The sequence below is a fragment of the Zalophus californianus genome, chromosome X (assembly GCF_009762305.2).
Source record: "Zalophus californianus isolate mZalCal1 chromosome X, mZalCal1.pri.v2, whole genome shotgun sequence".
NCBI classification, from domain to species: Eukaryota; Metazoa; Chordata; class Mammalia; order Carnivora; family Otariidae; genus Zalophus; species Zalophus californianus.
This window is the reverse complement of record NC_045612.1, coordinates 24,093,891-24,165,979: the sequence shown is the minus strand read 5'-3', so window position 1 is coordinate 24,165,979 and position 72,089 is coordinate 24,093,891.

Sequence of the window (72,089 nt, the reverse complement as noted above, 5' to 3'; positions counted from 1 at the left end):
CTCACCAACATTTGTTGTTCCCTGTCTTGTTAATTTTAGCCATTCTGACTGGTGTAAGGTGGTATCTCATTGCGGTTTCAAGTTTTATTTCCCTGATGGCAAGTGATGTGGAGAACTTTTCCATGTGTCTGTTGGCCATTTGTATGTTTTCTTTGGAGAAATATCTGTTCATGTCTTCTGCCCATTTCTTGACTGGATTATTTGTTTTTTGGGTGTTGAGTTTGATAAGCCACAGCAACTTCTTGCTAGACACATCTCCAAAAGCAAGGGAAACAAAAGCAAAAATGAACTACTGGGACCTCATCAAGATAAAAAGCTTTTGCACAGCAAAGGAAACAGTTGACAAAACCAAAAGACAACCTACAGAATGGGAGAAGATATTTGCAAATGTCTTATCAGATAAAGACTAGTATCCAAGATCTACAAAGAACTTATCAAACTGGCTTACTTTTAAAACCCTTAGACATAAGTGACTCCATTTCATTTCACTTTTCACAATATATACAATGTAGTACCAGTTAGCCTTAAAAAAGAAAATAATCTGCAATATGCTACCAGGTGGATGAACCTCAAGGACATTATGCTTAGTAAAAGAATTCAGCCACAGAGACAATTACTGCATCATTCTATTTATTTTTTTAAAGATTTACTTATTTATTTTAGAGGGAGGGAGGGAGAGAGAAAGAGTGTGTGTGAGAGTGAGCATGATTGGGGGTAGGGGGTAGAGGCAGAGGGAGAGAATCTTTTAGCAAACTCCCTGCTGAACATGGTGATTGAGGCAGGGCTCAATCCCAGCCATGAGATCAGACCCTGAGTCAAAAACCAAGAGTCAGATGCTCCACCAACTGAGCCACCCAGGCACCCATTGCATTTATATGAAGTATCTAAGATAGTCAAATTTATAAAATGAAAGAATGGAATGGTGGTTGCCAGGGGCTGTAGGGAGGGAGAAATGGGGAGCCTTAATGGGGCATGAAGTTTCAGTTAATCAAGATGAATTAGCTCTAGAAATCTTCTGTGTAATGTTGCAACTATAGTTATAGATGATATTCACTTAAAAATTTGTTAGGAGACTAGATCACCTGTTAGGTGTTCTTATCACAATAAAAAATGAAAATGAGAAAGTGCATATTGCTTTATATGGAAGGTGAGTCAAGTATTATTTAAATGTTACACTAAATACTGTAAATAAAATGCTTCTCTTTATAAAGCAAATTACCTTCTCTAAAACATCTATTAAGTAAATCAGAATTTTCTTCTGTTGTTTTTCTTAGGGAAAGTTTCATCTGCATTCATAGATTATTTTTATGTTGCCTTCTTTCACACCTAGAACTCTAGAAATATTGGAAGGGGGGGTCTACAATGGAAATATTTATAGAGATTATATAATAACAGGCCATAAAATAATAAAAGTAATATTATTACAACAGGGTAAATTAATATAATTTCACTATAAAGCTGGGCATATAAAGATTTCCTATAGGATCAACAAATCCATTTGGAAAGAGCAGAATGATAACTCATTCCTGGAAAACCCATTCCTCTATGTTAGAACCAAAATTTTTCCAACCTAATTTTAGGTATTTGCATGAATTGTATTTGAAGATGAAGTCATAAGAAATGGAAAAGGAAAATAAAGAAATAGCTATAATCTTTTAAAATGACACATTTTGAACATAGGAAGATGAACATGACATGCCTGACCTTAAAATGCAATAGTCCTTTTTATAGATCATTCTGTGTGTGTTAGGAATGTCAATCAAGTATTTTATGAATATATTTCAGCAGCTGTGAAATTTGATTAAAATTTAATGTAGCCTTAATTCTTCCCTAAATATGAATGAATTTAGATGTGCAACTATCTGTGAAATTATGATTTTACTTGTTAATTGTTCATGATGTTTATATGAAGGGAAGTTACTTTTTCTTTGTTCTAAAAACTGACAGAGATATTAACTTCATGATAATTTTATCACATATTCTCAACACAGCAACTAATAAGAGAGTTATTAATGATAAGAAATACATTTTCTTCAGGAAAGTAAGAGTGTGTACATACGCTTCTGAAAATTCACTACTTTCAGAGTACACTTATGTAATATTGGGCTAAAAATGATAATGAAGAAGGATATTACAGAAATTAATTAACATTTGTAACTTGTGAGATATTGAGATATGAAATTCCAATGACATTTTTCAAAGTGCTGGAACAAACAGTCCTAAAATTTGTATGGAATCAGAAAAGACGCCGAATTGCCAAGGAAATGTTGAAAAAGAAAAACAAAGCTGGGGCCATCATGTTGCCTGATTTCAACCTATATTACAAAGCAGTGATCACCAACACAGCATGGTACTGGCACAAAAACAGACATATAGACCAATGGAACAGAATAGAGAACCCAGATATGGACCCACAACTCTATGGTCAAATAATCTTTGACAAAGCAGGAAAAAATATGCAATGGAAAAAAGACAGTCTCTCCAATAAATGGTACTGGGAAAATTGGACAGCCACATGCAGAAGAATGAAACTCGACCATTCTCTTACACCATACACAAAGATAAACTCAAAATGGATGAAAGACCTCAATGTGAGACAGGAATCCATCAAAATCCTAGAGGACAACATAGGCAGTAACCTCTTTGACATTGACCACAGCAAATTCTTTCAAGATACATTTCCAAAGTCTAGTGAAACAAAAGCAAAAATGAACTTTTGGGACTTCATCAAGATAAAAAGCTTCTGCACAGCAAAGGAAACAGTCAAATAAACAAAGAGGCAACCCACAGAATGGGAGAAGATATTTGCAAAGGACACTACAGATAAAGTGCTGGTATACAAGATCTATAAAGAACTTCTCAAACTCAACACCCAAAAAACAAATAATCAAGTCAAAAAGTGGGCAGAAGATATGAAAAGACACTTCTCTGAAGAAGACATACAAATGGCTAACAGACACATGAAAAAATGTTCATCATCATTAGCCATCAGGGAAATTTCAATCAAAACCACATTGAGATACCACCTTATACCAGTTAGAATGGCAAAAATGGACAGGGAAAGAAACAACAAATGTTGGAGAGGTTGTGGAGAAAGGGGAACCCTCTTACAGTGTTGGTGGGAATGCAAGTTGGAACAGCCACTTTGGAAAACAGTGTGAAGGTTCCTCAAAAATTTAAAAATAGAGCTACCCTATGACCCAGCAATTGCACTCCTGGGTATTTACCCCAAAGACACAGATATAGTGAAAAGAAGGGCCATATGCACCCCAATGTTCATAGCAGCAATGTCCACAATAGCCAAACCGTGGAAAGAGCCCAGATGCTCTTCAACAGATGAATGGATAAAGAAGATGTGGTCCATATATACAATGGAATATTACTCAGCCATCAGAAAGGATGATTACCCAACTTTTACATCAACATGGACGGGACTGGAGGAAATTTTGCTAAGTGAAATAAGTCAAGCAGAGAGAGTCAATTATCATATGGTTTCACTTATTTGTGGAACGTAAGGAATAGCATGGAGGACATTAGGAGAAGGAAGGGAAAAATGAAGGGAGGGAAATTGGAGGGAGAGATGAACCATGAGAGACTATGGACTCTGAGAAACAAACACGGTTCTAGAGGGGAGGGGGTGGGGGGAATGGGTTGGCCCGGTGATGGGTATTAAAGAGGGCACGTATTGCAGGGAGCACTGGGTGTTATACGAAAACAATGAATCATGGAACACTACATCAAAAACTAATGATGTATTGTATGGTGACTTACATAACATAATAAAATTTAAAAAAAAAAGAAAAGAAAAAAGTAGTATTTATTATTGGAAGCTAAATAAAGTAAGTTATGAAACAGTAACAATAGATACACAATGTTTGTCTTCCCTAATAGGGTGTAAGCATATTAATTACTCAGAAAAAGAGATAAAATGTATTTTGTTCTAAATACAATCTTGAAATGATTGGAACCTCCGTATAATGTAGAGTTTTTGTGGTTGTTGTTGTTGTTGTTGTTGTTGTTGTTGTTTTACCCCAGCTATATTATTCTAAGTCCATTATATTATCCTAAAAGAATCTTGCACATTATTGGGAATGACTGGGAAATCAGGGATATTCAGGTGGGGTAAGCAGAAAATATAAGTGAATCTTGGTATTTTATTCAATTAACTGATCTTGATCTTTAATGTACCATGTTATATGCATTGTGTGCTATACTTATAAGACTTGGTTCTATCCTTCAAGTTGCTTGAAATCTCCTAAGGGAGATAAGGCATGTGAAACAATTAGAAAACAAGAGATTTTATTAGTTTTCTATTGTTGCTTCACAAATTATCACAAACTTAGTGGCTTAGAACAACACCCATTTATTAGTTCATAGTTCTACAGGTTAGAAGTCCAGGCAGGCTCAACTGGATTCTCTTCTCATAGTGTCAAAATCAAGGTACTGGCCACATTGGGTTCTTATATGGAGGCTTTAGGGAGAATCTACATCAAAACTCATTCAGGTTGTTAAAATTTTCATTTCTTAGCAGTTTTAACACTGAATTCTCAGTTTCTTTGCTGGTTGTCAGTGGGGACCCACTTTCAGCTTCTAGAGGTGAGCTATATTCCTTGGTATATGGATCCTTCCATCTCAAGCAAGCAATGGTGCATTATATCCTATCCACACTTCCAATTTCTCTGACTTCTACCACTAGAGGAAATTTTCCATATGGTATATTATTTTTCCATCTTTGTACATTCATCCTATTTGTGGCTTTGGGTCTAGAGTGTGTCTCTGGTAGACAGCATGTATTTAGATCATGCTTGTCACCCATTCTGCTGATTGCTGTTTTATTTATTTTATTTTATTTTTTATTATGTTATGTTAGTCACCATACAGTACATGATTAGTTTGGGGAAATTTTTTTGTTTTTTAAATTTTATTTTATTTTATTATGTTATGCTAGTCACCAGACAGTACATCATTTGTTTTTGATGTAGGGTTCCATGATTCATTCTTTTCATATAAACCCAGAGCTCCATGCAGTACATGCCCTCCTTAATACCCATCACGGGGCTAACACATCCCTCCACCCCCTTCCCCTCTAAAACCCTCAGATTGTTTCTCAGAGTACATAGTCTCCCATGGTTCATCTCTCCCTCTGATGTCCCCCCCTTCATTTTTCCCTTCCTTCTCCTAATGTCCTCCATGCTATTCCTTATGTTCCACAAATAAGTGAAACCGTATGATAATTAACTTTCTCTGCTTGACTTATTTCACTTAGCATAATCTCCTCCAGTTCCCTCCATGTTGATGTAAAAGTTGGGTATTCATCCTTTCTGATGGCTAAGTAATATTCCATTGTATATTTGGACCACATCTTCTTTATCCATTCATCTGTTGGAGGGCATCTTGGCTCTTTCCACAGTTTGGCTATTGCAGACATTGCTGCTATGAACATTGGGGTGCATATGGCCCTTCTTTTCACTACATCTGTGTCTTTGGGGTAAATACCCAGGAGTGCAATGTCTGGGTCATAAGGTAGCTCTATTTTTAAATTTTTGAGGAACCTCCACACTGTTTTCCAAAGTGTCTGTACCAACTTGCATTCCCACCAACAGTGTAAGAGGGTCCCATTTTCTCCACAACCTCTCCAACATTTGTTGTTTCTTGTCTTGTCCATTTTTGCCATTCTAACTGGTATAAGGTGGTATCTCAATGTGGTTTTGATTTGAATTTCCCTGATGGCTAATGATGATGATCATTTTTTCATGTGTCTGTTAGCCATTTGTATGTCTTCTTTAGAAAAGTGTCTGTTCATGTCTTCTGCCCATTCTTTGACTTGATTACTTGTTTCTTGGGTGTTGAGTTTGAGAAGTTCTTTATAGATCTTGGATACCAGCCCTTATTCTGTTGTGTCATTTGCAAATATCTTCTCCCATTTCATGGGTTGCCTCTATGTTTGTTCATTGTTTCCTTTGCTGTGCAGAAGCTTTTTATCTCAATGAACTCTGAAAAGTTCATTTTTGCTTTTGTTTCACTAGCTTTTGGAGATGTATCTTGAAAGAAGTTGCTGTGGGCAATGTCAAAGAGGTTACGGCCTATGTTCTCCTCTAGGATTTTGATGGATACCTGTCTCACATTGAGGTCTTTCATGTACTTTGAGTTTATCTTTGTGTATGGTGTAAGAGAATGGTCGAGTTTCATTCTTCTGCATGTGGCTGTCTAATTTTCCAGCACCATTTATTGAAGAGGCTGCCTTTTTTCCATTTTATATTTGTTCTGGCTTTGTCAAAGATTATTTGACCATAGAGTTGAGGGTCCATATCTGGGTTCTCTATTCTGCTCCATTGGTCTATATGTCTGTTTTCGTGCCAGTACCATGCTGTCTTGGTGATCACAGCTTTGTAATATAGCTTGAAATCAGGCAACGTGATGCCCCCAGCTTTGTTTTTCTTTTTCAACATTTCCTTGGCTATTCAAAGTCATTTCTGATTCCTTAAAATTTTAGGATTGTTTGTTCCAGCACTTTGAAAAATGTCATTGGAATTTTGATGGGGACGGCATTGAAGGTATAGATTGCTCTGGGTAGCATAGACATTCTATCAATGTTTATTCCTCTGATCCATGTGCATGGAATGTTTTTCCAGCTTTTTGTGTCTTCTTCAATTTCTTTCATGAGTGTTCTGTAGTTCCTACAGGATAGATCCTTTACCTCTTCAGTTAGGTTTATTCCGAGTTATCTTACGGTTTTTGGTGTATTGTAAATGGAACCTTTTCTCTAATTTCTCTTTCTATAGTTGCATTGGTAGTGTATAAGAAAGCAACTGATTTCTGTGCATTGATTTTGTATCTTGCCACCTTACTGAATTGTTGTACGAGTTCTAGTAATTTGGGGGTGGAGTCTTTTGGGTTTTCCACATAAAGTATCATGTCATCTGCGAAAAGAGAGTGTTTGACTTCTTCTTTGCGAATTTGAATACCTTTTATTTCTTTTTGTTGTCTGATTGCTGTTGCTAGGATTTCTAATACTATGTTGAACAATAGTGGCAAGAGTGCACATCCTTGACGTGTTCCTGATGGTAAGGGAAAGGCTCTCATCTTTTCCCCATTGAGTATGATATTCGTTGTGGGTTTTTCATAGATGGATTTTATGAACTTGAGGAATGTTACCTCTATCCGAATACTCTGAAGAGTTTAATCAGGAAAGGATGTTGTATCTTGTCAAATGTTTTTCCTGCATCAACTGAGAGGACCATATGTTTTTTCTCTCTCCTCTTATTAATGTGTTCTATCACATTGATTGATTGGTAAATGTTGAACCACCCTTGCATCCCAGGGATAAATCCTACTTGGTCGTGGTGGATGATTCTTTTAATGTATTCTTGGATCCAATTAGTTAGGGTTTTGTTGAGGATTTTGGAATTCATATTCATCAGGGATATAGGTCTGAAATTCTTTTTGATGGCATGTTTGCCTAGTTTGGGGATTAAGGTAATGCTGGCCTCATAGAATGAGTTTGGAAGTTTTCCTTCTGTTTCTATTTTCTGAACCAGCTTCAGGAGAATAGCTATTATTTCTTCCTTGAATGTTTGGTAGAATTCCTCAGGGAATCCATCAGGCCCTGGACTCTTGTTTTTTGGGAGGTTTTTGATCACTGCTTCAATCTCATTACTGGTTATTGGTTTATTCAGGTTGTCAATTTCTTCCTGTTTCACTCTTGGCAGCTTATAGGTTTCCAGGAAGGCCTCCATTTCATCCAGATTGCTCAGTTTATTGGCATATAGTTGTTGACAATAATTTCTAATAATTGTTTCTATTTCCTTGGTGTTAGTCGTGATCTCTCCCCTTTCATTCATAATTTTATTAATTTGGGTCCTTTCTCTTTTCTTTTGGATAAGTATGGCCAGTGGTTTATCGATCTTATTAATTCTTTCAGGGAACCAGCTTTTAGTTTCGTTAATCTGATCTACTGTGTTTCTGGTTTCTAATTCATTGATCTCTCCTCTAATTTTAATTATTTCTCTTCTAGTGCGTGGCTTTGGCATCATTTGTTGCTTTTTCTGTAGTTCTTTAAGGTGTAGATTTAGTTGGTGTATTTGGGATCTTTTTATTTTTTTAAGTGAGGCTTCGATGTCTATGTATTTCCCCCTTAGGACTGCTTTTGCTGTATCCCATAGATTTTGGACCGATGTGTTTTTGTTCTCATTGATTTCCATGAATTGTTTAAGTTCTTCTTTGATTTCCTGGTTGACCCAAACATTCTTGAGCAGAGTGGTACTTAGCTTCCAAGTTTTTTAATTTCTGCCAAAATTTTTCTTGTGATTGAGTTCCAGTTTTAAAACATTGTGGTCTGAGGGCGCCTGGGTGGCTCAGTCGTTAAGCATCTGCCTTCGGCTCAGGTCATGATCCCAGGATCCTGGGATCGAGTCCCACATCGGGCTCCCTGCTCAGCGGGAAGCCTGCTTCTCCCTCTCCCACTCCCCCTGCTTGTGTTCCTCCTCTCACTGTCTCTCTCTGTTAAATAAATAAATAAAATCTTAAAAAAAAAATTGTGGTCTGAGAATATGTAGGGAATAATCTCCGTCATTCCCCAGAGGAGGGAAGATCTCAGCTACGATTTGCTCAAATACATCTTCTAGTCCTCTCTCTCCACTCCCTCCAGGATTCCAATTATTCTGACATTGGAATGCTTCATGGTGTCACTTATTTCTCTGATTCTATTTTCATGGATTCTGAGTTGTTTTTCCTTGGCCTCCTCTTTTCCCTTTTTGTTTATTATATTGTCTTCCAGGTCATTTATTCATTCTTCTGCCTCATTTACCCTAGCTGTTAGATTAGATTAATTTGGATCTCATTGATAGCATTTTTTTAAGTTCTGCCAATTCAGCTTTCATTTCTGCCCTTAGAGACTCTATGTTGCTATTAATTGATTTCTCCATTCTAGCCATTGTCTTCACAATTGCTAGCCTGAATTCCATCACCAACATCTTGGTTATATCTGCATCCACTTGTAAATCTGCAGCATAAGGCATGATCTCTGAGTCTTTTCTAAATTGGGTGTTCCTCCTCCTCCAGGTCATTCTGTTGATGGGTGTTTGAGGGAATGTATAGAGTCCAAATTATTGACCAGAACCCAAGCATGATGCATCTGTTTTCTGGGGACCTTAGGGTTGCTGGCCTCTTGTTTTTCCAGCCTGTCTTCTGCGGGACAGGCCTGCTGTGCTGTTACTCCGGCAACCCATTTTGGGCGGAGTTGCCCTGCCCCCCTGTGGTGGGGGATGGGCTCAGTGGGAATCAGTTTATGGGGCCTTTGTTCTCTGGCGGCTTTCCCTGGTGGTTTTCGGTGTCTCTTCCAGGAGTCAGAGGAGAAAAGACTATTTCCAACTCTCTGCTTCAGAGCAGAGAGACCACAGTCTGTTCTTCAGTGAGCTCTCCAGGCCACATCATCTGCGTTTCTGTCCATGCTGTTATAAACTGCAAGGTCCTGGGTTGTGCACCCCTCTGCAGCGCCCCCAGTCCTGCCTCCAGGTCAGAGCACATCTCTGCCCTTTGTGCTTCTAAAACTGCCAGCCGCTCCCAGTTAGCACGCGTGCGACCCTGCCACTCCAGGTTTCCCGCCAGGGGCTGCCCTAAAGTCCTTTCCCCACTGCTACTAGTCTGTGAGTCTCTGTCCCATCCCCAGCGTGTGAGGCTGTCACTCACCGGTGGTGTAGGATCCCCATGGCCAGGCTCCCTCCTGCTCCCGCTTATCCCCAATATCTGCCTGTGGAATCAGGGCTCCCCGCTTCGTACCTCAAAACCAACTGCCTGCGATATTGTTTGTAGAGATCCAGATCTTCTTACATCTCAGGCTGGTTTCGTGGGTGCTCAGAGTGGTCTGGTAGATATCTAGCTCAATTCTGGGGACCAGTTGAAATAGGGTCCCCTACTCCTCCGCCATCTTTCCTCAGTCCCTGAGGTCCAATTTTAAAGCATTGTGGTCTGAGAATATGCAGGGAATAATCTCAGCTTTTTGGTATTGGTTGAGACCTGATCTGTGACCCAGTATGTGGTCTATTCTGGAGGACGTTCCATGTGCGCTCAAGAAGAATGAGTATTCTGTTGTTTTAGGGTGGAAGGTTCTGTATATATCTATGAGGTCCATCTGGTCCAGTGTATCATTCAAAGCTCTTATTTCTTTGTTGATTTGCTGCTTAGATGATCTGTCTATTGCTGAGTGTGGAGTATTGAGGTCTCCTACAATTAACGTATTGTTATCAATAGGACTCTTTATTTTGGTTAACAGTTGGCTTATGTAGATGGCTGCTCCCATGCTGGGGGCATAGACATTTACAATTGTTAGATCTTCTTGTTCGATAGACCCTTTAAGAATGATATAGTGTCCGGGGCGCCTGGGTGGCTCAGTTGGTTAAGCGACTGCCTTCGGCTCGGGTCATGATCCTCGAGTCCCGGGATCGAGTCCCACATCGGGCTCCCTACTCAGCGGGGAGTCTGCTTCTCCCTCTGACCCTCTTCCCTCTCGTGCTCTCTATCTCTCATTCTCTCTCTCTCAAATAAAAAAAAAAAAAGAATGATATAGTGTCCTTCTGTGTCTCTAACTACAGACTTTAGCTTAAAATCTAATTTGTCTGATATAAGAATTGCTACCCCAGCTTTCTTTTGAGGTCCATTGGTATTGAAGATGGATCTCCATCCCTTCACTTTCAGTCTGGATGTATCTTTAGGTTCAAAATGAGTCTCTTGTAGACAGCATATGGATGGGTCCTGCTTTTTTATCCAATCTACAACCCTATTCCTTTTCGTGGGAGCATTTAGGCCCCTCACATTGAGAGTGTTTACTGAATGATATGAATTTATTGTCATCATATTGCCTGTGAAAACCTTGTTTTTATAGATTGTCCTTGTAAATTTCTGTTCTCCTTCACTCTTGGGGTCTTTCTCCTTTTATAGAACCCCCCTTAATATTTGTCACAGGGCCTGCTTAGTGGTCACATATTCTTTCAGTTTCTGCTGGTCTTGGAATCTCTGTATCTCTCCATTCATTCTAAATGATAGCCTTGCTGGATAAAGTATTCTTGATTGCATGTTCTTCTCATTTAGTATCCTGAATATGTCTTGCCCGGCCTTTCTGGCTTGCCAGGTCTCTGTGGATAGGTCTGACGTTATTCTGATGTTCCTCCCTCTATACCTAAGGAGTCTTTTCCCCCTAACTGCCCTTAAGTTGGTTTCCTTGGTTCTAAGATTTGCGAATTTTGCTATTACACGTTGGGGTGTTTGCCTGTTTTCTTTGCTCTTGGAAGGGGTCCTCTCTGCCTCTAGGACACGTTTCACTCCCCAGATTAAGGAAGTTCTCAGCTACAATTTGCTCAAATATATCTTCTAGTCCTCTCTCTCTCTCTCCACCTACTCAGGGGTTCCAATAATTCTGTCATTGGAACGTTTCATATTGTCACTTGTTTCTCTGATTCTATTTTCATGGATTTTGAGTTGTTTTTCCCTGGCCTCCTCTTTTTTCTTCTTTTCTATCAATTCGTCATCTAGATCACTAATTTGTTCTTCTGTCTCCCTTACCCTAGCTGTTAGATTATCTAGATTAGTTTGGTTCTCATTGATAGCATTTTTAAGTTCTGCCAGTTCAGCTTTCATTTCTGCCATTATAGATTATATGTTGCCATTACTTGATTTCTCCATTCTAGCTGTTGTCTTCACAATTACTACCCTGAATTCCATTTCTGACATCTTGGTTATATCTGTATCAGTTTGTCATTCTGTGGCAGAAATCACAGTCTCTGAGTGTTTCCTATTTTGGGTGTTCCTCCTCCTAGTCATTCTATTGAGGGGTGGTTGAAGGAATGTACAGAGTCGAAATTATTGACCACAACCCAAGCAGGATGCACCTGTTTTATAGGGACCTTAGGGTTGTTGGCATCTTGTTCTCCTAGTCTGTCTTCTGGGGGAGTGGCCTGCTGCGCTGTTACTCAGGCAACCCTGTGGGGGGATGGGCTCAGGGAAAACCAGTTTTTTGGGCTTTTGTTCTCTGGCAGCATTCCCTGGTGGCTTTCCTTCCCTCTTCTGAGAGTCAGAGCAGAAGAGATCATTTCCAACCCTCTGCCTCAGAGCCAAGAGATCATAGTCTGTTCTTCAGTGAGCCCTTCAGGCCACACTATCTCCATTTCTGTCTGTGCTGCTATAAACTACAGTGTCCTGGGTTGTGTGTCCCTCAGCAGTGCTCCCAGTCCTCACCTTCAGGTCAGGGCACTTCTCTGCCCTTTGTCTTTTGAAAACCTCCAGTCGTCCCCAGTTCACACGTGTGGTCCCGCCACTCCAGGTTTCAGTTTGGGGGTCTGTCCTAAAGTCCTTCCAGTCTGCGAGTCTTTGCCTATTCCCCAGCATGGGAGGCTTTTGTGGTCCTGTGTTATTTCACCTTCCTGGCATCAGCGCTTATGGTAGCTCCCTCCCCCTTCTGTTTGTCTTTGGATATGTGCCTGTGGCATCAAGGGTCCCTGCTTCATACCTCAAAACCAACCACATGGGATATTTTGTTGTAGAGATCCAGATCTATCTTCTTACATCTCAGGCTGATTTCATGGGTGTTCAGAGTGGTCTGGTAGATATCCATCTCAATTCCCTGGACCGGTTTGAATAGGGTCCCCTACTCCTCCACCATCTTTTCCTCAGATGTGTCCCTTGATTAAATCTAAGACTTGCAGTGTGGTTTCATCAAAGATGATAGCCCTAAAAATAAGTTGATTCTGAAAATATTAACTTACAAGAAAAGTAGAATGCTACAGCTTGTATTATAGGTATTAATATGCATTTTTTTAAATTTTTCCACCCTTTTTTCATTTTGAGCTCCTTGAAGGTGAGGACCATATTGGATTCATATTTTTATTCTGTACAAAGTTTTTGCACAATGCCTTACACATAAGTACATTCAATAAATGTTTTATTAAAAAATCTTAAACTGGAAAATATATGTCTAGAAAAACATGAAACAGAAAGAATCTTTTTGATTTTTTAATTCACTTGAAAATGTAATCCAAAATATTTGGAACTATTTTAACATCAATCATCATCTAATCTACTGTTTTCTTCTCTCCCTTTCACCTCTGTTTTCATTTTAAACTACAATGTTTTATCTTGCAAACTGTACATATGCAATGAGAATAAGGAAAATTTAGTGTAGCTGACACTAAAAGAAGCAAAGAGGGCATGTGTGAAGTAAATCTAAGGTTAGTAGATTCTTACCCAATTCAACACATCTTTCAAAGCTGCTTAAAAGGAAAATCCATCCCTAGCTATTTATTCATTTGTACAGTAACAATTGCTTTGATAGAGGGAAAACTTTTATAAATCATTCTAAGCTAAAAGTAGAAGGTAGACCAATTGGCTTCTGGACCAGAGAATAAAGCATAAACTTTTAAAAGTATTTCACAAATTATTTAGTTTAACCTCAACCTTGAATGATTCATGTAACATAGGTCATTCTGGATATAAGTGATATACAACTACCAGTTAACAAGTATTTACTAAGCCCTAATAAGCATCAAGTTTGATGTTAGGTGCTGAGGTTGTAATGTTGAGATAAACAGACGTAGTCTCTGCCATCATGGTGCTTACATTTTAACAGTCATAACTAGTATAATGATCAACTTTGGTTATAATGATCAATAAAATACTGACCTTAATATAGTATAGTTAGTATAGAATCAGAAATAAATAACAGTTACTTCAGTCACAATGTTTACTACAAAAATCCCTAGAGATATGACTCAACTGAAAACCATATTTAGAATAATTGTTCTAATTGTAATAGTAATAATAGCTGATATTTAATGATTACCTACCACTTGCCACAAAGTGCTCTATGCCAATGACAAGCATTAATTTATTTAATCCTCATAATAACCCTGGAAGTCATGTACTATCATTATCTTCACTTTACAAATGAGGAAACTGAGGTTTATAGAGGTTAATAAGTTATCCAGAGTCATTCAAGTGTAAAGCAACAGATCTATTTAAGTAGACTAGCTCCAGGGTCAATGCCTTCATTTTGCAGCTCATCACTAATGGAGGATTTGGGACACAGTTACATAGATGACAATTTGAAGGTTATTTTCCAAACGCATTCAAGCAGCATTTAAAAATATTTTAATTTAATAGAAACCAAATTCAAGTTCATGTCTGTTTGTGTGTATGAAGGATCAAAAGAAAACATGACTTTAATAAATTCACTTTTTATTATTGAGATTTGTATAAAGTTTATTACAAATAGCATTGCTCATTCATATTACTTCCCTGGTTAAAAAAAAATCTCAGAATATTACAATGATTCCATCATTAGTTGTGTATCTAAATATATATTTCTAACTCATTCCATAGACCTGTGTGTTGAATGTACTATATACCAGAGGCTGGAGATATAAAAGATTTAGAGTCTAGGGGGAGGAACAAAAGGAAACAGGTAACTAAAATGCATTTCAGTGAATGCTAAATAAAGCCCTGTAGCTGTTCTGTTGGAGGAAAATTGCTTTGTGATTATTATTTTTCTTTAATACATTTTTAAAATTTAGAACAGTTTTAAATTTACAGAATCGTTGCAAAGATTGTACAGAGACTTTATATATATATATATATATATATATATATATATATATATATATATATACACACACTCAGTATCCTGTTAATAATATCACACATTAATATAGTACATTTTTCACACTTAAGGAACCAATATTGATACATTATTATTACCTAAACTTTTTAGGTGGCCTAGAAAGTCTTTAGAATGGAATTTTGACCTGAACTTTAAAAGATTAGTGGGATTTTGTGAGATTCCAAAAGGTACTCCATACACAGGGGAAAACACATTCAAAGTCATAGAGGTGTAAAAGAACATGGTATCCTTAGAAAAGCAATAATTCTATGTAGCTGCTTGAGGAAGTCATTAGGGTCAGAATGACTGGAAAGATAAATTGAAGTTGATTTTTGTGAAAAGCTTTTTACTTTAGCTTTCCTCTGGAATCTTGGAATCTAAATATAAATCAATAACAATTGAAAATTATTAGAAGTGAATATATAAAATTTTAAAGTTAGCTAATGAACAGCTTTAAAAAGAAGAAAACATTTTCACAGTGAAATTTCTCTTCTTATAACTGAGGCCCAGTATTGTCACTTTCTAGTAACATATGAAAAGTGCAAGTAAAATAGCATAACGACTGAGACTTTATAACTGCTAAAACAGTACAGAAGAAAACTCTTCCAAGATGGCAGCTTTGTGACAGTTATTATTTAGAGTGGTTATTAATCATGGGACTTCTCATTAGAGGTAGTGATAGTCTAACTCTCTTGATACATACACATATTTATAAGAGACATACTTGATAAGACCTGATAAGTCATTTCTATCACTATTCATTTAAAGCCTTTTATTAGTCTACTAGGGCTGCTATAACATAATATCATAAGCTGAGTGGATTAATCAACAGATATTTATTTATTTATTTTAATTTAAATTCAATTTGGCTAATATATAGTGTATTTCTAGTTTCAGGTATAGAATTTAGTGATTCATCAGGTGCATATAACACCCAGTGCTCATTACATCAAGTGCCCTCTTTAATGCCCATCACCCAACTACCCCATCCCCCCACCCACCTCCCCTCCAGCAACCTTCGGTTTGTTTCCTGTAGTTAAGAGTCTCTTATGGTTTGCCTCCTCTTTTTTTTCTCATTTTATTTTTCCTTCCCTTCCCCTATGTTCATCTGTTTTGTTTCTTAAATTCCACATATGAATGAAATCATATGGTATTTGTCTTTGTCTTGACTCAACAGACATTTATTTCTCACAGTTATGGAGGCCAAAATTCCAATAGCAAGGTGCTTACTTTGTGAGAGGTTCTTGTTCCTGGCTTGTATACAGCTGTCTTACTGTGTCCTCACATGGCAAAGAGAAAACAATCTCTCTCTCTTCCTCTTCTTATTAAGCTACTAATCTTACCATGAAGGCTCTGCCTTCATGACCTCATCTAACAATAACTACTTCCCAAAGATCCCATTTTTAAGGTCAACATATGTATTTCAGGGAGGACAACTCAGTCCATAGTAGGTCTTTATTATATATTTTAACATATAACTTTTGTGTAAAAATTAAGTTTTACTGACTCCCTTAGTTAAGGTTTATTTAAAATATCTTCACTTAAAACATTCCAAAACATTCTGGTCAACTTGGTTTCAGATAAAACATAATATGGTTTCACAAATAAACAGAAGATAATCTCAACTTTCACCATAGGCTAAGTAAAATTATATTCTAACAAAAGGGTAGCAGCTGTCCAAATATTGCTTGTAAACATTTTTAAATGCTACTTTTTTACCAAGATTTCTGTAAAAAAAAAGTATTTGTCAATCTTTCAAAAAATCTTTCATAGTGGATCTGAAAACTGACTTATTTAGAAATTCATTTCATACAGGTGCATATTATTTGTAATTACATTAACAGATATTATTTAAAAAGTTAGTGAGTATAGGTGTTATAATATCTCATGAGGGTGCATTACAGTTCTACCTGTTGATGGTTGCCAAAGAAGGAAAACTGGAAGGGGCATAGTTTTTGTTGTTTGTTGTTATTGTTTTTAAGTCACTGTGAGAATATCATCATTCAAAAATCAAGCAACCTAATGGTATCTGCCTCTTATTGATATCCATTTTAAGGAACATCATAAATGTACTTTATGCATTACTATTTTACAGAAGAAATTCTAATTGGAAAAGACAACTCTATACCACCACAGTGATTTTCCATAACTCATGTGTTTCTTATGCTGTGCAACTTACAAATATTCTCCTTTTTGAACAGGATTAAAGTCATATCTCATGGGTGATTAGATAGCCTCATTTATACCCCAAGGTTCAAGGAAATGAATAGGAACAATTTTCCCTTTAATAGACAGTTGTGGATAAGCAAACAAATACATGAACTTACTTTAAAAGTTCAGCTGTAATCAACCCGTGTGACTGTGGCAATGTCTTAAACATATACACAGTGATAAACCTGATAAAGACTACCTATTATTTCTTATTATAATATTTTCCTCTGGACTACAATATTACAGCCTTGGAATTTTCAAAGAAAAATAGAGATTTCATAGATTTTTAAAAAAAAATTATGCTAAAAATAGCAAACTCTCACTCTACCCATCTAAAATCCAGAATTATTTTTAAAGGTTTTCCACTTCTCTCCTAATGTATGACATACTTTTTGAAGGGAATTGTATTTGTTTGACATATTCCATTTTCTGATTCAATCCAATACACTATAAAAATAAATATTTTTCCATTACATATTACAGTTAATGTAGTTAACTTTGAATATATCAGAAACTTGAGTCTATTCTTCACTCATAGTTGTCCTTGCACGATTTTATTTATTATCAATAATACTATATTTGCTCTTAGGTGTAACACAGACAGAGATTCAGTCAGAGAGAGGGAAAGACAACACAAAATAGTTTAGTTTTCTTACTTTCCCAAACCAAAATCTTTGATAACAGATAGGACTTCTGGCTAGTTTTTGGAATAGCCAGGAACAAGTTTACCTTTCTGATATGTTATTTGGAATGGTATTATGTCCTTGGTGCAGTACCCAAGAGAAGGGCTTTATCCCTTTCCCATTAATATACAACACATACAGCAGGAAGAAGACAGTTCATGTACTTTTGAAATAGATTTTAAACTTTGAAAAAATATGAATCTGTCTGGATTGATGGTACATTTGTGTGTATATTATCTTTGTTTGTGTACTCAAATGGGGCATCTGTCTTTAATCTGACAGTATATCTCATGAACATACAAATTGTGCAGGTTTCAGATCGGAGCTAATCAAGTTCTCTCTGACAGCCTCAGCAATCTTTCTGTTTTAGATTGGATGACATATCAGTCCTCCTGGATCAAGCCATGACTAATGGATGAGAATGTTAACATCTTTCATCATTATATATAGCCAGAGATAATTCAGAGGGGAGAGAAGATAGTTTTTGCCACATTAGGGCTTGTTTTGTTCATTCTTTGACTATTAAGAGGAGATGGATGAATATAAAATATGACAAAGCTAATATTTATTTTCATCAGTAATGTTTTTACTAGAAATCCTTTGGTATGGGAGTTTCTTGCCAGCTCATCTATATACTATATTTATTTTTTAAATATTTATTTATTTGTTTGTTTGTTTGAGAGAGAGAGAGCACAAGTGGGGGGAGGGGCAGAGGGAGAGGGAGAGAGAAACCTAAGCAGACTGTGCTGAGCATGGAGCCCCATGCACAGCCATGAGATCACAACATGAGCTGAAACCAAGAGTCTGACATTTAACTCACTATTCCACTCAGGTGCCCCAATCATATTTCTATTTAAATGGATGTTTATAAGGACCCTTGGGTGGTGCAGTTGTTTGAACATCCAACTCGGTTTTGGCTCAGGTCATGATCTCAGGGTCTTGAGATCAAGCCCCTCATTGGGCTTTGAACTTGGCGAAGAGTATGTTAAAGTTTCTCTCTCCTTCTCCCTCTGCCCCTCTCCTCTCTCTCTCTCTCTCGAAAGTGAATAAGTAAATCTTTAAAAAAATTAATGTTTGTAGCTCACTGTGTCATTGTGTGCCATGCTGAGGCCTTTGGGAATATCTTTTCCAAGAAGACAATCTCTAACTGGTCAAGCATATATTCCTTTTGAAAGAAAGCCAAATAGGAAACTTCTCAGACATCCAAAAGTAATATAGAAGGTACTGTAAACCTGTAATTCATTTTAATGTTGGAATCAATGTGTTGAAAGGCAAGAATATTTGGGGATACATTCTGGGTTTTTATTTTGCTATTACATGAACAAAGTAATAGAAGCTACACGAAGATCATCCCCATGGTAGTATTGAAAATCATTCTTTCCCCCCCCTTTTCTATTTCCTTTTATGGATTATTTTCTTTCCCTATTATGTCCTAATTCTACAATGCCTTCAGGACCAGGACCAGGAATACAATATTAATGTTAATATCTCTTCATTCTGTATATAGTGAATGCATTTATCATTTGCTTTATCCCTTCTGTAATTTACAGTAATAATGTTGAGCTTTAGAATTATTGAGAGGACATGAAAATAGCACTCTCTCATGAGTAACACATCTCTTCTGGCATTCACACCCACATATTAATTAAGAACCATTAGTCTCTTTCAAGGGGTACTATTTCTTCATTGTGAGAGGGCTTGTTGTGATTTAATCTTTGAAAAGTATTAAAATATAATGTATACTCTGGTAATATAGTAGTGATAGCAGAGTTCAGAATTTGGAGTCAGTTAGATTTACTTTACAGTCACCATATTTGCCAGTAGTGGGCAAGTCATTTAACCTATGAATATAATGAAGGTAACATTAATACCTACTTTTTAATTGAGGTCACTCCAGAAAACATATTTGATCATTTGACAAAGTACATAAACTACTTTTTAAAGATAATCATGCAGAAAATAAGAAGGATAGATAGGATCTAGTGGAAAGATATGCTAGTGAAAATTTTTGAGGTTGTAAGGAAGAAATAAACTAGGTTACTTTTAGTTTTGGAGATTTGTTATAACAATATTCAAGAATAATTTATTATGAAAGTCCACTTCATCAACCTTCTAGTCTGGGATTCATTCCAATTTATGAAAATTGGAAAATTTGCTCAGTGTTCCTTTACCTGGCATATTTGTAACTCTATCTTCTATTTATAACTATCTTTTATTTGTAACTTTAACACAGTTGCCCAAATGGAGAATCTGAATGGGTTGATAGACTGCTATCTGATATAGAGTAACTAATAGACAGTTGGTATCCTTCAAGCTCAGCCTATATACTGTTGCTTTCAAAGAAAGGATTGACACCTAGTACATTCTTAATTTTAGGACAGCAGAGATAGTTTCAATTAGATATAGTGTCAAGGGCGCCTGGGTGCTCACTTGGTTAAGCGACTGCCTTTGGCTCAGGTCATGATCCTGGAGTCCCGGGATTGAGTCCCACATCGGGCTCCCTGCTCAGCAGGGAGTCTGCTTCTCCCTCTGACCCTCTGACCCTCTTCCTTCTCGTGCTATCCATCTCTCATTCTCTCTCTCTCAAATAAGTAAATAAAATCTTTAAAAATATATATAGTGTCAAAATTAAGTCACTGCAGCCAATGTATGAAAGAGAACACTAAAACTAATGATGAATTATTAGCAAACAAATGCAGTTTTATAAGAATAGTATTATATTTTGACTATGGTATTTTGATACTGATGAACATATTTTAATTTGTCTTTGGTCTTCTTTCTATCCCAACAGTACTGACATTGTATATTTAAAAAAAAAGTCTTTTTTTATGAGAAAGTTTGCTTATTTTAACCATTAAACAAATTTAGAAGACCTTCCTGTTGCAGTTCTCAAGTGTGTATGTATCATAAATCTCCAAAGGTAAAAGAATCCCTTTAGAGTGCTTGTGTCTATGTCTTTTGTTTCTTCTTATGAAACTGTTTGTTCTTAGAGTACAAACTAAAATGTATTTCCCCCTAGTGTACAGCTCAGAAACTGTAGTTATTTAAGAGATAATGTGTCATTTTGTCAGTTTTAAAGTACTATTCAAAATCCCTTTCCTTTTTTTTAAAGATATATATATATATTTAATTTTATTATGTTATATTAGTCACCATACAATACATCATTAGTTTTTGATGTGGTGATCCATGATCCATTGTTTTCGTATAACACCCAGTGCTCCCTGCAGTACGTGACCTCCTTAATACCCATCACCGGCCTAACCAATTCTGCTTCCCTCCTCGCCTCTAAAACCCTGTTTATTTCTCAGAGTCTATACTCTCTCATAGTTCATCTCTCCCTCCAATTCCCCTCCCTTCATTTTTCCCTTCCTTCTCTTAATGATCTCCATGCTATTCCTTATGTGAAACAAATCAGTGAAACCAAATGATAATTAACTTTCTCTGTTTGACTTATTTCACTTAGCATAATCTCCTCCAGTCCCATCCATTTAATGTAAAAGTTGGGTATTCATCCTTTCTGATGGCTGTGTAATATTCCATTGTATATATGGACCACATCTTCTTTACCCATTCATCTGTTGAAGGGCATCTCAGCTCTTTCCACAGTTTGGGTATTGCAGACGTTGCTGCTATGAACATTGGGGTGCATATGGCCCTTCTTTTCACTACATCTGTGTCTTTGGGGTAAATACCCAGGAATGCAATTCCTGGGTCATAGGGTAGCTCTATTTTTAAAGTTTTGAAGAACATCCACACTGTTTTCCAAAGTGGCTGTTCCAACTTGCATTCCCACCAACACTGTAAGAAGGCTCCCCTTTCTCCACAATCTCTCCAACATTTGTTGTTTCTTTCCCTGTCCATTTATGCCATTCTAACTGGTGGTATCTCAATGTGGTTTTGATTTGAATTTCCCTGATGGCTAATGATGATGAACCATTTTTCATGTGTCTTTTAGCCATTTGTATGTTTTCTTCAGAGGAGTGTCTTTTCATATCTTCTGCCCACTTTTTGACTTGATTATTTGTTTTTTGGGTGTTGAGTTTAAGAAGTTCTTTATAGATCTTGGATACCAGCTCTTTATCTGTAGTGCCATTTGCAAATATCTTCTCCCATTCTGTGGGTTGCTTCTTTGTTTTGTTGACTGTTTCCTTTGCTGTGCAGAAGCTTTTTATCTTGATGAATTCCCAAAAGTTCATTTTTGCTTTTGTTTCACTAGCTTTTGGAGATGTATCTTGAAAGAAGTTGCTGTGGTCAATGTCAAAAGGTTACTGCCTATGTTCTCTAGGATTTTGATGGAGTCCTGTCACACACTGAGGTCTTTCATCAATTTTGAGTTTATCTTTGTGTATGGTTGTAGAGAATGGTCAAGTTTCATTCTTCTGCATGTGGCTGTCCAATTTTCCCAGCACCATTTATTGAAGAGACTGCCTTTTTTTTCCATTGCATGTTTTTTCCTGCTTTGTCAAAGATTATTTGACCATAGAGTTGAGGGTCCATATCTGAGCTCTCTATTCTGTTCCATTGGTATCTATGTCTCTTTTTGTGACAGTACCATGCTGTCCTGGTGAGCACTGCTTTGTAATATATCTTGAAATCAGGCAACGGGGTGCCCCCAGCTTTGTTTTTCATTTTCAACATTTCCTTGGCGATTTGAGGTCTTTTCTGATTCCATACAAATATTAAGATTGTTTGTTCCAGCATTTTGAAAAATGTCATTGGAATTTTGATGGGAATGGCATTGAAGGTATAGATTGCTCTCGGTAGCATAGTCATTTTAACAATGTTTATTCTTCCAGTCCATGAGCATGGAATGTCTTTCCATCTTTTTGTGTCTTCTTCAATTTCTTTCATGAGTTTTCTGTAGTTCCTAGAGTATAGATCTTTTACGTCTTTGGTTAGGTTTATTCCGAGGTATCTTATGGTTTTGGTGCTATTGTAAACGGAATCGTTTCTCTACATTCTCTTTCTACAGTTGTGTTGTTAGTGTATAAGAAAGAAACTGATTTCTGTGCATTGATTTTGTATCTTGCCACCTTACTGAATTGCTGTATGAATTTTAGTAATTTTGGGGTGGAGTCTTTTGTGTTTTCCACATAAAGTATCATGTCGTCTGTGAAAAGAGAGAGTTTGACTTCTTCTTTGCCAATTTGAATAATTTTATTTCTTTTTGTTGTCTGATTGCTGTTGCTAGGACTTCTAGGATTATGTTGGAGTATAGCGCCAAGAGGGGGCATCCTTGATGTGTTCCTGGTCTTAAGGGAAAGGCTCTCAGCTTTTCCCCATTGAAGAGGATATTCACTGTGGGTTTTTCATAGGTGGATTTTATGAACTTGAGAAATGTTCCCTCTATCCCTATACTCTGAAGAGTTTTAATCAGGAAAGGATGTTGTATTTTGTCAAATGTTTTTTCTGCATCAGATTGAGAGGACCATATGGTTCTTCTTCCTCCTCTTATTAATGTGTTCTATCACATTGATTGATTGGCAAATGTTGAACCACCCTTGCATCCCGGGGATAAATCCCACTTGGTCATGGTGGATGAACCTTTTATTGTATTGTTGGATGCTATTAGTTAGGATTTTGTTGAGGATTTTGGAATCCATATTCATCAGGGATATCGATCTGAAATTCTCCTTTTTGATGGGGTCTTTGCTTGGATTGGGGATATAGGTAATGCTGGCCTCATAGAATGAGTTTGGAAGTTTTCCTTTTGTTTCTATTTTTTTTAAGATTTTTTAAATTTATTTATTGAGAGAGAGAGAATGATAGAGAAAAAGCATGAGAGGGTGGAGGGTCAGAGGGAGAAGCAGACTCCCTGCTGAGCAGGGAGCCCAATGCAGGACTCCATCCTGGGACTCCAGGATCATGACCTAAGCTGAAGGCAGTCGCTTAACCAACTGAGCCACCCAGGCACCCTTCTATTTCTTTTTTTTTGTAACAGCTTCAGTAGAATAGGTATTATTTCTTCTATGAATGTTTGGTACAATTCACCAGGGAATCCATTAGGCCCTGGACTCTTGTGTTTTGGGAGGTTTTTGATCCCTGCTTCAATCTCGTTACTGGTTATTGGCCTATTCAGGTTGTCAATTTCTTCCTGTTTCAGTCTTGGCAGCTTATAAGATTCCAGAAGGCCTCCATTTCATCCAGATTGCTCAGTTTATTGGCATATAGTTATTGACAATAATTTCTAATAAATGTTTCTATTTCCTTGGTGTTACTCATGATCTCTCCCCTTTCATTCATAATTTTATTAATTTGGGTCCTTTCTCCTTTCTTTTGGATAAGTCTGGCCAGTGGTTTATCAATCTTTTTGATTCTTTCAAAGAACCAACTTCTAGTTTCATTGATCTGATCTACTGTGTTTCTGGTTTCTAATTCATTAAACTTTGCTCTAATTTTAATTATTTCTCTTCTAATGCATGGCTTAGGCATTATTTGTTGCTTTTTCTCTAGTTTTTTAAGGTGTAGATTTAGTTGGTGTATTCGGAATCTTTCTATTTTTTTGAGTGAGGCTTGGATGGCTATGTATTTCCCCTTTAGGACTGCCTTTGCAGTATCCCATAGGTTTTGGACCGATGTGTTTTCGTTCTCATTGATTTCCATGAATAGTTTAAGTTCTTCTTTGATGATTTCCTGGTTGACCCAAACATTCTTGAGCAGAGTAGTCTTTAGCTTCTAAGTGTTTGAATTTCTTCCAAATTTTTTCTTGTGATTGATTTTCAGTTTTAAAGCATTGTGGTCTGAGAATATGCAGGGAATAATCCCAATCTTTTGGTATCAGTTGAGACCTGATTTGTGACCCAGTATGTGGTCTATTCTGGAGAAAGTTCCATGTGTGCTCGAGAAGAATGAGTATTCTGTTGTTTTAGGGTGGAATGGTCTGTATATATCTATGAGGTCCATCTGGTCCAGTGTATCATTCAAAGCTCCCATTTCCTTGTTGATTTTCTGCTTAGATGATCTGTCTATTGCTGAGAGTGGAGTACTGAGGTCTCCTACAATTAACGTATTGTTATCAATAGGACTCTTTATTTTGGTTAACAGTTGGCTTATGTAGATGGCTGCTCCCATGTTGGGGGCATAGATATTTACAATTGTTAGATCTTCTTATTTGATAGACCCTTTAAGAATGAAATAGTGTCCTTCTGTGTCTCCAACTGCAGACTTTAGCTTAAAATCTAATTTGTCTGATATAAGAATTGCTACCCCAGCTTTCTTTTGAGGTCTATTGGCATGGAAGATGGATCTCCATCCTTTCACTTTCAGTCTGGATGTATCTTTAGGTTCAAAATGAGTCTCTTGTAGACAAGCATATGGATGGGTCCTGTCTTTTTATCTAATCTGCAACCCTGTGGCTTTTTATGGGAGAATTTCAACTATTCACGTTGAGAGTGATTATTGAAAGGTATGAATTAATTGTCATCATGTTGCCTGTAAGACGTTGTTTTTATAGATTGTCCCTGTAAATTTTTGTTGTATATCACTCTTGTGGTCTTTCCCCTTTTATAGAACCTCCCTTAATATTCTTTGCAGGGCCGGCTTAGTGGTCACATATTCTTTCAGTTTTTGCCAGTTGTGGTAGCTCTGCATCTCTCCATCCATTCTAAACACCAGCCTTGCTGGATAAATTATCCTTGTCTGCATGTGCTTCTCGTTTAGTACCCTGAATATGTCTTGCCAGATTTTTCTGGCTTGCCAGGTCTCTGTGGATAGGTCTGTCGTTATTCTGATGTTCTTCCCTCTGCATGTAAGGAATCTCTTCCCCCTAAATGCCCTTAGGATGGTTTCCTTGTTTATAAGATTTGCGAGTGTTACTATTCCATGCCAGGGTATTGGCTTGTTTTTCTTGATCTTGAGAGGGATCCTCTCTGCCTCTAAAATGCGAATGTTTGTTTCATTCCCCAGATTAGGGAAGTTCTCAGCTACGATTTGCTCAAATACCTCTTCTAGTCCTCTCTCCACTGCCTCCGGGATTCCAATTATTTTGACACTGCAACACTTCATGGTATCACTTATTTCTCTGATTCTATTTTCATGGATTTTGAGTTGTTTTCCCTGGCCTCCTCTTTTCCCTTTTTATCTATGATATTGTCTTCTAGGTCACTTATTCGTTCTTCTGCCTCACTTACCTTAACGTTTAGATTATCTAGATTGGTTTGGATCTCATTGATAGCATTTTTAAGTTCTGCCAATTCAGCTTTCATTTCTGCCCTTAGAGACTCTATGTTGCCATTAATTGATTTCTCCATCCTAGCTATTGTCTTCACAATTGCTAGCCTGAATTCCACCCCTGACATCTTGGTTATATCTGCATTCATTTGTAAATCTGTGGCATAAGTCATAATCTCTGAGTCTTTTCTATTTTGGGGGTTCCTCCTCCTAGTCATTCTGTTGATGGGTGGTTGAGGGAATGTATAGAGTCCAAATTATTGAGCAGAACCCAAGAAAGATGCCCTTGTTTTCTAGGGACCATAGTTTTGCTGGCTTCTTGTTTTCCCAGCCTGTCTTCTGGGGGAGGGGCCTGCTCCACTGTTACTCAGGCAACCCTGTTTGGGCAGAGTTGCCCTGCTTCCCTGTGGTGGGGGATGGGCTCAGTGGGAATCAGTTTTTGGGGGCTTTTTTTCTCTGGTGGATTTCCACATCTCTTCCAAGTGTCAGAGTAGAAGAGACCTTTTCCAACCCCCTGCCTCAGAGTAGAGAGATTGAAGTCTGTTCTTCAGTGAGCTCTCCAGGCCACAGTGTCTCCGTTTCTGTCCCTGCTGCTATAAACTGCAGCGTCCTGGGTTTTGCGCCCCTCTGCAGTGCCCCCCATCCTGCCTCCTGGTTGGAGCACGTCTCTGCCCCTTGTGCTTCTAAAACCACCAGTCACTCCCTATTCACACACGTGACCCCGCTGCTCCAGATTCCACCCAGGGGGCTGCCCCAAAGTCCTTTCCCCACCGCTACTGGTCTGCAAGTCTGTGCCCCATCCCCAGGGCGCCAGGCTGTAGCTCACTGGTTGTGTAGGATGCCCACGGCCAGGCTCCCTCTTGCTGCCAGTTATCCTCCGATATCTCCCCACAGAAACACTGCTCCCCACTTCATACCTCAATACCAATCGCCTGTGATTGTTTGTAGAGATCCAGATCTTCTTACTTCTCAGGCTGATTTCTTGGGTGCTCAGAGTGATCTGGTAGATATCCAGCTCAATTCCGGGAACCTGTTGAAATAGGGTCTCCTACTCCTCCACCATCTTTTCTTCCTCAAACTCCCTTTCTTAATCCCAAATTGGGTAGAGTATTACAAAACAAAATTACACAATCTTGAAGAAGCATATTCATGGAACTATAAGTAATGTCACAATGGATTGTTTCATTAATCTGATTTATTCTATATAATTTAGGTTCTCTCTATTTTATACAAGAATAGCTCTGACATTTATTATTCTGCAAGTAGTTGAAATATAGTATTCCTAGATTATCTGTAAGCAGGATTTTGGAAACTCTGAAGGAAGAAAGAGCCATGGAAATCTTTTTTTTTAAGATTTTATTTATTTATTTGAGAGAGAATGAAAGATAGAGAGCATGAGAGGGAAGAGGGTCAGAGGGAGAAGCAGACTCCCTGCTGAGCAGGGAGCCCGATGTGGGACTCGATCCCGGGACTCCAGGATCATGACCTGAGCCGAAGGCAGTCGCTTAACCGACTGAGCCACTCAGGCGCCCGAGCCATGGAAATCTTGTACTAGAGTCTAGATTTGTTGTTTGGCTGTTGTAGGAATCATATTCTGCAGGCATTTTTTTTCTTTTTAGTAAAAAGCTGATTATGATAACTTTCTTAAAATGGTTCTTAGTATTTGGCAAGCATTTAGAGGTTTTAATTATTTATTATGTAGGCTCTACAGCTAGCATGGAGCGCCACATGGGGCCTGAACTCATGACCCAGAGATTAAGACCTGAGCTGAGATGGAGTTGGATGGTTAAACAATTGAGCTACCCAGGCACCCCTAAAGGTTTTATATGCGTAATTTGGAGCTCATGCAGTACGAAGAGGTACCATACTCAAGGAGGGGTTAATAATTTTTGGTTTATTTGGCTAGTAATTTTTCAGAGCAGGTGTAAAATTAATGGAGCATGATTCCAAATTAGTGAAGAGAGGGTGAAATGATCCAGTGGTTCTGCCACTTTTGAAATATAAATAAAGTTTAATAATTCCCGAGAATGAGCTAATTACTGTAAAATCTAACCATCCACTTAAATGGATGGCCATTTGTTTAGAAATACAGATAGTCATCAATATTTCATATAAGAATTGTTCTCACTGAGCTTATTATATAATTTGAATTTGCATTTCTACTTTATCAAGTAATCCTGGCTCTTAGTAGATTTTTAAAGGCAGATTTCTGGATGATTGGTTAAAAAAATAAAATTAGTGTGGTTGTCATAACTAGGACAAATCTTATTTTTGTAGTGTTTTGTTATTTGATGTGAGGGAAAAATATCAAACACTAATATAGATGGCGGGAAGTTTTCATTGTGGAGTGGCTTAAAACTCTCTCTTCTGATTTGTTTAGTGTATATTTTTTGGGGTCATTGTTACTCTATTAGCATTTTGTTCTCTCAATCATCTATTCTCCTCTGGACAAAATGACAAGACAGAAAAATGTCACCTCAAAAAAAGAACAAGAGGTAGTACCCACTGCCAGGGACCTAATCAATTCGGACATTAGTAAGATGTCAGAACTAGAGTTCAGAATGATGATTATAAAGATACTAACTAGGCTTTAAAAAGCATGGAAGATACTAGAGAAACACTTTCTTGAGAAATAAAAGAACTAAAATCTAACCAAGTCGAAATCAAAATAGTATTGATGAAGTGCTATCCAAAATGGAGGCTCTGTTAGGATAAATGAGGCAGAAGAGAGAATTAGTGATATAGAAGACCAAGTGATGGAAAACAAAAAGCTCAGAAAAAGAGAAACAACTACTGGATCACAAGGGCAGAATTTGAGAGATAAGTGATAACATAAGACGAAACTATATAACAATAATTAGGATCCCAGAAGAAGAAGAAAGAGAGAGAGGGGCAGAGGTATATTGGAGCAAAGTATAGCAGAGAACTTCCTGAATTTGTTGAAGGACACAGGCATCAAAATCCAGGAGGCACAGAGAACCCCCCTGAAAATCAATAAAAATAGGTTAACACCCTGACATCTAATAGTAAAACTTACGAGTCTCAGAGACAAAGAGAAAATCCTGAAAGCACCTCGGGAGAAGAGATCTGTAACCTACAATGGTAGAAACATTAGACTGGCAAGAGACCTAACCACAGAGACCTGGCAGGCCAGAAAGGACTGGCATGATATATTCAGAGCACTAAATGAGAAAAAAATATGCAGCCAAGAATACTATATCCAGCTAGGCTGTCATTGAAAATAGAAGGAGAGACAAAAATCTTCCAGGACAAACAAAACCTAAAGGAATTTACAAACACGAAACCAGCCCTACAAGAAATATTGAAAGGGGTCCTCTAAGCAAAGAGAGAGCCTAAAAGTAACAGAGACCAGAAAGGAACACAGACAATGTATAGTAACAGTCACCTTACAGGCAATACAATGGCATTAAATTCATATATTTCAATAGTTACCCTGAATGCAAATGGGCTAAATGCCCCAATCAAAAGACACAAGGCATCAGATTGGATAAAAAAAAACAAGACCGATTGATATGCTGTCTACAAGAGACTCACTTTAGATCCAAAAACCCCTCCAGATTGAAAGTGAAGGGGTGGAAAAGCATTTACCATGGTAATGGACACCACAAGAAAGCTGGGGTGGCAATTCTTATATCAGACAAATTAGATTTTAAACCAAAGACTAAAATAAGAGATAAGGAAGGACACTATATCCTACTTAAAGGGTCTATCCAACAAGAAGATCTAAAAATTGTGAATATCTATGCCCTTAACATGGGAGCAGCCAATTATATAAGCCAATTAATAACAAAAGCAAAGAAACACATTGACAACAATACAATAAGAGTGGGGGACTTTAACACCCCCCTCACTGAAATGGACAGATCATTTAAGCAAAAGATCAACAAGGAGGAAATAAAGACTTTAAATGACACACCAGACCAAATAGACTTCACAGATATATTCAGAACATTCCATCCCAAAACAACGGAATACACATTCTTCTCTAGTGCCCATGGAACATTCTCCAGAATAGATCACCTCCTAGGTCACAACTCAGGTCTCAACCAGTACCAAAAGATTGGGATCATTCCCTGCATGTTTTCAGACCACACTGCTTTGAAACTAGAACTCAGTCACAAGAGGGAAGTCGGAAAGAACTCAAATACATGGAGGCTTAAAGAGTATCCTGCTAAAGAATGAATGGGTCGACAAGGAAATTAAAGAAGAATTTAAAAAAATCATGGAGATGAACCCTGAGAGATGATGGACTCTGAAAAACAAACTAAGGGTTATAGAGGGGAGGGGATGGGGGCATGGGTTAGCCTGGTGATAGGTATTAAAGAGGGCACGTGCTGCATGCAGCACTGGGTGTTATGCACAAACAATGAATCATGGAACACTACATCAAAAACTAATGATGTAGTAATGTATGGTGATTAACATAACAATAAAATTTTAGTGAAGAAACAATAAATCACTTTCTAAAAAAAAAAAATCATGGAAACCAAAGAAAATGAAAACACAACTGTTCAAAATCATTGGGATGCAGCAAAGGCTGTCCTAAGAGGAAAGTATATAGAAATACAAGCCTTTCTCAAAAAACAAGAAAGGTCTCAGATACACAACCTAACCCTACACCTAAAGGAGCTGGAGAAAGAACAGCAAATAAAGCTTAAACCCAGCAGGAGAAGAGAAATAATAAAGGCCAGAGCAGAAAACAATGAAATAGAAATGAAAAGAACATTAGAACAGATCAAAGAAACTAGGAGCTGGTTCTTTGAAAGAATGAATAAGATTGATAAACCCCTGGCCAGACTTATCAAAAAGAAAAGAGAAAGGACCCAGATAACTAAAATCATGAATGAAAGAGGAGAGATCACTAACAACACCAAAGAAATACAAACAATTGTAAGAACATATTATGAGCAACTACATGCCAGCGAATTTGAAAATCTGGAAGAAATGGATGAATTCTTTGAGATGTATCAACTACCAAAACTGAACCAGGGAGAAATAGAAAACCTGAACAGACCTATAACCACTAAGGAAATTGAAGCAGTCATCAAAAATCTCCCAACAAATAAGAGCCCAGGGCCAGATGGCTTCCCAGGGGAATTCTACCAAACATTTAAAGAATTTATACCTATTCTTCTGAAATTGTTCCAAAAAATAGAAATGGAAGGAAAACTTCTAAACTCATTTTATGAGGCCAGCATTACCTTGATCCCCAAATCAGACAAAGACCCCAACAAAAAGGAGAGTTACAGACCAATAACCCTGATGAACATGGATGCAAAAATTTTCACCAAAATACTCACCAATAGGATCCAACTGTACACTAAAAGGATTATTTACCACAACCAAGTGGGATTTACCCCTGGGCTGCAAGGTTGGTTCAACAGCCGCAAACCAATCAATGTGATACAATACATTAATAAAAGAAAGAACAAGAACCATATGATCCTCTCAATAGATGCAGAAAAAGCATTTGATGAAGTACAGCATTCTTTCTTGATCAAAACTCTTCATAGGATAGGAATAGAGGGTACATATATCAATAACATAAAAGCCATCTATGAAAAAAACCACAACAAATATCTTTCTCAATGGGGAAAAAATTGAGAGCTTTCTCCCTAAGGTCAGGAACATGGCAGGGATGTCCACTATTACCACTGTTATTCAACATAGTACTAGAAGTCCTAGTCACAGCAATCAGACAACAAAAAAATAAAAGGCATCTGAATTGGCAAAGAAGTCAAACTCTCATTTTGTGCAGATGATATGTTACTTTATGTAGAAAACACAAAAGACTCCACCCCAAAACTGCTAGAACTCATACAGGAATTCAGTAAAGTGGCAGGATATAAAATCAATGCACAGAAATCAGTGACATTTCTATACACCAACAAGACAGAAGAAAGAGAAATTAAGGAGTCGATCCCATTTACAATTGCACCCAATACCATAAGAAACCTAGGAATAAATATAACCAAAGTGGCAAAGAATCTGTACTCAGAAAACTATAAGATACTCATGAAAGAAATTGAGGAAGAGACAAAGAAATGGAAAAACGTTCCATGCTCATAGATTGGAAGAACAAATATTGTGAAGGCGTCGATGCTACCTAGAGCAATCTACACATTTAATGCAATCCCTATCAAAATACCATCAACTCGATTCAAAGACATGGAACAAATAATCCTAAAATTTGTATGGAACCAGAAAAGACCCCAAATCGCCAGAGGAATGTTGAAAAAGGAAAGCAAAGCTGACAGCATCACAATTCCGGACTTCAAGCTCTATTATAAACCTGTAATCATCAAGACGGTATGGTATTGGCACAAAAACAGACACATAGAACAATGGAACAGAATAGAGAGCCCAGAAATGGACCCTCAACTCTATGGTCAACGAATCTTCGACAAAACAAGAAAGAATGTCCGATGGAAAAAATACAGTCTCTTCAACAAATGGTCTTGGGAAAATTGGACAGCCACATGCAGAAGAATGAAACTGGACCATTTCCTTACACCACACACAAAAATAGACTCCAAATGGTTGAAAGACCCAAATGTGAGACGGGAGTCCATCAAAATCCTAGAGGAGAACACAGGTAGCAACCTCTTCAAACACTGCCACAGCAACTTTTTCCTACAAACATTGCCAAAGGCAAGGGAAGAAAGGGCAAAACTGAACTATTAGGACTTCATCAAGATAAAAATCTTTTGCACAGCAAACGAAACAGTCCACAAAACCAAAAGACAACAGACAGAATGGGAGAAAATATTTGCAAATGACATATCAGATAAAGGGCTAGTATCCAAAATCTATAAAGAACTTATCAAACTCAACACCCAAAGAACAAATGATCTAATCACAAAATGGGCAGAAGACATGAACAGACATTTTTCCAAAGGGGACAGCCCAAAGGCCAACAGACACATGAAAAAGTGCTTAACATTGCTCGGCATCAGGGAAATCCAAATCAAAACCTCAATGGGATACCACCTCACACCGATCAGAATGGCTAAAATTAGTAAGTCAGGAAATGACGGATGTTGCGAGGATGTGGAGAAAGGGCAACCCTCCTACCCTGTTGGTGGGAATGCAATCTGGTGCAGCCATTCTGGAAAATAGCATGGAGTTTCCTCAGAAAGTTGAAAATAGAGCTACCATACGATCCAGCAATTGCACTACTGGGTTTTTACCCCAAAAATACAAATGTAGTGATCTGAAGGGGTATGTGCACCCCAATGTTTATAGCAGCAATGTCCACAATAGCCAAACTATGGAAAGAGCCAAGATGTCCATCAACAGATGAATGGATAAAGAAGATGTAGTTATATATATACAATGGAATATTATGCAGCCATCAAAAAAAGAAATCTTGCCATTTGCAATGATGTGGATGGAACTAGAGGGTATTAGACTACGCGAAATAAGTCAATCAGAGAAAGACATGTATCTTATGATCTCACTGATATGAGGAATTCTTAATCTCAGGAAACAAACTGAGGTTTTCTGGAGTGGTGGGGGTGGGAGGGATGGGGTGGCTGGGTGATAGCATTGGGGAGTGTATGCACTATGGTGAGCGCTGTGAATTCTGTAAGACTGTTGAATCACATGCCTGTACCTCTGAAACAAATAATACATTATATATATATATATAAAAAAAGAAGAAGCTAGCAGGAAGGGAAAAATGAAGGGGTGAAATCAGATGGGGAGAGGAACCATGAGAGACTATAGACACTGAGAAACAAACTGAGGGTTCTAGAGGGGAGAGGGTGAGGGGATGGTTTAGCCTGGTGATGGGTATCAAAGAGGGTATATATTGAATGGAGCATTGGGTGTTATATGCAAACAATGAATCATGGAACACTACATCAAAAACTAATGTTATAAAGTATGGTGATTAACATAACATAATAAAATAAAATAAAAAAAGAAAATATGTAATCAAGAAAACCACTAATATAATGTTTTCTGTGTGCCAAGTACTATTAAATTCTTTATTTGTTCATTGGATACTGACAACAGTCAATGAAATAGGTATCATTAGTGTAATTTCTGTGGTAGTTTTAAAATATGGCCACTAATTCTTTAATATTCCTCCATTCAAGAGGTGGAGTTTCATTCTCTCTGGTGTGTGATCTGAACTAAATAACTACCTAATAATAAAGTAAGATAGAAATGACAGTGTATCATTTCTGAGATTTGGTCAAAAAGTTTTCTTCTGTTATCTCTCTCCATACCAGTCATCCTGCAGTAATTCAGCTGCCATATCATGAGGACACTCAAGTCACTCTATAGAATGGCTCATGTGATGAAGTACTGAGGACTCCTGTGAATGTCCATCAATGAACCTGAGGCATCCCACGAACAATTATGTGTTTTTAGAAGTAGATCTTCCAGGCCCAGTTAATCCTGCAGATGATTGTAGCCCGACCCTTCATCTTGACTGCAGTTTCATGAGGGTTATGACTAAATTGCCCCAGTTTATTCAGGACCTTGGATTTTCACACAAAAATCTTACATTCCAGGCCTCCAGTTTTCATGACCAATTTGCTTCAGTTAGCCAGAAAGTGTCCCAGTTTTAACAGTGCAAGTCCCGTATCTTGGGAATCCCCTCAGTTCTAGAGAAATCAGGACTATTGGTCACCTCCTCATGCAGAATTTTGAGCCAAAATCACACAGGTTAGCTTCTCCCAAATTCTTAACTCACAAATACTGTGATAGAATAAATGTTGATTGTTTTAAACACTGTTTTGAGATAATTTTTACACAGCAGCAAATAACTAATACAGTATCCATTTTACAGTTGAAGAAATGGGGGCAGACATTTTCATTTCAGAAAAAATCCGTTTTACATAGTTGTTTAGCCCAAGTATTTAGTATGAAAATATACTCAATGTGATTGTGGACCATAATTACCAGTAAGTTACATGTGCCAAAATTCTATGAAATTTTAAAAATACAAAGTATCAATAATGAAGTTTTCAGCAAAGGCCTAGGATTTAAAAGGGAACAAATAAACATTATTGGTCAGGTAAACACCAAAACCTTCTGAAACCTTCAGAATTTACTAATGAAGAAATTGATTCAGCATGATTTTGAATGGAGTAAGATAACTTGCTCATTCTGAGCCATCACTATTTTCAGTAAGTTGTTCCATTCAATACCTTAATCTTCCTTTAGACTACTCAGACAATGAGATGGGTCCATATGTTTGTGTTTAGTGCAACAAGGCTTTCACAATAAGCCTTGTTGTTCCTGTAAGTATTTTGAATAAGCAATCAAACATACTCAAAGTAGATATAAATTTTAGCAGTCTGTCTTAAGCAGCCCTAAAATGACAGTTTTACTTGTAGCTATAACATTTATTGCATTGTGTCACTTTTTTCTGTTATGGACAAACTATAGCCAAAGGCCTAGCACTCCACAGAATGAGAAAAAATAATCTGCCTTTTAAAGTTAGGTTGTTGTGAAATTGATAGTTTAGCATTTCATATCCTCCCTGTGTGAAACTCAGATCTACATTAAAATTTCACTTGTTTTGGATAAGTGAAAGGAAATTTTTTTCACACAAGTTAGATAGCAGATATTAAAGTTAATGAAATTTACTGTTTTTCAAAATACATTTTCAGGTGAATATAACAACTTCCAAGTAAGATTAAATTGGACTTTAGATATAAAATTGAAGACTGAACTTGCAGTCCAGCAATTCTTCAATCTTTCCTGCACTTCAGGGTGACCTGGGAGATTTAAAAATACAGATTTCAAGACTCCAAGACAGACTGGATAATGAAGGCAGCTGTTCAATTTTTTTTGCATTGATTTATTTTTATCGTAACTTGATGAAAGGGCAAAAGTGTTTTATGAAGATAATTCCAGGCAAAATGTACAAAAAGGACTGATGTGAAGATAGAGTGAAGAGAGATGAGTCCATTGAGAGGCAGCATAAGCATGTGCTCTGGGTAAGTGGTTTTTAATATGGTTTTAGGCATGAAGGTGAGTGCCAAAATTAGGATAGTGGCAATGGTGATGAAAAAGCATGTTACAAGATACTTTATATGGAAAACCCAAAAGACTACACTCCCAAATTACTAGAACTCATACAGCAATTCAGTAATGTGGCAGGATACAAAATCAATGCACAGAAATCAGTTGCTTTCTTATACACTAACAGTGCAACTGTAGAAGGAGAAATTAGAGAAATGATTCCATTTACATTAGCACCAAAAACCATAAGACATCTCGGAATAAACCTAACCAAAGAGGTAAAGGATCTATCCTCTAGGAACTACAGAACACTCATGAGAGAAATTGAAGACACAAAAGATGGAAAAACATTCCATGCTCATGGATCGGAAGAATAAACATTGTTAAAATGTGTATGCTATCCAGAGCAATCTGTACCTTCAATGCCATCCCAATCAAACTTCCAATGACATTTTTCAGAGTGCTGGAACAAACAATCCTAAAATTTGTATGGAATCAGAAAAGACTTCGAATCTCCAAGGAAATGTTGAAAAAGAAAAACAAAGCTGGGGGCTTCACGTTGCCCGATTTCAAGCTATATTACAAAGCTGTGATCACCAAGACAGCATGGTACTGGCACAAAAACAGACATATAGACCAATGGAACAGAATGGAGAGCCCAGATATGGACCCTCAACCCTATGGTCAAATAATCTTTGACAAAGCAGGAAAAAACATGTAATGGAAAAAAGGCAGCCTCTTCAATAAATGGTGCTGTGAAAATTGGACAGCCACATGCAGAAGAATGAAACTCGACCATTCTCTAACACCATACACAAAAATAAATGCAAAATGGATGAAAGACTTCAGTGTGAGACAGGAATCCATCAAAATCCTAGAGGAGAACATAGGCAGTAACCTCTTTGACATCGGGCACAGAACTTCTTTCAAGATACATCTCCAAAAGCTAGTGAAACAAAAGCAAAAATGAACTTTTGGGACTTCATCAAGATAAAAAGCTTCTGCACAGCAAGGGAAACAGTCAACAAAACAAAGAGGCAACCAACAGAATGGGAGAAGATATTTGCAAAGGACACTACAGATAAAGCGCTGGTATCCAAGATCTATAAAGAACTTCTCAAACTCAACACCCAAAAAACAAATAATCAAGTCAAAAAGTGGGCAGAAGACATGAAAAGACACTTCTTTGACCTGAGCTGAAGGCAGTCACTTAACCAACTGAGCCACCCAGGCGCCCTGAAAGACACTTCTCTGAAGAAGACATACAAATGGCTAACAGACACATGAAAAAATGTTCATCATCATTGGCCATCAGGGACATTCAAATCAAAACCACATTGAGATACCACCAGTTAGAATGGCAAAAATGGACAGGGAAAGAAACAACAAATGTTGGAGAGGTTGTGGAGAAAGGGGAACCCTCTTACACTGCTGGTGGGAATGTAATTTGGTACAGCCACTTTGGAAAAACGGTGTGGAGGTTCCTCAAAAAATCAAATATAGAGCTACCATATGACCCAGACATTGCACTCCTAGGCAATTACCCCAAAGACACAGATGTAGTGAAAAGAAGGGCCATATGCACCCCAATGTTCATAGCAGCAATGTCCACAATAGCCAAACTGTGGAAAGAGCCGAGATGCCCTCCAACGGATGAATGGATAAAGAAGATGTGGTCCATATATACAATGGAATATTACTCAGCCATCAGAAAGGATGAATACTCAACTTTTACATCAACATGGATTAGACTGGGGGAGATTATGCTAAGTGAAATAAGTCGAGCAGAGAAATTCAATTATCATATGATTTCACTTATTTGTGGAACAGAAGGAATAGCATGGAGGACATTAGGAGAAGGAACGGAAAAATGAATGGGGGGACTCAGAGGGAGAGATGAACCGTGAGAGACTATGGACTCTGAGAAACAAACAGGGTTTTAGAGAGGAGGGAGGTAGGTGGATGGCTTAGCCCGGTGATGGGTATTAAGGAGGTCACGTACTGCATGGAGCACTGGGTGTTATATGAAAACAATGGATCGTGGATCACCACATCAAAAACAAATGATGTATTGTGTGGTGACAAACATAACATAATTTAAAAAAAAGCATGTTACTAATGTCAGACATTTCCACAGAAGTGTATCTCTTTGCTATTTTTGGTTTGGTTTTGTTCTGCTCTCATGTGCTCTTCCTTTAAAGGCCAGATAATGTTAAATTTACATCTGTAGAGATAAACCACCAGAAATTCAAACACTTAGAAATGTCATCCTATTGGCCTAGATTCTGCTTTGGAGAGCCTTTCAGTATAACAAAAGCTTGGGCTTCCTCTGAGATTATATTTGATCCTCAAATCTTTATGTTTCTACCAAAAAAAAAAAAAATAAAAGAGGTTAAAAAGAGAAAAAAATCCTCAACAAATGCTTTCTGCAAACAACCAACACCCAAACAGAGGGGAGAAGATAAGCAAGGTCAGGAGAGAAAAATCTCAGATAAGAACATTCATTTATGTACAAAATAATATTACACATCACTCTTGGAAGTGGAGGCATATTAGATGAAAGCACTCTCATTTCATCAAGAGGAACAAGCAGCCCCAAACCACTCATGGAAGTATGTCTAAGCATGTTGATATTGAGTAGCAACTTGTTATACATTTTCAATTGTATATCTTTGGCAAGTGCTCTTTGTACCCAGCCCAATCCTGAACATTTTTCCCAAAGATTGGAAATCTTTGGAAATTGAGTTATGCCATAATAATTTGATTTATTATATTCTATGTCAGCAATTACTGACCTAAAACAAAGTGATGTGCTACATACATTTGTGTGCTTTACCCAATCAACACAAAGAATTGTGCCAAAATCAACCTAGGAGATATTTAAAAATGTAAATATATATATATATATATTTTCCCCAAAAGCAAATAGAAATTTTAAATGCTGAAAACAATGATGCACTACAAAGCAAAGTTTTTGTTTGTTTTTTTTTTTTGTTATTTTCTACAACACTAGCTGTTTAATGTTGTCACTAATAGTATTCTCCTGAATTCAAAGACCACCAGCATTCCCATGGTGTGCTAGGAATAAATAGTGACCTGATAGTTGACTAGGCATTTCCATTGCATGAATGAAGGCTAGAATACTGCTCACCAGGGATAAAATTAAAGTATCTTTTGTGGTTATGAGAGGAAAGATTATAATATATAAACTTTAACATTTATACCATTGTGCACTGGATTTTCTCATATATCTGTTATTGTGTTCCAAGAGTAATCACATCAATTACATTTATGAATAAGCCAAAGTAAATATGAACAGTGGTTAAAGCAATGGCAATAGCAATAGCCACAGCAACAGGTTATTGAAACCTATTTTCTGCCAGCTATCTTTGGGGTTCATGTAAGCTCTGTGAGAGCTGGGAGTCTTGTCTGATTACTGCCATACTCTCAGTGCCTGGGATCATTCTGTGGATTCTATAAATAGTGCTTGAATAAATAACTAACTACTATGTTCCAAGCATTTTTTTTAAATAAAAAGTGATGGGTATTAAGGAGGGCATGGAGCACTGGGTGTTATATGCAAACAATGAATCATGGAACACTACATCAAAAACTAATGATGTACTGCATGGTGACTAACATAATAAAATTAAATTAAATTTAAAAAAGTGAGCAACACAAATAAGATATCTGCCTTTAAATTTTGTACTTTTAATATTTTAAAATTTATTCTTTGTGTTTTTCTCCCCATTAGAATTAAAGATCCATGTGGACTAGGACCTTTCCTGTCTTATTCACCACATCCTCTAATGTGTAGAACAGTACCCTGCATATAAAACTCAATAAATAATTGTTGAATGAATGACTTAAACTTTGGATATTTCTACCTACACTTGGCTTACATTTCCTGGGAATTTATTTCCTTCAGAAAAGGGGGGAGCTTACATTGAACCTAAAGTGCTTTAGTGGAAAGTTACTTGATAAAAGTCACAAAAAAAGGGCAGAAAGATAGGAAAGTGGAAACCAATAGAAATTATCTCCTAAAAGTAACTGAGAATGACAAATTTATAGAAATGGAGAACAGGTTAGAGGTTTCTAGAGTTTAGGGGTAAGGTAGGGTGGGGAAAAAGTAAAAATGCTGTAACAGGCAACTAAAAACTCCTTGTAGTGATGAAAGTATTTTGCATCTTGATTGGGTCAATGTTAGTATCTTAGTTGTAATATTGTACTATAGATTTGCAAAAATGTTACCATTGGAAGAAACTGGTTAAATGGCACATTGGATTTTTATGTTATTTCTTACAATTGCATGTGAGTATACAGTTATCTCAAAATACAAGTTTAAAAAAGTCACGGTAAATAAGTCAGAAATAATGCACTTCAAACATTTAGATATTTTAAATACAAAAATTTTATTCACCTATAGAATGTTCACTTCTAACTTTATTTTGAAAGGATTGATAGAGACATCCCAGAAGCCTAAGCCAGCAATTACTGACACAAGACAAAGCAGTGTGCTACATTAATGTATGTGTTTTACCCATCTCTATTGCCAAGAAAAGTATTTCTAAAATCCAAAATGTCAAGTTTTCAAGTTACTCTCAAAGCTGCTGGCAGTTGTAGCTGTTTGTAACATTGATTCTCAGTCTGGAATGTATGCTGAACAACTCAAACATTACTCTGGGATTTAGCATATAGGTCTGTTCATTCTTTTCAATGATTTTGGATGACATCCAAACAAACTCATAAATGTAATATTCAGAGCACATTCCTTTTCTTTCCCAGCCTTCTTCAAACATATAAGTCACTTTTAAGGGTGTTTATTTGGATAATTCCCACCTATGCTCATTTTACTTCCAACACACAAGTTACATTCATGGATGGGTTTTTAGACAATTCCCACCTCTCCGCATTTTCTGTAGTTTTTATTTTTTTAACTATTTTATTTGTGTATACTTGACAGAGAATTTGCCTTAGTTTCAACTGTAAAGCATAGTGATTCAACTTCTCTATACTTATGCTATGCTCACCACAAATGTAGTTACCATCTGACACCATTCAACACTATCACAATATCATTGACTATATTCCCTACACTGTGTCTTTTTTTAAAATTTTTATTGTTATGTTAATCACCATACATTACATCATTAGTTCTTTTTTTAATTTTTTATTGTTATGTTAATCACCATATATTACATCATTAGTTTTTGATGTAGTGTTCCATGATTCATTGTTTGTGCATAACACCCAGTGCTCCACGCAGAATGTGCCCTCTTTAATACCCATCACCAGGCTAACCCATCCCCCCACCTTCCTCCTCTCTAGAACCCTCAGTTTGTTTTTCAGAGTCCATCATCTCTCATGGTTCGTCTCCCCCTCTGACTTACTCCCCTTCATTCTTCCCCTCCTGCTATCTTCTTTTTCTTTTTTCTTAACATATGTTGCATTATTTGATTCAGAAGTACATATCTGTGATTCAACAGTCTTGCACAATTCACAGCACTCACCATAGCACACACCCTACCCAATGGCTATCACCCAGCCACCCCATCCCTCCCACCCCCCACCACTCCAGCAACACTCAGTTTGTTTCCTGAGATTAAGAATTCCTTATATCAGTGAGGTCATATGATATATGTCTTTCTCTGATTGACTTATTTCACTCAGCATAACACCCTCCAGTTCCATCCACGTCGTTGCAAACGGCAAGATCTCATTCCTTTTGATGGCTGCATAATATTCCATTGTGTATATATACCACTTCTTCCCTATCCATTCATCTGTCGATGGACATCTTGGCTCTTCCCACAGTTTGGCTATTGTGGACATTGCTGCTATAAACATTGGAGTGCACATACCCCTTCGGATCCCTACATTTGTATCTTTGGGGTAAATACCCAGTAGTGCAATTACTGGTTCGTATGGAAGCTCTATTTTCAACTTTTTGAGGAACCTCCATACTGTTTTTCAGAGTGGTTGCACCAGCTTTCATTCCCTCCAACAGTGTAGGAGGGTTCCCCTTTCTTTGCATCCCCGCCAACATCTGTCGTTTCCTGACTTGTTCATTTTAGCCATTCTGACTGGTGTGAGGTGGTATCTCATTGAGGTTTTGATTTGGATTTCCCTGATGCTGAGCGATGTTGAGCACTTTTTCATGTGTCTGTTGGCCATTTGGATGTCTTCCTTGGAAAAATGTCTGTTCATGTCTTCTGCTCATTTCTTGATTGGATCATTTGTTCTTTGGGTGTTGAGTTTGATAAATTCTTTATAGATTTTGGATACTAGCCCTTTATCTGATATGTCATTTGCAAATATTTTCTCCCATTCTGTCGGTTGTCTTTTGGTTTTGTGGACTGTTTCTTTTGCTGTGCAAGAGCTTTTTATCTTGATGAAATCCTAATAGTTCATTTTTGCCCTTGCTTCCCTTGCCTTTGGCGATGTTTCTAAGAAGAAGTTGCTGCGGCTGAGGTCGAAAAAGTAGCTACCTATATTCTCCTTTAGGATTTTGATGGACTCCTGTCTCACGTTTAGGTCTTTCAACCATTTGGAGTCTATTTTTGTGTGTGGTGTAAGGAAATGGTCCAGTTTCATTCTTCTGCATGTGGCTGTCCAATTTTCCCAACACCATTTGTTGAAGAGACTGTCTTTTTTCCATTGGACATTCTTTCCTGCTTTGTCAAAGATTAGTTGACCATAGAGTTGTGGGTCCATTTCTGGGCTCTCGATTCTGTTCCATTGATCGATGTGTCTGTTTTTGTGCCAGTACCATACTGTATTGATGATGACAGCTTTGTAATACAGCTGGAAGTCCAGAATTGTGATGCCGCCAGCTTTGTTTTTCTTTTTCAATATTCCTCTGGCTATTCGGGGTCTCTTCTGGTTCCATACAAATTTTAGGATTATTTGTTCCATTTCTTTGAAAATAGTGGATGGTATTTTGATGGGGATTGCATTGAATCTGTAGATTGCTCTAGGTAACATTGACATCTTCACAATGTTGGTTCTCCCAATCCATGAGCATGGAACGTTTTTCCATTTCTTTGTGTCTTCTTCAATTTCTTTCATGAGTATTTTATAATTTTCTGAGTACAGATCCTTTGCCACTTTGGTTAAAATTATCCCTAGGTATCTTATGGTTTTGGCTGCAATTGTAAATGGGATCGACTCCTTGATTTGTCTCTCTTCTGTCTTGTTGTTGGTGTATAGGAATGTCACTGATTTCTGTGCATTGATTTTATACCCTGCTACCTTACTGAATTCCTGTATGAGTTCTAACAGTTTTGGGGTGGAGTCTTTTGGGCTTTCCACATATAGTATCATATCATCTGCAAAGAGTGAGAGTTTGACTTCCTCTGCCGATTTGGATGCCTTTGATTTCTTTTTGTTGTCTGATGGCTGTGGCTAGGACTTCTAATACTATGTTGAATAGCAGTGGTGATAGTGGACATGGTTGCCGTGTTCCTGACCTTAGGGGAACTTTCCCCATTGAGAATGATATTCACTGTAGGCTTTTGATAGATGGCTTTTATGATATTGAGGTATGTACCCTCTATCCCTATACTCTGAAGAGTTTTGATCAAGAAAGGATGCTGTACTTTGTCAAATGCTTTTTCTACATCTATTGAGAGGATCATATGATTCTTGTTCTTTCTTTTGTTAATGTATTGTATCACGTTGATTGATTTGCAGATGTTGAACCAGGCTTGCAGCCCAGAGATAAATCCCACTTGGTCATGGTGAATAATCTTTTTAATGTTCTGTTGGATCCTATTGGCTAGTATTTTGTGAGAATTTTTGCATCCATGTTCATCAAGGATATTGGTCTGTAATGCTCCTTTTTGATGGGTTCTTTGTCTGGTTTGGGGATCAAGGTAATGGTGGCCTCATAAAATGAGTTTGGAAGTTTTCCTTCCATTTCTATTTTTTGGAACAATTTCAGGAGAATAGGTATTAATTCTTCTTAAAATGTCTGTTAGATTTCCCCTGGGAAGCCATCTGGCCCTGGGCTGTGGTTTGTTGGGAGATTTCTGATGACTGCTTCAATTTCCTTAGTGGTTATAGGTCTGTTCAGGTTTTCTATTTCTTCCTGTTTCAATTTTGGTAGTTGATACATCTCTAGGAATGCACCCATTTCTTCCAGGTTATCTAATTTGCTGGCATAGATTTGCTCATAATATGTTCTTAGAATTGTTTGTATTTCTTTGGTGTTGGTTCTGATCTCTCCTCTTTCATTCATGATTTTGTTGATTTGGGTCATTTCTCTTTTCTTTTTGGTAAGTCTGGCCAGGGGTTTATCAATCTTGTTAATGCTTTCAAAGAATCAGCTCCTAGTTCCGTTGATTTGTTCTACTGTTCTTTTGGTTTCTAGTTCATTGATTTCTGCTCTGATCTTTATTATTTCTCTTCTTCTGCTGGGTTTAGGCTTTATTTGCTGTTCTTTCTCCAGCTCCTTTAGGTGTAGGGTTAGGTTGTGTATTTGAGGCCTTTCTTGTTTCTTGAGAAAGGCTCGTGTTGCTATATACTTTCCTCTCAGGACTGCCTTTGCTGTATCCCAAAGATTTTGAACAGTTGTGTTTTCATTTTCATTGGTTTCCATGAATTTTTTTTATTCTTCTTTAATTTCCTGGTTGACCCATTCATTCTTTAGTAGGATGCTCTTTAGCCTCCATGTATTTGAGTTCTTTCCGACTTCCCTCTTGTTATTGAGTTCTAGTTTAAAAGCAGTGTGGTCTGAAAACATGCAGGGAATAATCCCAATCTTTTGGTACCGGTTGAGACCTGATTTGTGACCTAGGATGTGATCAATTCTGGAGAATGTTCCATGGGCACTAGAGAAGAATGTGTATTCCGTTGCTTTGGGATGGAATGTTCTGAACATGTCTGTGAAGTCCATTTTGTCCAGTGTGTCATTTAAAGTCTTTATTTCCTTGTTGATCTTTTGCTTAGAGGATCTATCCATTTCAGTGAGGGGAGTGTTAAAGTCCCCCACTGTTATTGTATTGTTGTCAATGTGTTTCTTCGCTTTTGTAATCAATTGCCTTATATTATTGGCTGCTCCTATGTTAGGGGCATAGATATTTACAATTGTTGTATCTTCTTGTTGGATAGACCCTTTACATAGGATATAGTGTCCTTCCTCATCTCTTATTACAGTCTTTGGTTTAAAATCTAATTTGTCTGATATATAAGGATTGCCACCCCAGCTTTCTTTTGGTGTCCATTAGCATGGTAAATGGTTTTCCACCCCCTCACTTTCATTCTGGGGGTGTTTTTGGGTCAAAAATGAGTCTCTTGCAGACAGCATATTGATGGGTCTTGTTTTTTAATCCAATCTGATAGACTGTGTCTTTTGATTGGGGCATTTAGCCCATTTACATTCAGGGTAACTATTGAAAGGCATGAATTTAGTGCCATTGTAGTGCCTGTAAGGTGACTGTTACTGTATATTGTCTCTGTTCCTTTCTGATATATGCTGCTTTTAGGCTCTCTTTGCTTAGAGGACCCCTTTCAACATTTCTTGGAGGGCTGGTTTCGTGTTGGCAAATTCCTTTAGTTTTTGTTTGTCCTGGAAGCTTCTTATCTCTCCTTCTATTTTCAATGACAGCCTAGCTGGATATAGTATTCTTGGCTGCATATTTTTCTCGTTTAGTGCTCTGAAGATCTCATGCCAGTCCTTTCTGGCCTGCCAGGTGTCTGTGGATAGGTCTGTTGCCAATCTAATATTTCTACCATTGTAGGTTACATATCTTTTCTCTCGAGCTTCTTTCAGGATTTTCTCTTTGTCTCTGAGACTCATAAGTTTTACTCTTAGATGTTGGTGTGTTGACCTATTTTTATTGATTGTGAGAGGGGTTCTCTATGCCTCCTGTATTTTGATGCCTGTTTTCTTCCTCACATTAGGGAAGTTCTCTGCTATTATTTGTTCCAATATACCTTCTGCCCCCTCTCTCTTTCTTCTTCTTCTGGGATCTCAATTATTCTAATGTTGTTTCGTCTTATCGTATCGCTTATCTCTCGAATTCTGCCCTCATGATCCTGTAGTTGTTTCTCTCTCTTTTTCTCAGCCTCTTTATTTTCCATCATTTGGTCTTCTATATCACTGATTCTCTCTTCTACCTCATTTATCCTAGCAGTTAGTGCCCCCATTTTTTATTGCATCTCATAAATAGTCTTTTTATTTTGACTTGGTTAGATTTTAGTTTTTTTATTTCTCCAGAAAGGGTTTCTCTAATAACTTCCATGCTTTTTTCAAGCCCAGCTAGTATCTTTAAAGTCATGATTCTGAACTGTAAGTCCGACATCGTACTAATGTCTGTATTGAGTAGGTCCCTGGCTGACGGTACTACCTCTTGTTCTTTTTGCTGAGGTGATTTTTTTCGTCTTGTCATTTTGTCCAGAGGAGAATAGATGAATGAGAGAACAAAATGCTAACAGGTTAACAACGTCCCCAGCAAATATACTGTATACAAATCAGAAAAGACCTGAAACCAGAGGAAAAGAAAGGGAAAGAAAGAAAAAAGAAAGAGGAAAGACAGGAAAAAAAAAACAGAAGAAAAAGATAAATACAAAAACAGAACAATACGATAAAAACCGAATATGGTCAAATATGATCAGGTTAGTGCATAGATCAGTGCCACATACTAGATTTTGGGCATATTTTGGTCTGTTAGAAAAAAGTGCCTCCTAAAATTTTAAAGGAAGAAAGACTTACATATGTACAAAATAAGGGTTGATACAATGAAAGGATGGAAGATGACTGTAAAGATGAAAATTATAAAAGATTTTATAAAAGGAATTGATAAGATAAGAAGTTGTTTGAAAAAAGAAAGAAGATTTAAAAAAAAGAAAAAAAAGGGGAGAGAATGTGTTCAGGCAGGAGACTAGAACAAAGCCATACTCTCGTGATTTAGGGTATATTTTGGTCTGTTAGAAGAAACTGTATCTCAAAATTTTAAAGAGAGAACAACTTATATATATATATATTCCAAAAATAAAGGTAACTACTATGAAGGGATAAAATATAACTCTAAAAATAAACAATAAAAAATGTTTTTTTTTTAAAAGGGATTGATAAAATGTTGGTTGAAAAAGGGAAAAAGAAAATTAAAAAAACAGTTAAAAAAATTAACTTTGAAAACTAATGAATCATGATAAAAAAAAAAGCCATGAATTCTATGTGCAGTATTCCCCTAGCGCTGGAGTTCTCCCATTCTCCTTGATTTGTAAACTTGGTCTTGGCTTGCTGGCTGTTCATGCCCATCTTCTGGGGGAGGGGCCTGTTGCCGTGGTTCCCAAATGTCTTTGCCGGAGGCAGAATTGCCCCACCCTTGTCGGTCTGGGCTAAGCAAGCTGCTTGGGTTTGCTCTCAGGAGCTTTTTTTCCCTCCAAGCTCTAGGTACAGCTTTGGAGGACCAGGGTGAAAATGGTGGCCTCCAAATCTCCACTCGGAGGAGCTGAGAACTCAGGGCCCCGCTCCTCAGTGCACCCCCAGAGAAAAGCAGTCACTCCCGTCTCCCTGGTCTCCGGCCTCACTGCGTGCTCACCTGGCCTGTGATGGAGTGTTTCTATCTCTGGCACTCGACCCCGTGTGGAGTCTTCAAACCCAGCAGATCCCTGCGGTGCGCTCCCGTGCCACTCCTCCTGGGGGAGGGAGGGGAGTCTCCCTGGATCTGCCACTTGTTGGGTCCCTGCTGGAGGAGCAGTGGCCCGACTGGGCCGCAGATCACAGTTTATGGCAACCCCGAGCTGAGAGCCCACGCCTCGGCTCCGTCTCTGCAGCCAGCTTCCCCGCTCCAATACCTGGGAGCTCTGCTGCACTCAGGCACCCCCGGTCTTTCTGTGACCCTGAGGGTCCTGAGACCACACTGTCCCGCGAGGGTTCCACCCCCCGCTTACCCACTGGAGCGACGTCCCTCAGGGGAGCCGGCTTCTAAAAGTTCCGATTTTGTGCTCTATGGCTCTATCACTTGCCAGAAGTGGCCGACGGAGGCCCCCTCCCCAGCCGTCTATCCTCCGGAATATCGCCTCGGATTCACTTCTCCAAACGTCCTACCTTCCAGTAAGTGGTCACGTCTCTGTTCAGAGAGTTGTTGCTATTCTCTTCTTCGGTCTCCTGTTGAGTTCGTAGGTGTTCAGAATGGTTTGATCCCTATTCAGCTGAATTCCTGAGACCAGACGAAATCCAGGTCCTCCTCCGCCATCTTGCTCCGCCCCTACACTGTGTCTTTTAATTCCATGACTTATTCACTCCATAACTGGAAGCCTGTATCTCCCACACTCCTTCATTTATTTGGCCCATCACCCCTCCTCTCTGCTCTGGCAACCATCAGTTTGTTCTCTGTATTTATAGGGCTGATCCTTCTTTTTGTTTGTTTATACATTTGTTGTTTTTTTTTTTAATTTTTTGATTCCCCGCATGAGTGAAATCATGGTGTCTTTCTCAATCTCACTTATTTCACTTAGCATAATACCTGCTAGGTCCATCCATCTTGTGTCAAATGGCACAATCTCATTTTCTCTTATGACTGAGTAATATTCCATTATATATGTATACCATATCTCCCTTATCTATTCATCTATCAGTGAACACTTAAGTTGCTTTCACATCTTGGCTACTGTAATGCTGCAATAAACATAAGGGTGCATATATCTTTTTTAATTAGTGTTTTCATTTTCTTTGGGTAAATACCTAGCCGTGGAATTATTGGATCATAAGATATTTCTATTTTTTTTATTTCATGAGGAACTTCCATAATGTTTTCCACTGTGATTGTACCACTTTACATTCCTACCAACAGTGCATGAGGGTTTCCTTTTTCTCCACATCCTTGTGAATGCTGGTTATTTCTTGTCTTTCTGATTTTAGCTATTCTAACAGGTGTAAGGTAATTTCTCACTGTGGTTTTGATTTGCATTTCCCTGATGATTAGTGATGATGAGCATCTTTTCATGTACCTGTTGGCCAACCGTATATTTTCTTTGAGAAAATGTCTATTCAGGACCTCTGCCCACTTTTTAATTGAATTGGGGTTCTTTTGGTGTTGAGTTGTATAAATTCTTAATATATTTTGGATATTTACCCTTTATCAGATATATAATTTTCAAATATCTTCTCCCATTCAGTAAGTTGTCTTTTCATCTTCACTCTGCAAATGGTTTCTATTTTGGTGTAGTACCAGTAGTATATTCTTGTTTTTGTTTCCTTGCCTTAGGAGACATATCTAGAAAAATGTTGCTATGGTTGATGTCAGAGAAATTACTGTGTTCTTTTCTAGAATTTTTATGGTTTCAGGTCTCATATTTATGTCTTTAATCCATTCTGAATTTATTTTTGTGTATTGTATAAGAAAGTGGCCCAGTTTCATTATTTTACATATAGCTGCCCACTTTTTCTAGTACCATTTGTTGAAGAGTCTTTTCCCCCATTGTATATTCTTGTCTCCTTTGTCAGAGATTAATTGACCATATAAGTGGGAGTCTATTACTGGATTCTATTCCATTGATCTATGTATCTATTTTTGTGCCAGCACTATGCTGTTTTGATTACTATGGGTTTGCAGTATATCTTAAAATCTGGAACTGTGATACCTCTAGCTTTCTCTTCTTTCTCAAGATTGGTTTGGCTGTTCAGGGTCTTTTGTGGTTCCATACAGATTTTAGGATATTTCTTCTACTTCTGTGAAAAATGCTGTAGATATTTTGATAGAAAGCATATTGAATCTGTAAATTGCTTTACATAGTATGGACGTTTTGACAATATTAATTATTTCCATCCATGAGCATGGACGGATTATCTTTCCACTTGTCTGTGTCATCTTCAATTTCATTCATTAATGTTTTATAGTTTTTGAAATATGTCTTCCACCACCTTGGTTAAGTTTATTCCTCAATATCTTTCTATTCTATTCTATTCTATTCTATTCTATTCTATTCTTATTTATTTATTTGAGAGAGAGAGAGAGAACATGAGCAGGAGGGAGGGGAAGAAAGAGAGAAAGAAGCAAACTCCCTGCTGAGCAGGATGCCCTATACGGGGTTCTATCCTAGGACCCTGGGATCATGACCTGAGATGAAGGCAGATGCTTAACTGACTGAGCCACCCAGGTGTCCCTATTTTATTCCTTTCCATGTAATTGTAAATTGATTCTTTTTTAAAATTATTTCTGCTACTTCATTATTAGTGTATAGAAATGCTACCGATTTCTGGGTATTAATTTTGTATCCTGCAACTTTACCTAATTTATTTAGTTTAGTAGTTTTTTTTTTTTTTTGTGGAGTCTTTATGATTTTCTAAATATAGTGTCACATTATCTGCAAATAGTGAAGTTTAACTTCTTTTTTATCATTTTTTTAAAGATTTTATTTATTCATTTGACAGTGAGAGAGACAAGGAGAGAGGGAACACAAGCAGGGGGAGTGGAAGAGGGATAAGCAGGCTTCCCACTGAGCAGGGAGCCTGATGCAGGACTCGATCCTCGGACTCCAAGATCATGACCTAAGCCAAAGGCAGATGCTTAACAACTAAGCCACCTAGGTGCCCCTCTTTTTTTTACCATTTTTATACCTCTTATTTATTTTTCTTGTCTGATTGCCATGGCTAGTACTTACAGCACTATGGTGAGTAAAAGAGATGAGGGTGGATATACTTGTCTTGTTACTGATCTTAAAGGAAAAGCTCTCGGCTTTTCACCATTGAGTATGATGTTAGCAGTGAGATTTTCATATATGGCTTTTATTATGCTGAGGTTTATTACCTCTAAACACAGAGATTTTTTTTATCATGAATGGATATTGAATTTTGTCAAAAATCTACATCTATTGAGATTATCATATGATTTTTATCCTTTGTTTCCTTGATGTGGTGTATGGCATTGATTGATTTGCAAATATGGAACCATGCTTGCTTCCCCGGAATAAGTCCCACTTGATCATGGTAAATGATCACTCCAATGTATTATTGAATGCAGTTTGCTAATATTTTGTTGAGGATTTTTTACATCTATGTTCATCAGAGATATTGGCCTGTAGTTGCTTTGTTGTTGTTGTTGTTTTGCTATCTTTATCTGGTTTTGGTATTAGAGTAATGTTGGCCTCATAAATGTATTTGGAAGCTTTCCTTCCTCTTCTAATTTGTGGAATAGTTTGAGGAGAGTAGGTCTATAACTCTTATTTACATGTTCAATAGAATCCACCTGTGAATCCATCTTTTTCTGTACTTTTATTTTTTTTTAATTTATGTTATGTTAGTCACCATACAATACACCATTAGTTTTTGATGTGATCCACGATCCATTGTTGTTGTATAACACCCAGTGCTCCATGAAGTACGTGCCCTCCTTAATACCCATCACTGGGCTAACCATACCCTCCCCCCTTCCCTCTAAAGCCCTATTTGTTTCTCAGAGTCCATAGTATCTCTCATGGTTCACCTCTCTCTCCAATTCCCACCCCCTCATTTTTCCGTTCCTTCTCCTAATGTCCTCCATGCTATTCCTTCTGTTCCACAAATAAGTGAAACCATATGATAATTGACTTTCTCTGCTTGACTTATCTCACTTAGCATAATCTCCTCCAGTCCCATCCATGTTGATATAAAAGTTGGTTATTCATCCTTTCTGATGGCTGAGTAATATTCCATTGTATATATGGACCACATCTTTATCCATTCATCTGTTGAAGGGCATCTCAGCTCTTTCCACAGTTTAGCTATTGTGGACATTGCTGCTATGAACATTTGGGTGCATATGGCCCTTCTTTTCACTCTCTCTGTGTCTTTGGGGTAAATACCCAGGAGTGCAATTGCTGGGTCATAGGGTAGCTCTATTTTTAATTTTTGATGCACCTCCACACTGTTTTCCAAAGTGACTGTACCAACTTGCATTCCTACCAACATTGTAAGAGGGTTCCCCTTTCTCCACAACCTCTCCAATATTTGTTGTTTCTTTCCCTGTCCATTTTTGCCATTCTAACAGGTGAAAGGTGGTATCTCAATGTGGTTTTGATTTGAATTTCCCTGATGGCTAATGACGATGAACATTTTTTCATGTGTCTGTTGGCCATTTGTATGTCTTCTTCAGAGAAGTGTCTTTTCATATCTTCTGCCCACTTTTTGACTTAATAGTTTTTTGGGTGTTGAGTTTGAGAAGTTCTTTATAGATCTTGGATACCAGCACTTTATCTGTAATGTCATTTGCAAATATCTTCTCCCATTCTGTGGGTAGCCTTTTTGTTTTGTTATGTTTCCTTTGCTGTGCAGAAGCTTTTTATCTTGATGAGGTCTCAAAAGTTCATTTTTGCTTTTGTTTCACTAGCTTTTGGAGATGTATCTTGAAAGGAGTTTCTGTGGGCAATGTCAAAGGGGTTATGGCCTATGTTCTCCTCAAGGAGAACATAGGATTCTATGTTTTGATGGATTCCTGTCTCACACTGAAGTCTGTCATCCACTTTGAGTTTACCTTTGTGAATGGTGTTAGAGAATGGTCGAGTTTCATTCTTCTGCATGTGGCTGTCCAATTTCCCCAGCACCATTTATTGAAGAGGCTGCCTTTTTTCCATTGCATGTTTTTTCCTGCCTTGTCAAAGATTATTTGACCATAGAGTTGAGGGTTCATATATGGGTTCTCTATTCTGTTCCATTGGTCTCTATGTCTGTTTTTGTGCCAGTACCATGCTGTCTTGGTGATCACAGCTTTGTAATATAGCTTGAAATTGGAGAACGTGATGCCCCGAGCTTTGTTTTTCTTTTTCAACATTTCCTTGGCGATTTGGGGTCTTTTCTGATTCTATACAAATTTTGGGATTGTTTGTTCCAGCACTTTGAAAAATGTCATTGGAATTTTGATGGGGATGGCATTGGATTGCTCTGGGTAGCATAGACATTTTAACAATGTTTATTCTTCTAGTCCATGAGCATGGAATGTGTTTCCATCTTTTTGTGTCTTCTTCAATTTCTTTCATGAGTGTTCTGTAGTTCCAGAGTATAGATCCTTTACCTCTTTGGTTAGGTTTATTCCGAGGTATCTTATGGTTTTTGGTGCTATTGTAAATGGAATCGTTTCTCTAATTTCTCTTTCTGCATTGCATTGTTAGTGCATAAGAAAGCAACTGATTTCTGTGCATTGATTTTGTATCCTGCCACATTACTGAATTGCTGTATGAATTCTAGTAATTTTGGGGTGGAGTCTTTTGTGTTTTCCACATAAAGTATCATGTCGTCTGCAAAAAAAGAGAGTTTGAATTCTTCTTTGCCAATTTGAATAGATTTTATTTCTTTTTGTTGTCTGATTGCTGTTGCTAGGACTTTTAGTACTATATTGGACTATAGTGCCAAGAGTGGGCATCCTTGACATGTTCTTGATCTTAAGGAAAAAGCTCTCACCTTTTCCCCATTGAGTAGGATATTCGCTGTGGGTTTTTCATAGATGGATTTTATGAACTTGAGGAATGTTCCCTCTATCCCTATACTCCGAAGAGTTTTAATCAGGAAAGGATGTTGTATTTTGTCAAATGCTTTTTCTGCATCAAATTGAGAGGACCATATGGTTCTTCTACCTCCTCTTATTAAAGTGTTCTATCACATTGATTGATTTGCGAATGTTGAACCACTCTTGCATCCGGGGATAAATCCCACTTGTTCATGGTGGATGGCCCTTTTAAGTATTGTTGGATCCTATTAGCTAGGATTTTGTTGAGGATTTTGGAATCCATATTCATCAGGGATATCAGTCTGAAATTCTCCTTTTTGATGGGGTCTTTGTCTGGTTTGGGGATTAAGGTAATGCAGGCTTCATAGAATGAGTTTGGGAGTTTTCCCTCTTTTTTTTTTTTTTTGTAACAGCTTCAGTAGAATAGGTATTATATTTTCTTTGAATGTTTGGTAGAATCCCCAGGGAATCCATCAGGCCCTGGAGTATTGTTTTTGGGAGGTTTTGGATCACTGCTTCAATCTCGTTTGTCGTTATTGGCCTATTCAGGTTGTCAGTTTCTTCCTGTTTCAGTCTTGGCAGCTTATAGGTTTCCAGGAAGGCCTCCATTTCATCCAGGTTGCTCAGTTTAATGGCATATAGTTGCTGATAATTTCTAATAAATGTTTCTATTTCCTTGATGTTAGTCGTGATCTCTCCCCTTTCACTCATAATTTTATTAATTTGGGTCCTTTGTCCTTTCTCTTGGATAAGTCTGGCCAGTGGTTTATCGATCTTATTAATTCTTTCAAAGAACCAACTCTAGTTTCGTTGATCTGATTTACTGTGTTTCTGGTTTCTAATTAATTGATCTCTGCTCTAATTTTAATTATTTCTCTTCTAATGCATGGCTTAGGCATCGTTTGTTGCTTTTTCTCTAGTTCTTTAAGGTGTAGAGTTAGTTGGTGAATTCGGGATCTTTCTATTTTTTTGAGTGAGGCTTGGATGGCTATGAATTTCAGCCTTAGAACTGCCTTTGCACTATCCCATACGTTTTGGACCAATGTGTTTTTATTCTCATGATTTCCATGAGTTTAAGTTCTTCTTTGATGATTTCCTGGTTGACCCAAACATTCTTGAGCAGAGAGGTCTTTAGCTTCCAAGTGTTTGAATTTCTGCCAATTTTTTTTCTTGTGACTGAGTTCCAGTTTTAAAGCATCGTGGTCTGAGAATATGCAGGGTATAATCTCAATCTTTCGATATTGTTTGAGACCTGATTTGTGACCCAGCATGTGGTCTATTCTGGAGAAAGTTCCATGTGTGCTCAAGGAAAATGTGTGTTCTCTTGTTTTAGGGTGGAATGTTCTGTAAATATCTATGAGGTCCATCTGGCCCAGTGTATCATCCAAAGCTCTTATTTCTATGTTGATTTTCTGCTTAGATGATCTGTCCATTGCTGAGGGTGGAGTATTGTGGTCTCCTACAATTAACGTATTGTTATCAATAGGACTCTTTATTTTGGTTAACAGTTGGCTTATGTAGATGGCTGCTCCCATGTTGGGGGCATAGATATTTATGATTGTTAGATCTTCTTGCTGGATAGACCCTTTAAGAATGATATAGTGTCCTTCTGTGTCTCTAATTACAGACTTTAGTTTAAAATCTAATTTGTCTAATATAAGAATTGTTACCCCAGCTTTGTTTTGAGGTCCAATGGCATGGAAGATGGATCCCCATCCCTTCACTTTCAGTCTAGATGTATCTTTAAGTTCAAAATGAGTCTCTTGTAGGCAACATATGGATGGGTCTTGTCTTTATATCCAATCTGCAACCCTGTGCCTTTTTATGGAAGCATTTAGGCCATACACGTTGAGAGTGATTATTGATAGTTATGAATTAATTGTCATCCTGTTGCCTGTGCAGACGTTGTTTTTATAGATTGTCCCTGTAAATTTCTGTTGTATATCACTCTTGGGGTCTTTCTCCTTTTATAGAACCCCCCTTAATATTTCTTGCAGCGCCGGCTTTGTGGTCACATATTCTTTCATTTTCTGCCAGTCGTGGAAGCTCTGTATCTCTCCATCCATTCTAAATGACAGCCTTGCAGGATAAAGTATTCTTGGCTGCATGTTCTTCTCATTTAGTACCCTGAATATGTTTTGTCGGGTCTTTCTGGCTTGCCAGGTCTCTGTGGATAGGTCTGATGTTATTCTGATGTTCCTTCCTCTGTTTGTAAGGAATCTCTTCCCCCTAACTGCCCTTAAGATGGTTTCCTCGGTTCTAAGATTTGCAAGTTTTACTATTACATGCTGGGGTGTTGGCCTGTTTTCCTTGATCTTGGTAGGGGTCCTCTCTGCCTCTAGGATGTGAATGTTTGTTTCATTCCCCAAATTAGGGAAGTTCTCAGCTACGATTTGCTCAAATACATCTTCTAGTCCTCTTTCTCCACTCCCTCCGGGATTCCAATTATTCTGACATTGGAATGCTTCATGGCGTCACTTATTTCTCTGATTCTATTTTCATGAATTCTGAGTTGTTTTTCCCCGGCCTCTTCTTTTCCTTTTTTATCTATTATATTGTCTTCCAGGTCGCTTATTCGTTCTTCTGCCTCATTTACCCTAGCTCTTAAATTATCTAGATTGGATTGGATCTCATTGATAGCATTTTTAGTTCTGCCAATTCAGCTTTCATTTCTGCCCTTAGAGACTCTATGTTGCCATTAATTGATTTCTCCAGTCTAGCCATTGTCTTCACAATTGCTAGCCTGAATTCCATGTCTGACATCTTGGTTATATCTGCATCCATTTGTAAATCTGTGGCATAAGTCATAATCTCTGAGTCTTTTCTATTTTGGAGGTTCCTCCTCCTAGTCATTCTGTTGATGGATGTTTGAGGGAACGTATAGAGTCCACATTATTGACCAGAAACCAAGCAAGATGCCCCTGCTTTCTTGTGACCTTATGGTTGCTTGCCTCTTGTTTTCCCAGCCTGTCCCTGGGGGAGGGGCTTGACGCGCTGTAACTCAGGCATCCCTGTTTGGGCAGAGTTGCCCTGCCCCCCTGTGGTGGGTGATGATCTCAGCATGAATCAGTTTTTGGGGCTTTTGTTCTCTGGCAACTTTCCTTGGCAGCTTTCCACGTCTCTTACGAGAGTCAGAGCAGAAGAGACCATTTCCAACCCTCTGCCACAGAGCAGAGAGACCGCAGTCTGTTTTTCAGTGAGCTCTCCAGGAGTCACTGTCTCCGTTTCTGTCCTTGTTGCTATAAACTGCAGCAGCCTGGGTTGTGTGCCCTTTCGCATGGCCCCCAGTCCTGCCTCCAAGTCGGGGCACCTCTCTGCCCTTTGTGCTTCTAAAACCGCCAGCCGCTCCCTGTTCGCACCCACGACCCCGCCGCTCCGGGTTTCCGCACAGGGCTGCCCTAATGTCCTTTCCCCGTGGCTACTGGTCTGAGAGTCTGTGCCCCGTCCCCAGAACGTGAGGCTGTCACTCACCGGCGGTGTAGGATTCCCCACGGCCAGGCTCCCTCTCACTGCTGCTTATCCTCCGATATCTGCCTGCGGAATCAGGGCTCCCCGCTTCCTACCTCAAAACCAACCACCTGTGATATTCTTTTTGTAGAGATCCAGATCTTATAACTCAGGCTGGTTTCGTGGGTGCTCAGAGTGGTCTGGTAGAGATCTAGCTCAATTCTGGGGACCAGTTAAAATAGGGTCCCCTACTCCTCTGCCATCTTTCCTTCCTCTCGTTTTTTTTTTTTTTTTTTTTTTTTTTTTTTTTACTGATTCATTGTTGTTACTTATAATTGATCTGTTTAGATTTTCTATTTATTCCTTGGTCAGTTTTGGAAGATTGTATTTTTTAAGGAATTTATCCATTTCTTCTAGGTTTTCCAGTTCGTTGGTATATACTTTTTCATAGTATTCTCTTATAATCCCTTGTATTTCTATGGTGTCAGTTATTTCTCCCATTTCCGATTTTATTTATTTGTCTTTTCATTTTTTTTTCTTGGTGAGTCTGTCAAAGTGTTAATCAATTTTGTATATCTTTTCAAAGACCCAGCTCTTGCTTTCATTTATTTTTTCCTATTGTTTTTTAAATCTTTATGTCATTTACTTTTGCTTTTTTAAAATTATCTTTCCTTCTACTCACTTTGGCCTTTGTTTTCTTTTTTCTAATTCCTTTGGGTATAGGGTCAATTTACTTATTTGAGCTTTTCCCTTGTATCTTAAGGCAGGCTTCTAGTGCTACATATTTCCCTCTTAGAACTGGTTTCAGTTTCCCAAAGGTTTTGGACCAATGTGTTTTCATTTTCATTTGTCTCCATGTATTTTTAAAATTTCTTCTTTGATTGTTTCATTGATCCTCTAATTGTTAGGTATTATGGTGTTTAGCCCCCATATTTTTTCTTTTTTCCAGTTATTTTCTTGTGATTTGTTTCTAGTTTCATGCAGTTGGGATAAAAAAAGGATGCAAGGTATGATTTCAATCTTGTTAAACGTATAGAGGCTTGTTTTGTGGACTAATATGTGATTTATCCTGGAGAGTGTTCTATGTGCACTTGAAGAGAATGTATACTCTGTTGTTTTTGGATGAAATTTCCTGTATATATCCATTATGTCCATCTGATCCAATGTGTTGTTCAAAGACATTTTTTCCTTGTTAATTTTCTGCCTGGATGATCTATCCAGTAATGTAAACGGAATGCTAAAGTCCCTTACTATTATTGTATTGCCATCAACTTCTCTCTTTGTCTATTAATATTTGCTTCCTGTATTTAGATACTCCACTGTTGGATGTGTAAATATTTACAATTGTTATATTCTCTTTCTGGATTCATCCATTTATCATTATTTAATGCCCTTCTTTGTCTCTTGCTGCAGTCTTTGTTTTAAAGTCTATTTTGTTTTATATATATATTGCTACTTTGTTTTTTTTCACTTCCATTTGCATGGTAAATGTTTTTCCATCACTTCACTTTCAGTCTGTATGTGTCTTTAGGTCTGCTGTGAGTCTCCTTTAGGTAGCACTGAAATGAGTCTTGTTTTATTTGTTTTTTAAATTCATTCTGCTATCCTTTGTCTTTTGATTGGAGAATTGAGGCCATTTGCATAATTTTTTAAGATTTATTTATCTATTTTAGAGAAAGAGTGTGCACACAAATTTGTTGGAGGGGCAGAGGGAGAGAATCTTCAAGCTGACTCCCCAGTGAGCCCAGAGCTCGATGTGGGGCTCAATCTCATGACTCATAAGATCATGACCTGAGCTGAAACCAAGAGCTGGACATTTAACCAACCTAGCCACCCAGGTGCCCTGAGGCCATTCATATTTCAAGTAATTATTGATATCTATGTACTTATTGTCATTTTGTTATTTGTTTTCTGGTTGTTTTTGTAGTTCTTCTCTGTTTCCTTCTTATTCTCTTTCTTATGATTGATGAGTTTCTCTAGTGTTATATTTGGTTTTCTTTATTTTTTTGTGTATCTATTATGGGTTATGGGTTTATGGTTACCATGAGGTTCATATATTACATCTTAAGTAAATAGCAGTATTTTAAATTGATGGTCATTTAAGTTCAAACACATTTTTAAAAATTTTTCCATCTTTTCTTTGTTTTTACTTTCTCCTCCACATTTTATGTATAGGATATCATATTTTACATCTTTTTATTCATAATTTTCTTACATCTAACTATGACCGTTTCTTTTCCACTTAAAGAAGTCCCTTTAATATTTCTTGTAAGGCTGGTTTAGTGGTAATAAACTCCTCTAACTTTTGTTTGTCTGGGACACTCCTTATATCTCTCTCAAATCTCAGTGATAACTTTGCCAGGTAGAGTATTCTTGGTTGTAGGTTTTTCCCTTTCAGCACATTATAAATATCATGCCACCTTTTTCTCACCTGAAAAGTTTCTGCTAAAAAGTCAGGTGATAGCCTTACAAGTTTTTCCTTGCAGGTAAATTTTTGCTTTTCTCTTGCTGCTTTTAAAATTCTCTTTTTATCAGGGCACATGGATGGTTCATTTGGTTAAGCAGCTGACTCTTGATTTCAGCTCAGGCCATGATCTCAGGGTCATGGGATTGAGCTCCATGCTCAGTGGGGAGTCCACTTAAGATCCTTTCTTTCTCCCTCTGCCCCTCCCCCCACTTGTGCATGTTCTCTCTTCCTAAATAAATAAATATTTAAAAAAATAAAATTCTCTTTTTATATTTAAACTTTGACATTTTAATTGTTATGTGTTGTGATGTAGAGCTCCTTGGGCTCATCTTGTTTGGAACTCTTTGCTTCTTCAATCTGAGTGTCTTTTTCCTTCCCTAGGATAGAGATTTTTCAGCTGTTATTTCTTCAAATAAGTTTTCTGCCCCTTTCTCTCTTCTCCTGGGACCCCTATAATGCAAATATTTGTTCACTTGATGTTTTCCAAGAGATTCCATAGTGTATCCTCATTTTTAAAGTTCTTTTCTCTTTTTGCTGTTCAGTTTGAGTGCTTTCCATTACCCTGTCTTCCAGACCACTTATACATTTTTCTGCATCTGCTAATCTATTGTTGATTCCCTGTAGTGTATTTTTTATTTCAGTTATTGTACTTTCAACTCTAATTGTTTCTTTTTTATATTTTTATCTCTTTATTAGAGGTTTCACTGGGTTCTTCCACTCTTCTCTCCAGCCTGGTGAGCACCTTTATGATCATTACTTTAAATTGTTTATCAGGCATATTGCTTATTTCCATTTCTTTTAGTTCTTTCTCTGAGGTTTCTTTTTTCTTGTTCTTTCTTTTGGAGCACATTCCTCTGTCTCCCCATTTTGCTTGACTTTCTGTTTGTTCTCTGGATTCAGTGGAACAACTAGTCTCCTAAATTTGAAAGAATAGTCTTGTGTATGGTGTCCCCTATGTAGACGATGTGTGCTTGATGACTTTTGCTGGCTGGCTGGATTTGTGGCTGGTATAGGCTAGGGGTCCTGGCACTTTCCATGCAGTGGGCACCCTGGGAGGACAGCTAAAGCTGAAGTGGGCACAGATCAGTGTGGTCCCTGTGATATCCATGCAGTGGGTGCCTTGGCAGGAGAGCTAAGACTAAGTGGGTGCACGCTGGGGTGTCCCAAGGCTCTACATGAAGAGGGCACCTTGGTAGGATAGCTGAAGCTGAAGTTGGTTTTATCTGGAGGGTCCTGAGGCCTTCTGCACCATGAATGCCTTGACAGGACAGCTAAAGTAGAAGTGGGTGTAAGCCATGGCATCCTGGGGTGCTCTGTGCAGGGGGTGCCCTGGCAGGGTGGCTAAAGCTGAGGCAGTGTGTGGGCTGGAAGTTCCCTGTACTTTGTGTGCAGAGAATGCCCTGGTAAGGTAGCTGAAACTAAAGTGGTTGCGAGCTGGGGGGACCTGAGACTATACACAGAGGGAAACTTGGCAAGGTAGTTCAAGCTGAAGTAGGTATAAACTAGGGTGTTCCAGGACTTTCCACACAGAGAGTGCACTGAAGGGGTGACTGGAGCTGAGGTAGGGTACAGGTCAGGGAATCCTGAGGTGCTCTGCACAAGGGGATCCCTGGCAAGACAGCTAAAGCTTAAGTGGATACAGACCAGTGTGGTCCTTGGGCTCTTCATGCAAAATGTGCTTTGGTAGGACAGCTGAAGCTGAAGTGAAGCCAGTGCAGGCAGGGGTGTTCTGGGGTACTCCATGAAGGGGATGCCCAGGCAAGATGGCTGGAAACAATGCAGAATCTTAAGAAGGTATCACCTGGGAGGTTCTAGAGTGCTCTGTATCAAGGGTGCTTTAACAAGCTATCTGAAGCTAAAGTGGTGTGGGCCTGGAGTGATCTGGAGTGCTTTATGCTTGTGTAACCTTGGTGTGAAGGCTGGAGCTTTAGTGAGAACTAACCAGGGGTGTCCTGGTGTGCACTGACTTGTGGCTACTTTGGTGGGATAGCTGGGGCCGGTGTGGCTCAGGTCCTGGGGCTCACTGAGGTGGCACACCATTTAGGACACCTGGACCATGCACTGGTCTGTGCTTTCAAGGTGGGGGATAAGTGTAGATTGTGTTCATCATCCCCTCCCACCTGGAGAGAGTTCCGGGAGCTCCTCAGGATTTGGCAGTGTTCTAAGGGTGAATCTTTTATATGCTAGTTGTTCTTTTAAATTGTGGCTTTTTTTCTTTTTTCTGTACCCTAGCACAACACAGGTTGGTATGGGCTAAGGAACCTCGGGCTTGCTGAAGTGGCAAGACAGCGAATGTGAGACATTGCTTTGGTCTGTGCTTTTAAAGTGGAGAGGGAGTATAAACCATGTTGGTCTCCAGTCCTTCTGACCCAGAGAGAGTTCCTGCAGCTCCTCCACTGTTTTTCAGGATTCTAGGGCTGGCTTTTTTATATACTTGTTGCTCTTTTAAACCCCAGCTTTTTTTTTTTTTTTAATGTCCCAGTGTGACCAGGGCTGATATGGGCTAGGGAACCCAGGGCTTGTTAAAGCAGCAAGATGGTACTGGCATCTGGACTCTCCTCCAATCTGTGCTTTCAAGGTAGAGGGGAAGTGTAAACTGTGTCACTCTCTAGGCCCTCTGACACAGAGTTCCAGCAGCTTCTCCACTATTTATTGGAGTTTTAGGGTTGGTTTATACTCCCTCTCCACTTTAAAAGCACAGACCAAAGCAGTGTCCCAACACCATAGCCACCATATATATCTAAGATATATCTTTATGCCTAAGGACAGAGAAATCTGTTCCTGATCCCTCAGTACTATCCTTTCTCACTGCTGTTCACAGCATTGGAGGGTAGTGGTCCCCTTTGTCACTGTGTCTCCATTTCTCTTGTTGTTCTCTTTTGCCATTCTCTCTATATTTGATGGTAGAGAAGTTACTCAGTCATTCCTTAGTACTTCAGGAAGAATTGTTCTATAAATAGGTATAAGTTGGTGTGTTCCATGGAGGGAGTGGGTTCAGGGTCTTCCTACATCACCATCTTGGTCTGGAACCTTCCACCTCTCCTCATTTTAAACAAGAAAGTAGGAGACAGAAAACTGCATATCCTTTTGGATCAACTCATATATGAACATTCTGTGGAAAAGGAAGAACCATTTTTTAAAAGATTTATGTATTTATTTTAGAGAGAGAAAGAGAGAGAGAGTGACAGAGTGAGAGAGAGAGAGAATATGTGGTGGGGAGGGGCAGAGGGAGGAGAGAGAGTCTTAAGTAGACTGCGCTGAGCACAGAGCCTGACACGGGGTTCAATCTCATGACCCCAAGATCATGATCTGAGCTGAAACCAAGTCAGTTTCTTAACCGACTGGGAAGAACCATTTTTAAATAGCAGCCTACTACATGAATCTCACAGCATGGCAGTCTCCACCTCCTTGACAGCAAATTTAGTGTTTCTTTGATATGATAGGTAAATATACTTATTTAAATATAAATACACATCAATTCTTATACCATTGTTAAATTCAAATTGATCACTCCTTTGGAAATTTGTGTAAAGTTTACAGACTAACTTCTTAAGCAAAGCAAATCTATGCCAGCAAATTAGATAACCTGGAAGAAATGGGTGCATTCCTAGAGATGTATCAACTACCAAAATTGAACCAGGAAGAAATAGAAAACCTGAATAGACCTATATCACTAAGGAAATTGAAACAGTCATCAAAAATCTCCCAAGAAACAAAAGCCCAGGGCCAGATGGCTTCCCAGGGGAATTCTATCAGACATTTAAAGAAGAATTAATACCTATTCTCCTGAAACTGTTCCAAAAAATAGAAATGGAAGGAAAAGTTCCAAACTCATTTTATGAGGCCACCATTACTTTGATCCCAAAACCAGACAAAGACCGCATCTAAAAGGAGCATTACAGACCAATATCCTTGATGAACATGGATGCAAAAATTCTCACCAAAATACTCACCAATAGGATCCAACAGTACATTAAAAGGATTATTCACCACGACCAAGTGGGATTTATCCCTGGGCTGCAAGGATGGTTCAACATCCACAAATCAATCAACGTGATACAATACATTGACAAAAGAAAGAACAAGAATCATATGATCTTCTCAATAGATGCAGAAAAAGCATTTCACAAAGTACAGCATCCTTTCTTGATCAAAACTCTTCAGAGTATAGGGATAGAGGGTACATACCTCAATATCATAAAAGCCATCTATGAAAAACCTACAGCGAATATCATTCTCAATGGGGAAAAGCTGAGAGCTTTTCCCCTAAGGTCAGGAACGCGGCAGGGATATCCAATAACACCACTGCTATTCAACATAGTATTAGAAGTCCTAGCCACAGCAATCAGACAACAAAAAGAAATCAAAGGCATCCAAATCGGCAAAGAGGAAGTGAAACTCTCACTCTTTGCAGATGATATGATACTGTATGTGGAAACCCCAAAAGACTCCACCCCAAAACTGCTAGAACTCATACACGAATTCAGTAAGGTAGCAGGATTTAAAATCAATGCACAGAAATCAGTGGCATTCCTATACACCAACAACAAGATAGAAGAGAGACAAATCAAGGAGTCGATCCCATTTACAATTGCACCCAAAACCACAAGATACCTAGGAATAAATTTAACCAAAGAGGCAAAGGATCTGTACTCAGCAAACTATAAAATACTCATGGAAGAAATTGAAGAAGACACAAAGAAATGGAAAAACGTTCCATGCTCATGGATTGGGAGAACCAACATTGTGAAGATGTCAATGTTACCTAGAGCAATCTACACATTCAATGCAATCCCCATCAAAATACCATCCACTTTTTTCAAAGAAATGGAGCAAATAATCCTGAAATTTGTATGGAACCAGAAGAGACCCCGAATAGCCAGAGGAATATTGAAAAAGAAAAGCAAAGCTGGCGGCATCACAATTCTGGACTTTCAGCTCTATTACAAAGCTGTCATCATCAATACAGTATGGTACTGGCACAAAAACAGACACATCGATCAATGGAACAGAATCGAGAGCCCAGAGATGGACCCTCAACTCTATGGTCAACTTATCTTTGACAAAGCAGGAAAGAATGTCCAATGGAAAAAAATCTCTTCAACAAATGGTGTTGGGAAAATTGGACAACCACATGTAGAAGAATGAAACTGGACCATTTCCTTACACCACACACAAAAATAGACTCCAAATTGTTGAAAGACCTAAACGTGAGACAGGAGTCCATCAAAATCCTAAAGGAGAACACAGGTAGCTACTTCTTCGACCTCAGCCGCAGCAACTTCTTCCTAGAAACATCGCCAAAGGCAAGGGAAGCAAGGGCAAAAATGAACTTTTGGGATTTCATCAAGATAAAAAGCTTTTGCACAGCAAAAGAAACAGTCAACAAAACCAAAAGACAACCGACAGAATGGGAGAAAATATTTGCAAAGGACATATCAGATAAAGGACTAGTATCCAAAATCTATAAAGAACTTATCAAACTCAACACCCAAAGAACAAATAATCCAATCAAGAAATGGGCAGAAGGCATGAACAGACATTTTTCCAAAGAAGACATCCAAATGGCCAAGAGACACATGAAAAAGTGCTCAACATCGCTCAGCATCAGGGAAATCCAAATCAAAACCTCAATGAGATACCACCTCACACCAGTCAGAATGGCTAAAATGAACAAGTCAGGAAATGACAGATGTTGGCGGGGATGTGGAGAAAGGGGAACCCTCCTCCACTGTTGGTGGGAATGCAAGCTGGTGCAACCCCTCTGGAAAACAGTAGGGAGGTTCCTCAAAAAGTTGAAAATGGAGCTACCATACGATCCAGCAATTGCACTACTGGGTATTTACCACAAAGATACAAATGTAGGGATCCGAAGGCGTACGTGCACCCCAATGTTTATAGCAGCAATGTCCACAATAGCCAAACTGTGGGAAGAGCCAAGATGTCCATCGACAGATGAATGGATAAGGAAGATCTGTTATATATACACAATGGAATATTATGCAGCCATCAAAAGGAATGAGATCTTGCCATTTGCAATGACGTGGATGGAACTGGAGGGTGTTATGCTGAGTGAAATAAGTCAATCAGAGAAAGACATATATCATATGACCTCACTGATATGAGGAATTCTTAATCTCAGGAAACAAACTGAGTGTTGCTGGAGTGTTGGGGGGTGGGAGTGATGGGGTGGCTGGGTGATAGACATTGGGGAGGGTATGTGCTATGGTGAGCGCTGTGAATTGTGCAAGACTGTTGAGTCGCAGATCTGTACTTCTGCGACAAATAATGCAACATATGTTAAGAAAAAAGAAAAAGAAGAAAATAGCAGGAGGGGAAGAATGAGGGGGAGTAAGTCAGAGGGTGAGACGAACCATGAGAGACGATGGACTCTGAAAAACAAACTGAGGGTTCTAGAGGGGAGGAGGTTGGGGGGATGGGTTAGCCTGGTGATGGGTATTCAAAGGGGCACGTTCTGCATGGAGCACTGGGTGTTATGCACAAACAATGAATCATGGAACACTACATCAAAAACTAATGATGTAATATATGGTGATTAACATAACGATAAAAAAAACAAACCTCATTTTCCAAATATAAATTTAATATGTATTAAATGGAAAAATAAATCTAATATATATTTAAAGTAAAAAATATGTAAAATATAGAACAAGAAAAAAGACAAGTCACAGATAATCCCATTAAGCAGATAGCTATTTAGATTTTAATGATAATATTAAATATATTTATGTACATATAATTTATGTATTTCACTTCATTTTATTTTTTACATTCTGGTGATAGTTTCTAATATACGGGGAAGTTATGCATTTTTATTTATTTTTTAATTTAAATTCAATTAGCCAACATATAGTACATCAGTAGTTTCAGATGTAGTATTCAATGATTCATCAGTTGCATATAACACCCAGTGCTCATCACATCCCATGCCCTCCTTAACACCGATCACCCAGTTACCCCATCCCCCAACCAACTTCCCCTTTTGCAACCCTCCATTTGTTTCCCAGAGTCAAGACTCTTTCATGGTTTGTCTCACTCTCTGATTTCTTCCCAATTTTCCCACCCTTCCCCTATGATCCTCTCCACTGTTTCTTATATTCCACAAATGAATGAAACCATATGATAATTGTCTTTCTCTAATTGACTTATTTCACTCAGCATAACACCCTCCAGTTCCATCCACATTGATGTAATTTGTAGGTATTCATCCTTTCTGATGGCTGAATAATATCCCATTGTATATATAAACCACATCTTCTTTATCCATTCATCTGTTGAAAGACATCTAAGTTCCTTCTGCAATTTGGTTATTGTGGACATTGCTGCTATGAACATTGGGGTGCAGGTGCCTGTTCACTTCAGTACATCTGTATCTTTGGGGTAAATACCCAGTAATGCAATTGCTGGGTCATAAGGAGCTCTATTTTTAACTTTCTGAGGAACCTCCATACTGTTTTCCTGACTGGCTGCAGCAACTTCCATTCTCACCAACAGTGTAAGAAGATGCCCTTTCTACACAACCTCACCAACATTTTCTGTTTCCCGTCTTGTTAATTTTAGTCATTCTAACTGGTGTAAGGTGGTATCTCATTGTGGTTTTGATTTGTATTTTCTTGACGGTTAGTGATGTTGAACATTTTTTCATATGTCTGTTGGCCATTTGTATGTCTTCTTTGGAGAAATATCTGTTCATGTCTTCTGCCCATTTCTTGACTGGATCATTTGTTTTTTGGGTGTTGAGTTTGCTAAGTCCTTTAGAGATCTTGGATACCAGCCCTGTATCTGATATGTCATTTGCAAATATCTTCTCCCATTCCATATGTTGCCTTTTAGTTTTGTTGACTGTTTTCTTTGCAGTGCAGAAACTTTTTATCTTGATGAAGTCCCAAAAGTTCATTTTTGGTTTTGTTTCCCTTGCCTTTAGAGCAGTGTCTTGCAAGAAGTTGCTGTGGCCGAGGTCGAAGAAGTTGCTGCCTGTGTTTTCCTTGAGGATTTTGATGGATTCCTGTCTCACATTGAGGTCTTTCATCCATTTTGAGTCTATCTTTGTGTATGGTGTTAGAGAATGGTCCAGTTTCATTCTTCTGCATGTGGCTGTCCAATTTTCCTAGCACCATTTATTGAAGAGACTTTTTTCCATTCAATATTCTTTACTGCTTTGTCAAAGATTGCCCATGAACAAAGGTTTTGAGAAATTAATGATGCCATGAAACATAGCAATGTCAGAATTATCAGAGTGCCTGAGGGAGAAGAGAGAGAAAGAGGGACAGAAGGTATATTTGAACAAAACATAATGGAGAACGTCCCTAATCTGGGGAAGGAAAGAAGGATTCATGTCCAAAAGGCAGAAAGGACCCCTCCCAAAATGAATAAAAATAGATCAACACCCCAATATATAATAGTGAAGTTTGCAAATTTTAGAGAAAAATACAGAATTCTGAGAGCAGCTTGAGACAAGAGGCTCCTTACCTACAGAGGGAGGAACATCTAACTAACATCAGACTTACCCACAGAAACCTGCCAGGCCAGAAAGGGCTGGCATGATATATTCAGGGTACTAAATGAGAGGAACATGAAGCCAGGAATACTTTATCCAGCAAGGCTGTCATTCAGAATGGAAGGCGAGATAAAGAGCTTCTAGGAGAGAGAGAAACTAAAAGAATATGTGACCATGAAACCATCCCTGCAAGAAATATTAAGGGGCATCCTGTAAGGAAAGAGAGAGCCCAAGAGTAACATAGACCAGAAAGAAATAGACAATCTACAGAAACAGGGACTTTACAGGCAATACAATGACACTAAATTCATGTCTTTCAGTAGTTACTCTGAATGTAAATGGAATAAACACTCCAATCAAAAGACACAGGGTATCAGATTGGATAAAAAAGCAAAACCCCTCCAATACTGTCTACAAGAGACTCACTTTAGACCTAAAGACACCTTCAGAATGAAAGTGAGGGGGTAGAGAACATTTATCATGCTAATGGACCTCAAAAGAAAGCTGAGGTAGCAATTCTCATATCAGAAAAATTAGATTTTAAACCAAAGACTGTAGGAAGAGATGAAGAGGGACACTATATCATACTTAAAGTGTCTATCCAATAAGAAGATCTAACAATTATAAATATTTATACCCCAAACATGGGAGTAGACAATTATATCAACCAATTAACAACCAAATTAAAGAAACACATTGATAATAATACAGTAATAGTAAGGGACATCAATACCCCACACACAGCAATGGACAGGTCATCTAAACAGAAGATCAACAAAGAAATATGGGCTTTGAAGGACACATTGGACCAGATGGACTTCACAGATATATACAGAGCATTTCATACTAAAGCAGCAGAATACACATTCTTCTCAAGTGCGTATGGAACTTTCTCCAGAATAGATCACATACTGGGTCATAAATCAGGTCTCAACCAATACCAAATGATTGGGATTATTCCCTGTATGTTTTCAGACCACAATTCTTTGAGACTTGAACTCAACCACAAGAGGAAATTTGGAAGGAACTCAAACACTTGGAAGTTAAAGAGCATCCTACTAAAGAATGAATGGGTCAACTAGGAAATAAGAGAGGAATTAAAAAAATTCATAGAAACAAATGAAAATGAAAACACAACTGTTCAAAACCTTTGAGATACAGCAAAGGTGATCCTAATATGGAAGTACATTGCAATACAATCCTCTACAAAAAATTAGAAAAATCTCAAATACAGAAGCTAACTTTACACCTAAAGGACCTGGAGAAAGAATAGCAAGTATATCCTAAACCAAGCAGGAGAAGAAAAATAATAAAGATTGGAGCAGAAATCAATGAACTAGAAACCAGAAAAACAGTAGAACAGATCAACAAACCTAGAAGCTGGTTCTTTGAAATAATTAATCAGATCAATAAACTTCTGGCCAGACTTATCCAAAAGAAAAGAGAAAGGACCCAAATTAATAAAATTACAAATAAAGGGGAGAAATCATGACCAACACCAAGGAAATACAGGCAATGGTAAGAACATATTATGAGCAACTAAATGCCAACAAATTAGGCAACCTGGAAGAAATGGATGACTTCCTGGAAACTTATAGACTACCAAAACTGAAACAGGAAGAAATAGATAATCTGAACAGATCCATAATCAGCAAGGAAATTGAAACAGTAATCAAAAACCTCCCGAGAAAGAAGAGTCCAGGGCCAGAAGGCCTCCCAGGAGACTTCTACCAAACATTTAATGAAAAAATAATACCTATTCTACTGAAGCTCTTTCAAAAAATTGAATGGAAGGAAAACTCCCAAACTCATTCTATGAGGCCAGCATTACCTTATCTCAAAACCAGGCAAAGACCCCATCAAAAAGGAGAATTACAGACCAATATCCCTGATGAACATGGATGCCAAAATACTCACCATGATACTAGTCAATAGGATCCAACAGTACATTAAAAGATTATTCACAATGACCAAGTGTGATTTATTCCTGGGAGGCAAGGATGGTTCAACATTCACAAAACTTATGCATTTTTAATTATATCAGCTGGATTTAATTTCTCTTTGTCTCTTTTTCTAAGTTTTGAGTAAGTCACATAACCTCTCTGCTCTTTATTTTCATATCTTTAAAATCAATGACACTACCATGCACTCCTCCAAGTTATTGTGGAGATAAAATAAAATAATCCATGCAACAATCTCATAGTCTTTGGATTTTAATAAATCCAAATTTAAATTCACCCAGTGAATATTAGCTTCTGCTGTCACTACTACTGGTAATAATACCACCACCATCATCACCACCACCACCATCACCACTACTATCTACTTTTATGATCTGTATCTTTCTTTAAAGTTATTACAATAAGCTTTTCTCTAGGATATTAGGACTCTATGTAAACATAATTTAATACATACAGGTTTATTTCATTAGCTACCATTCCAGACTATGTTTTATAAACAACACTTTGATAAACATCTTTGGGAGGAATACAAACAAAACCTTATTTTAAACTATATTTTTTAATTTGAAAATAAACCCATTCCATAACTTATTCCATCAAGTGGTATCTCAAATACTTTAATTCAGTGCTGAGTTATATTGGTCATATGGATTTTTATTATCTGGACTTGAAAATCTAGATTTTTTAAAAAAAGAATTTATTTATTTGAGAGAGAGCAGAATGAGTGGGGGGAGGGACAGAGAGAGAGGGTGAAGCAGATTCCCCACTGAGTGGGGAGTCCGATGCAGGGCTCCATCCCAGGACCCTGAGATCATGACCTGAGCCAAAGGCAGATACTTAACCGACAAAAACCCCCAGGCACCCCAGAAATCTATATTATTTGTTATACAATATAACTAATTCTACACTCCATCTATTAAAGTAATCAAATCCAACAGAACCCAATTCATTTATAAAGTGGGGATTGCATGTAATAATGAGCTTAATGTTTGTTTTTATGCTTGCATTTAACACAGATCATTCTATTAATCTATTTACATCAATCATTTTATATCCACATACCTACATATCTATATCTGTAATCACACATGCATCTTTACAATCATACACATAGGCCACTACATATAGACTTACTGGCAGTAGAATTACATCTAGTTATTAAAGGAAGATCTTTAATCATTAAAAATCTATCTCACTGCCCCAAGCAGTTTTATGTTATTAAATGACATTTTGGAACTAGGCCACAGTTGACATCAATGATGGAAAGAAATAATGAAAAAAACAATTGGTAAAGCTGCTAATGAAGTGATTTGATACAGTGCTTATCACACAGAGTTTATTATAAACTTGTAGATGATAGAAATTTAGGCAATTCTATGCAATAGTATTAAGAAACTAAGGGTCTGTAGATGATACTGCAAAAATTATCTACAATGTTGAAAAGATTATTTATAATTTGCAAAACTACACATTCCTTGATGAACTGAGTAAGCTTGAGTAAACTAGAAGGTTAATAATATAGCTTAAAGTTACCAGAAATAAACATCTTTGACAAGTGTTTGTAGCATGTTTAAAAAATCTGAACATTAAAATAATCAAGAAGTTCCTAATGCAAATGTTATTCAACATTTATTATAAACACATAAAGAGATAATTATTTTAAGTAAATGAACTCTCTAAAGTATAGACGTTTCAAAATGTAAATGATGTAAGTCTTCCAGACAGCTAGTTTTAAGAAGGAATAAAGAAAGCAATGCTTACTAATTGGCACAAAAACAGACACATAGATCAGTGGAACAGAATAGAGAACACAGAAATGGATCCTCAACTCTATGGTCAACTAATCTTTGACAAAGCAGGAAAGAATATCCAATGGAAAAAAGACAGTCTTCAACAAATGGTGTTGGGAAAATTGGACAGCCACATGCAGAAGAATGAAACTCGACCATTTCCTTATACCATACACAAAAATAGACTCAAAATGGATGAAAGACCTAAATGTGAGATAGGAATCCATCAAAATCTTTGAGAAGAACACAGGCAGCAACCTCTTCAACTTTGGCCACAGGAACTTCTTGCTAGACACATCTCCAAAGGCAAGGGAAACAAAGGCAAAAATGAATTATTGGGACTTCATCAAGATAAAAAGCTTTTGCACAGCAAAGGAAACAGTCAACAAAACTAAAAGACAATGTATGGAATGGGAGAAGATATTTGTAAATGACATATCAGATAAAGGACTAGTATCTAAAATCTATAAAAAACTTATCAAACTCTCCACCCAAAAAACAAATAATCCAATCAAGAAATGGGCAGAAGACATAAGCAGACATTTCTCCAAAGAAGACACACAAATGGCTAACAGACACATGAAAAAGTGGTCAACATCACTCAGCATCAGGGAAATACAAATCAAAACCCACAAGAGATACCACTTCAAACCAGTCAGAATGGCTAAAATTAAGTCAGGAAATGACAGATGTTGGCAAGAATGTGGAGAAAGGGGAAACTCCAACACTGTTGGTGGGAATGCAGGCTGGTGCAGCCACTCTGGAAAA